The sequence below is a fragment of the Leuresthes tenuis genome, unplaced genomic scaffold (assembly GCF_036924035.1).
Source record: "Leuresthes tenuis unplaced genomic scaffold, fLeuTen1.0.hap1 SCAF_17, whole genome shotgun sequence".
Classification (NCBI taxonomy): domain Eukaryota; kingdom Metazoa; phylum Chordata; class Actinopteri; order Atheriniformes; family Atherinopsidae; genus Leuresthes; species Leuresthes tenuis.
In genome coordinates this window covers 30,348,049-30,408,996 of record NW_027325371.1, presented here as the reverse complement: position 1 = coordinate 30,408,996, position 60,948 = coordinate 30,348,049, and the positions used below count along the sequence as shown (strand labels likewise).

General features: G+C 40.4%; 2 protein-coding genes across 2 annotated transcripts; both read left to right on the top strand.

The window, feature by feature from the left end:
• The first annotated feature begins 2,405 nt into the window (after positions 1 to 2,405).
• On the top strand, positions 2,406 to 27,042 carry LOC140272978 (ras-related protein R-Ras-like). The gene is made up of 4 exons (XM_072368506.1): positions 2,406 to 2,535; positions 22,897 to 23,005; positions 24,514 to 24,632; positions 26,882 to 27,042. Exons 1-4 carry the CDS (start codon positions 2,468 to 2,470, stop codon positions 26,967 to 26,969), a joined length of 384 nt encoding a protein of 127 aa, XP_072224607.1. The 5' UTR covers positions 2,406 to 2,467; the 3' UTR covers positions 26,970 to 27,042.
• A 7,376-nt stretch (positions 27,043 to 34,418) lies between these two features.
• Positions 34,419 to 47,527, top strand: prrg2 (proline rich Gla (G-carboxyglutamic acid) 2). Its single transcript, XM_072369328.1, has 7 exons — positions 34,419 to 34,616; positions 34,706 to 34,802; positions 44,567 to 44,739; positions 45,108 to 45,141; positions 45,390 to 45,522; positions 46,409 to 46,552; positions 47,363 to 47,527. The coding sequence occupies exons 2-7, from the start codon at positions 34,718 to 34,720 to the stop codon at positions 47,400 to 47,402; spliced, it is 609 nt and encodes a 202-aa protein (XP_072225429.1). The 5' UTR covers positions 34,419 to 34,616; positions 34,706 to 34,717; the 3' UTR covers positions 47,403 to 47,527.
• The last annotated feature ends 13,421 nt before the right edge of the window (positions 47,528 to 60,948 follow it).

Here is a 60,948-nt window from a genome sequence, read left to right as displayed (position 1 = left end):
TCATCCTTACTATTGTCGATCGTTTTTCTAAGGCTGTGCATTTTGTACCACTGTCGAAGCTCCCTTCTGCTCTGGAGACTGCTGAGCTCTTGGTTCATTATGTTTTTCGTCTCCATGGTATCCCCATGGACATCGTTTCTGATCGGGGACCCCAGTTTGCTTCCCAGGTTTGGCGAGCGTTCTGTGGCGCATTGGGGGCGAGGGTTAGTCTATCGTCTGGGTACCATCCTCAGTCGAACGGCCAGACAGAACGGGCCAACCAGGACCTGGAGGCCGCTTTAAGATGTGTGTGTGCACGTAACCTATCCTCCTGGAGTGTCCAGCTACCGTGGGTGGAGTATGCTCATAACAGTCTCTCCACATCTGCTACTGGTATGTCGCCATTCATGGTAATGTATGGTTTTCAACCCCCTTTGTTCCCTTCCCAGGAGGATGATGTGTCCGTCCCTTCTGTTCAGGAACACTTGCGATGAGTTCGCAGAGTGTGGCTGGAGGCTCGGGCTGCTTTAGTTAGGTCCGCTGCCCGGAACCGACTGTTGGCGGACCGTCGGCGTTCGCCCGCTCCTAATTATCAGCCTGGGCAGATGGTGTGGTTATCCACCAGGGACCTGCCTTTGCAGGTAGATTCCCGTAAGCTGGCCCTTCGTTTCATTGGTCCTTTTCCAGTGGTCAGAATCATTAATCCCTCGGCTGTGCGCCTTAAGCTCCCAGACTCCCTTAAGGTACACCCCACGTTTCATGTGTCCCTCTTAAAGCCAGTCACCTCTTGTGCACTTGGTCCTCCAGCTGAACCTCCTCCTCCCCCCCTGGTCGTGGATGGCCATCCTGCTTTCTCAGTTGATCGGATTCTGAATGTCAGACGTCGTGGCAGGGGTTTCCAGTATTTGGTTGACTGGGAGGGTTATGGGCCGGAGGAGCGTTCTTGGGTTCCACGTCGGTTTATTCTGGACCATGCCCTCATCACCGACTTCTACAGAACCCACCCTAACAAGCCTGGTGGGCCGCCTAAAGGCGGTCGTCGGAGGGGGGGGTACTGTCACACCTGGTTCGTAACTCACCTGTGTTCCATCTTCCCTTGATTGCCCCGTTAGTTTAAATACCTGGTCTTCTCCGCCTTTCTTTGCTCGTGTGTTAATGTATTTGTTATGCCTGTTTGGTTCACGACCTGGATCCTGACCCTTGGTGTTTTGTGGATTATTTTCAGTTCTTGGATTACCTTGGTTTTTTGTTCCGGTTCTGCAGGCCGACTTCCCTGCTCACCAGGCCATGTTTTTCCTCTGTGTGAGATTTTCTGTTAACTAATAAACTTTTGTTTGAACTAAGAGTTCTTGTCCTCCTGACTCTGTGACCGCACCGGGGCCCGCACTTCATTACGGTGTGACAGCAGGGACACACAGTTCAAGGAAGATTGGCAGCTGTATGCAGTGTGATCCACTTGTGAATAATCTTTCTCATAGTACAATGATTGACTACGGATTGCTTGGAAATGGCTTTTCTAACTGTAGCCAGGTTGATGGGCAGCAACAATTTCTTCTTGAAGATCATTGCTGATGTCATTCCTCATTGACACTCTGCTGTCAATGCTGAAGGCCCCAGACAAATAAACTGTCAGAACTTATGCTTTCATAGTGATGGTCACACGTGTTGACGATCAATTCATCAAGTGCATTTAATTAACGACACCTGGCTGCTACTTAGCCTCTTAATTCATTTGAAGCAAAAATGGGGCACTTCGTATTTCCACATATTCTTTTAGGGTAATTTTAGGGTAATTTGTCATATGTTGTGAGGTTTTATTTACCTAATTTTAACACCTTTTAAGAACCACTGAAATTGTCTCATGATTTAAAAATCTCAATGAGAAAATCTTATGAGTGTGTATGACATTAGCAGAAATGGCATATTCTTGCTTATTCTACAAGGGTTTCTATTCACATTGTTCAGAAAAATCTCTCTGGAAAAAAAAAAGAAAAAGCCAACCTTTAATCAAAGAACATTCTTGGCCCATACAAGGTGCTTTATACTGCAATGCTGTGTATTACAAGTGTATTACCAGTATTCTTCCTGCTACTTCCTTTATACTTCCTATTCATTCATTGCCACCCAGCAACTTAATATGTGGTACAGTGAATAAAAAAAAGTAAGTTAAGTTCAAAATATTAACACAATCCCTTTCAGCGCCACATTTAGTTTATATTGTATTTCATGTTTAATCACTGACAAAAATGACCTAACTCTAAAATGAAGGTTTGAGCTACTATTTAGGTATGTGTCAGCTTTAACGTGTAAAAAGTATTCATTAACAAGTATTGGTATGTTATGTTGGATCTTGTGTTATGTTTGGAACATTCTGTGCGTCTAAATGGAATTTAGTACTAACAAACTGAACACCACAGACTTAAGTAACGTGTGTTTGTATTTGTGTGTGTCAGTCTTGGATACAGCGGGTCAAGAGGAGTTTGGTGCGATGAGGGAGCAGTACATGCACTCAGGAGAAGGTTTCCTACTCGTGTTTGCACTCAATGACCGGAGCAGGTAATGGCAGTTTTGCTGTGTGTATGTGTCTATGGTTCTAGCCTGTTAATAGACATAGTATACTAAATGTTTTGTCCGTACAATATATATATATATGTACAATATGATGTTCATCATGGACAATACTGCCCATCCTCTACACAACATAGTTATGGATCATTGGAGTGTGTTCAGTCAATAGCCATACGCAACATCTGCATGCTATGAATAAAAAGGTGCTGCAACATTTTATTTAATATAGGTCATTTCTAATTAAGTTTTTCATTTCATTATACATTTGGAAATTAGTGAAGTTGACTACATGCCCATCCTCTTTGCAAATTGTTACCAAACTAATACAGCCACTGGAATAACCATGCACAAATACTAGAGGGACTTTTATGCTTCACTCTATACCTTTTAAAAGAACATTTTATGAAAAACAATATGGAAGTGTCTTCAGATCTCAATTTTTGACCCTCTATTGATCCTTAAATTGCGAGGTTGGATGTCCCTTTTAAACTTGATGAACTTTAAAGTACACTGATGCAGTAATGCAGTAGTTGAAAGTGTACAGGTGCCAATCATTTCCCTACAGAGTAGTAACAAGGAACTTGGCAGGGTTGTCCCCTGTTGTCACTGCCACTGAGCCTATGGTAGTTGCTCTCAGGTCAAATAATGGGCATTAAGAGCAGGTCAGATAAGAGCAGGCCAGCATTAATGGTCTCTTTATAACGACTTGTGTTTTATGACCAAGTCTTGTTGACCACTCAAAGCATTGTTACACTGTGCATCCAACAGGTTCCCCTTCATCTCCGTTTCAGCGCTTTTCTGCGGTACTGAAGACAGTGACTCTGTAGCCTACCCGTGTGTCTTCTATAACACGCTATCATAAACTACCTCTGCCTACTGCCAATATTATTTTTCCCTCCAGAAAATGTGCATACAGACAGCCAGACACTAACGTTAGTCTAACTGCCACTTGCCTTGCTGGTGTGAGGGGGTGGCTACGGGAGGGCTTGATGGGGAGAGGGCGGCCGAGCTGGATGGTAACTCGTCGTCACTAGTAACCGTACTTAATATGTCGGGAGTTTCCTTGCGTTTCTTTGTGAAGCAAAGCTTTGGTTTTTTTGCTTTGTTTTGTCGTGTTTACATTTCATATTAGCTGTCCTCTGTGTCTGTCTCATTCATTGCTTGCTTGAAAATCTTTTTTCTGCGGTGTCAGAGGTCACCAGTACTTGATACAACGGTGGAGTACAGCTTTTACTGCTGACTCGTGTCTTTGTCCTCCAGGGCCTGCTGATGAGGCCGATGTATGTCTGGGTGGAAGTCGTCCACTGGTTCTGGCACTCTCTTTCAGTGGCTTGCGTGGATCCAGGTTGCTCTTTCTGCAACCTTAACAGCTGTGTGAGTGACCAGTAGCACCTGGAATGGACCTTGAGGACGTCCAGTGTTTCCTGTAAAGCTCATTTACCACCACCCAATCACCTGGTTTGAGTGAGTGTAGAGGTGTGTCAGCTGGGGATGGAAGGGCTGCTTGCGCTGTCTGTGAAACTTGAGAGAGAACAGTGGAGAGGTTCTGACAGTAAGACAACACAGCATCATCACAAATAGATGTGAAAGGGAGGGGTCTGTTTACAGGTCCCACTCCCAAGGTTGGAGGTCTGCAAAACAACATTTCAAATGGGCTAAGATTTACTCAAGATATTTTCCTCATTCTCATATAGGTGTGCACAAATCATACATGACTGACAGTATTTCTGTGCATATGAACTGAACCGTTTTGAGAACCAATGAGCAGTGAGTGCATTCAGCATCCCCCCTTTTTACCAAAAAAATAATAGCGTGCGCACAGGGGAGTTGATCAACAATGATTCCTGTTTTCTGAAAAGATTGAAAAACAGGCTTAATCCCTTTAATTGCTTCAGGCTTCAATGGGTATTGTTTTTACACGGCTAATACTCAGATTTAGGGGTGACAATTACTGATTCACAGCCTTTTATCAGCCCCACATCATATTTGCCTTTATCCAAAAGATCAGTGAACACTTCAGCCAACATGGGTAGCGAAGACAGATCTGTTTCAGATAAAAAGCCTGCTTCAAAATGTGATCCTGTGGTGGGAACTTGTTCCATAGTTCTTTGACAATGCATTGTGCTCGTAAGTAACCTGTTTTCCCAAAATTATTAACTGAAAGGTGGGAAAAGCCTTAAAAGCTTCAGATATTAAGTGAGCATAAGTTCCTGTCTGTATGGAGGAGAATTTCTCTTAACAAGCAAGCATTTCATCATTGCAGAGAGCAGAAAAAGGTGTCAGCAAGCTTTTTCTTCATTGCAGTGTGTGTTGTGTGTTACCCCCTTCAGTTGATCACTCTGCTGGTGACGACCCATCCCTGTCAACCAACCCCTGTCAGTCTGAAGCGGAAACATCTGTAGCATGTGTCAGAGTCCCAGCCTCCAACAGGGAACCCTCTGCACATCTTTGGCATAGCGTCTGACATCAGCCAGTCGCAGATGTTCAGTCCAGCTCACATAAATGTTTTTCAGTTCATGCACCACGTCTGGTAACAAACCTTTAATGATTGCATCTCAGGCCAAGTTTTCCCAAGGGCCTGTTTCTGATGTGTTTAGTTTTTCTGGGCGTTGGTAAACGCCATGAGTGATCACCACTTCAAGAACTCGATGAATAAAATCAGTTGATTTTTGTTTGCAGGTGTAGATTGCAGTCATGTTGCTTTTGGTCGGGAATTCTGTTCTACATTTGTCCGTCAGTGAAGTAACAACAGCCTTATATTCATCATTGTCACCGTTATCCCAGTCAATATGTCTCAGACGTGATTTGGATTAGGCGGAACAGAATTAATCTTAGCGAGGTCAATAGGCTTGACCTTTTTTTGCCAGAATCCTTCTGAGTTGCACTCCAGTAGGGCAGAAGACAGCCAATGGGGTGCCTGTAGCGCAGAAGAAAGAGCAGTCGCCCATCAATCGATGGTTCGACTCCGGCTTACCCGGGCTACATGTCGAAGCGTCCTTGGGCAAGACACTGAACCCCACGTTGCCCACCGATGTATCCATCAGTGTATGAATGGTTAGAAACCACGTAGTTATGTATAGATGTATAGACTTAAGACGTGCTGTATGAGTGTGTGTGAATGGGTGAATGTGGCATGTAGTGTTAGAAGCGCTTTGAGTGATCAGCTAGACTAGAAAAGCGCTATACAAGTACAGTCCAATTTACCAATTGGTTAGCAAAAACACTCCCAGATTGGAGGAGGTCAGGCAAATGTTTGGTCGCCTCCTCAACGTCCTGGTTGGACCAGTACTGGAAAACAAGGTTCGGACCGTTGGGGCCCATTACCTCAACCATAGGGAGTGTCGCTGTTGTGCTGGACTGTGTTCCTTTTTGTCGAGTGGTGGATGGGTTCGGTTCTTCCACCTCTTGACTGGGCTGTTCAGGCTCTGGTGGGCCTGGGTGCAGGACAGGGTCCACTTGACCAGGTGTAGATTGACGGTGGTAGGGTAAGGCGTCCAGGCCTGGGTCAGGCACACACAAAGAGCTCAAATCTGGGCACACAGAAGGGGAAACGAGGAGAAGAAAGTTTAGGTTTAGTGTATGGAGGAGATTTTTCAGATACAGAAGCATTGTCAGTCCATCCCCCTATAGTACCAGGGTTATCATTTCTCCCCGCCGTTTCTTTTGCACACTGCTTTCTTTGTCGCCTTTCACACTCCTCTTGCCAATATTTTAAACATGCTATATGTTTCATAAAAGTTTCCAGGTCTTTCTTACAGACTGCCTTTTTTTATTTTTTTAATTCTTCTTCCTTCTTTTACAGCTTCTTCTCAATTCTCTCTATTACAGTGGGGCTAAATGACCCTCCCTCTGGAAAACCCATGTATTTTATCCATTCACGCACACACTCCACTCTCTCGGGCTCATACCTTTTTATCATAAAGTCAAAATTTTCTCCTTGGGGAGGGGGTAGGACTTTGGAACCACTTACTTGGAACCTTTTTTTTTTCTTAAAAATGGGGGAATATATTCCTTTTATTCTGCCAACGTCTTCACAGAATCCAGTGAATCAGCTTCACTGGCTGCTCTGCCTCTAAATACTTCACAAGTTAATGAGCAGTCCTCCCTTCTCAAACGGTTACAAGAGGTAGGAGGCTGGAGCCTTTGCTCCAGGTTGGCCAAGACACTGGTTCGTCCTGTTGTCCTTGGAGACCAGTCGAGGGATCCTGTCGACAAAGCCGGGATTGTGGTGGAAAAAATTAATGATTATCCAAGCACTGTTAAGGTGTAAAGCACCCAGGCAGGTTTATTGAACAGTTCTTGTACAAGAGAGAGCAAAACTTCAACACAGAGCACCTGTGTCAGAGTGTCGCTCCCTCCTGCTCCACCACTCAAAGTCACACCAAAACGCTCCACTCAGTTTTGCTCCCCACTCACCAAAAAAATGTATTCCGCTCCGGTGAAATTGCTCCATGCTTGCTCAAATTTTAAAGAAGGAGCAATTCATCCGGAGACACACTGCATGGCGTACGTGTAGTGGGTTTGTTGCCTGACACAATGAACGATTTTTGAAGTGCAGGCTAACAGTTTTGTTAAATGTTCAATTCAATTCAGTTTTATTTATATAGCGCCAAATTACAATAAATGTCATCTCAAGGCACATAAAAGATACAGTCCAATTTAAGCCAATTGGAGTTAAATTAATTGTAATTATAATCCAATCAAATCCAATTAATTAATTTCAAAATAATCCAATTAATTCATATAGAGCCAATTCAAAAACAATATCCTAGCTAAGGAAACCAACAGATTGCATTGAAACGTCTCTTCAGTCCAATCTCCCGTCCTGAGGGACGCTCAGGCGACTGTGGAAAGGAACGACTCCCTTTTAACAGGAAGAAACCTCTGGCAGAACCAGAATCAGGAAGGGTGGCCATCCGCCTCGACCAGCTGGGGTTTGAGAAGACATAAAAGAGGAGGAAAAACACCATAACACCATTCAAAGGATACCTGTTGGAACAGGGAAACACAAGTTAATGACCACAGTCACATGTACATAATGTCATTTGAGAAATTAAACTGGGGGAAAAAGAGAGCAAAGTGAGGAAAGGTGACAGATGAGGTCCCCCAGCAGTCTAAGCCTATAGCAGCTTAACTATGGGATGTTTCAGGATCACCTGAGCCACCCCTGACTATAAGCTTAGTCAAAAAATAAAGTTTTAAGCCTAATCTTAAAAGTGGAAAGGGCGTCTGCTTCCCGGACATTTACTGGCAGCTTATTCCACAAGAGAGGGGCCTGATAACTGAAGGCTCTGCCTCCCATTCTACTTTTAGAAACTCTGGGAACAACAAGTAAACCTGCAGTTTGGGAGCAAAGTGCTCTGTTTGGAAAATATTTTGCAATGACATCTTTAAGATGTGATGGAGCTCGGTCATTAAGAGCTTTATATGTGAGGAGAAGAATCTTAAATTCTATTCTGAATTTAACAGGGAGCCAATGAAGAGAAGCTAAAACTGGAGAAACATGATCTCTCCTGTTAGTTCTCATCAGAACTCTGGCTGCAGCATTTTGGATCAGCTGGAGGCTTTTCAGAGAATCTGTGGGAAAGCCCAATAATAAAGAATTACAGTTGTCCAATCTTGAAGTAACAAATGCATGGACTAGTTTCTCTGCATCACCCTGAGACAGGATGTTCCTGACTTTAGCAATATTACGAAGGTGAAAGAAGGCAGTCCTAGAAACCTGTTTTATATGCAAGTCAAATGAAAGATTCTGGTCAAACATAACTCCAAGGTTCCTCACTGTAGAACTAGAAGCCAAGAAAATACTATCTAGAGTAACTATATAACTAGACAATTTCTCCCTGAAGCACTCAGGTCCAAAGATAATGACTTCAGTTTTGTCTGAATTTAGAAGCAAACAGTTCTGAGTCATCCAGGTCTTTATGTCTTTAAGACAGGCTTGTAGTCTGACCAACCTATTGGTTTCATCTGGTTTCATAGATAAGTACAGCTGAGTATCATCAGCATAGCAATGGAAATTTATGCCATGCTGTTTAACAATGTTACCTAATGGAAGCATGTATGAAGTAAAAAGAATCAGTCCAAGCACAGAACCCTGAGGAACTCCATGACTTACTCTGGTGTGTAAGGAATATTTTTCATTTACAAGAACAAACTGGAATCTATCAGATAAATATGACTTAAACCAGCCTAATGCAGTTCCTTTAATCCTAATAACATGTTCAAGTCTCTGTAACAGAATGCTGTGATCGATCGTATCAAATGCAGCACTGAGATCCAACAGGACAATCACAGAAACAAGTCCGCTATCAGAGGCTAAGAGGAGATCATTGGTAACTTTCACCAGTGCTGTTTCTGTGCTCTGATGCACTCTGAATCCTGACTGAAACTCTTCAAACAGATTATTTCTATGTAAATTATCACAAAGTTGGGCTGCAACTATTTTTTCAAGAACTTTAGACAAAAAAGGGAGATTGGATATAGGTCGATAATTTGCCAAAACTTCTGAATCAAGAGTAGGTTTTTTAAGTAAAGGTTTAATTACAGCAACCTTAAAAGTCTGAGGTACATATCCTGTCAACAAGGACAGATTGATCAAGTCCAACATGTAAGTGTCAATTAAGGGGAAAACCTCCTTTAACAGTCTAGTTGGGATTAGGTCTAAAATACAAGTTGATTGTTTAGAAGAGACTATTGCTGTTGTTAGCTCAGAAAGATCAACTGGGCAGAAGCCTAGTTAAACACAAATCAGGTTCTAAAGATACTTCTAAAGCTGCTGCACTTGATGATAAATCAGTGATAATAGTGGGAAGGATTCCATTAATCTTCTCTCTGATAGAAACAATTTTATTGATAAAGAAACTCATGAAATCATCACTGCTGAGAGTTAAAGGAATACGTGGCTCAACAGAGCTCGGACTCTTTTTCATCCTGGCTACAGTGCTGAAAAGAAACCTGGGATTGTTCTTATTCTCTTCTATCAATGATGAATAATAAGCAGTTCTAGCTTTACGAAGGGCTTTCTTATACGTTATTAAACTATCTTTCCAGACTAATTGAGACTCTTCTAAATTAGAGGAAAGCCACTGTCTCTCCAGCTTTCTTGCAGTCTGCTTTAACGCACGCAGCTGTGAATTATACCAAGGAGCCAACCTAGTCTAATATAGAATTAAAGTTAATATTTAGGTTGTCATTTTCAACATCTACATGAATATTAAAGTCACCCACTACAAATGACTATTTGTTCTCAGCACTAACTGTGATGACAAACTCTTGAGTTTCTGTCACAAGGGCCACATGGTCGATACACAAGAAGAAATAGAAGAGGTTTTTGTGATTTCCACTTTGGGTGGGAAAAACTGAGAATCAGAGATTCAAAAGAGCTAAAACTAGTCTTTGGTCTGGGACTGATTAGTAACCCTGATCTGAAGATAGCTGCTACTCCTCTGCCTGTGGTTTAAGGAACATGAACATTCAAATAGTCAGAGGGAGTTGATTCATTAATGCTAACATGATTCCCCTGTTGCAGCCAGGTTTCTGTAAGACAAAACATTTAAATATGATGATCACAAATCAAGTAATTTAGCAACAGAGAACCATGTAGACAGCCAGTGGTTGAATGATAACAAGCTAAACATGTCATCACTGGTCAGATTTGGCGGGGATCCAGAGAAAACTCCCACATTGTTTTGGAAAAATTACACATTAATGCAACTTTGATTTTAGAGACCTCTGATTGGCGTAACCAGGTGTCATTACAGCTAACGTGAATAACTATTTTACCGTATTTACGCTTATCCTTAATCAGCAGTTTCTAATAGGATTCTCCATCACCCGCTCTGGCCCCTGGAATACATTTGACTATGGTTGCTGGTGTCTCGTATGCCACATTTCTGACTATACAGCTGCCAATTACTAGGGTTTGTCAGGTGACACCCTGTATTTCTGGGTTAAGTACTTATTTCCCTGCAGACACAATTACAAGTGACACACTGTAAAAATCTACTGCTACATACCTGATGTTAATATGCATCTATGAGAGAAGATTAATTAACACTAATGACTAATCATCCTTGACACTTGTATGTTAACATAACTTTGTGATTCGATCATTTCTATAGCCCTTGCCTTAATAGCACACTATAGTGACACAGCTTTAGATACATAGATGCTGCTTGTTCTGAAGCTATGAGCAGTTTGGAGAGGCCAATTTTTTCATTAAATTTTTGATCCTTTGAACCAGATAATGCAGGCTTAGAACATTATGGACTATGCAGAAATAGACATAAAAGAAGCTGATAACAGGCCCGTCAGAGTGAGTCATCTTCTTTTAACTTAGCTGATTGAGGTGCCCTTAAGCAAGGCACAGTACACTCATGCTCCCCGGGCGCTGTGAATAGCTGCCCACCGCTCCAGTGTATGGCATCTGTCTCTATGAGTGTGTGACCATGTGCATGTGTGTGTTCAACAGGTTTAAGACCATCTGTACCAGACCTATCTAACCCAATAGAGATGCTTTGTCTGACCCAGTTGTTTTGTCTTTATGTGTCATTCTAAAGTCTTGGACTGTTCAAGGACATACATTGTGTTTGTATGAGTAGAGTGGAAAAGTACCAGCTAGGAACATAGGTTATAGTAAAATATAGAATAGAAATACGTAATGTCTAAGAACAAAGCCAATTATAACTTTTTCTATTCTTAGGCTTCTTCTTCAGTTTCTCTTCCATGTCTATCTCTTTTTTCTTTGGGGACCAAGGGTAAGAAGAAGGGTAATGAAACAGAGATACAAAGAAATTAGATGAGAAGGCGATAATTAAAAGAAGAATAGAATAGAATAGAAATGTATTATCATTGTCATCAGATACAATAAAATTCGGTGCACTCACATAATGGACTCATTGAAATAAATATAAAAGACCCATTGAAATGGATAAAATGAACAATACAATAAAATAAGTACATTCTCACTGTCTCTTTCACTCTGTAACATTCATGTGATTCATCCACTATGCCATCATCTTAGTGCCATTGTATGCATTAGGAATTAAAAAACACAGTGCAAGATATGAAGTGCAGAGCATTGTACAAGTGCAAGTATTGAGGTTACTGACTGATGCTGACAGATGTTAGTGGGTTTGTTTTCAGATCGGAATTGAGTATGGTGATGGCTTTTGGGTAGAATGTGATCATGAATCTTGTAGTGCATGTTCTGATGGACCAGTAGCGTTTCCCTGAGGGCAATGGTTCAAACAGATAGTTGGCGGGATGGAATGAGTCTTTCAGGATGTTGTGTGCCTTCTGCAGGCATTGGGAGTTGAAGCTGAAGTCAATGGTTAGTAACTGTTGGTTTATGATATTTTGGGCATTTTTTTATAATCCTCTGCACTGATTTCCTGTCTGCGGCAGAGCTGCTTCCATGACAAGACAGGATGCCGTAGGTGAGAACACCCTCTATGGAGCTGTGGTATTTCAGGTGATGTTGTGAGAGGTTGGCTCTCTTGAGTGTGCAGAGAAAGTATAGCCATTGCTGTGCTTTCTTAACTCTTTATGTGGTGTTTGTTGTCCATGATAAGTTTTCTGAGATGTGTATTCCCAAGTATTTTTAGCTAGCCACTCTCTCTACCCTCTCCCTGTTGATGTGTAGTGGTGTGTGGGTGTCCTGCTTCTTTCTGTAATCGATGATCAGCTCTTTTATTTTTTTTAATGTTGAGGCTCAGGTTGCTCTCTGTACACCACTCTATCAGCCTTTGTACCACCTCTTTGTAAGCAGACTCATCACATTCGGTGATCAGTCCCACTACAGTTGTGTCATCTGCAAATTTCACAATGGTGTTGGTATTGTGATATGGAGCGCTGTCGTATGTGTACAGAGAGTAAAGAAAAGAGCTCAGCACGCAGCCCTATGGGGCCCGTGTGCTGAGTGTCAGAATGGGGAGAGATGCAGGCTGCTTGGACTGTCGGTACCCATCAGCTGCTTCTGGAGTCCCACTGGCCAAAAAGGTCCAATAGGACTCCTTCTTCAGCTTGACGGCTTCCCTAACTGCTCGTGTCCACCAGCGTGTTTGTGGGTTGCTGCCTCAATGTCCCCCACCTACCCCGGAACATGGTTGAAGCTCTGCCGGAGGTGGGAATTAAAGCTCCTTCTGACAGGGGATTCCGCTCCCAGCAGACCCTCAAAATATGTTTGGGCCTGCCAGGTCTGATCGGCATCCTCCCCCACCAGCGGAGCCAACTCACCACCAGGTGGCGATCAGTTGACAGGTCCGCCCCTCTCTTCACCAGAGTGTCCAGGTGATATGGCTGCAAGTCCAACGATACAACCAAAAAGCTGATAATCGAACTGCGTCCTAGGGTGTCCTGGTGCCAAGTGCTTATATGGACACCCTTATGCCTGAACATGGTGTTCGTTGTGGACAGTCCAATCACCCCCTTCCAGGTCTGACTGTCATTGCCCACGTGAGCATTGAAGTCCCCCAGCAGAACAAAGGAGTCTCCTTCAGGAGCACTCTCCAGTGGCTCCTCCAGGGACTCCAAAAAGGGTGGGTGCTCTCACCTGCTGTTTGGTATGTAAGCACAACCAACAGTCAGGACCCGTCCCCCTACCCGAAGGCAGAGGGAGGCTACCCTCTCGTCTACCGGGGTAAACCCAAATGTACAGGCACACAGCCGGGGGGCAATGAGTATGTCCACACCTGCTCTGCGCCTCTTACCACAGACAAGTCCAACTCCTCTCAAGGAGAGTGGTTTCAGATCCCAAGCCGTGCGTTAAGGTGAGTCCGACTATATCTAACCATTAACATAACTATTCAGGCCTGCTCAACCTCGCACACCAGCTTGGGCTCGTTCCCCAACAGAGGTGACGTTCCACGACCCAAGAGCCAGCTTCAGTAGCCGAGGATCAGACTTCCAAGGTCTCCGCCTTCGGCTGCTACCCAGCTCACATCGCACCCAACCCCCTTGGCCCCTCCCACGAGTGGTGAGCCCATCGAAAGGGGAACCCGCATTATGTTTTTGGGCTGTGCTCGACCGAGCCCCATGGGCACAGACCCACCCCCAAGCTTGGCTTCAGGCCTCAGGGGTAGGGAAGTTCCCTTCCGTGTGTTCAAGCTCCTCAACCTATTGCTAAAGGAAAGGAAACCCTCCAAAGGAAACCCATTTCAGCTGCTTGTATATGCAATCTCGTTCTTTCGGTCACTACCCAGCTCTCATGACCATAGATGAAGGGTTGGAACAAAGATGAACCAGTAACTTGAAGGCTTTGCCTTCCGTCTCAACTTCCTCTTCATCACGACAGACAAGACCAGCGCCCTCATTACCACTGACAATGCCCCAGTCTGATACTCTGATACTTAAACTCCCCAACTCATCCCCAACCCGGAGATAGCATTTCATCTTTTTCTGGTTGAGAACCATGGCCTAGGAAGAGCTGACTTTCATCTCGGCTGCTTCACACTCGGCTGCGAACCCCTCCAGTTCGCACTCAAGGTCCTGGCTTGAAGAAGCCAACAGAACCATATCACCCTCAAAAAGCAGAGATGCGAACCTGAGGTTACCAAACGATATGCCCTCCTCTACACAACTACACCTTGAGATCCTGTCTATGAAAATTACAAACAGGATCAGTGACATGCAGGCACAGCTCTTGCTTTGGTGATACAGGGATAGATCATAAAAGCGGCTAAAAGCGAAAGCTTTTTAATTACTTCAACGACTTCCACCAAGGTGATTGACAAATCTTCCCCCAAGTCAGACTCTGCCTACTCAATGGATGACATGCCGGCTGGATTGAGGAGATCCTCAAAGTTCTCTCCCTGCTGTTCGACAATATCCTCAGTTCGGCTCAGAGGTTCTCCAACCAGGTCAAGCACAACCTGGGAAGGTCCCTGCTTTCCCTTTTTGAGCCGTCGAACACCCTTGAGGCCAGCTGAAAGTTCTTCTCCATGGTTTCCCTGAATTCCTCCCACACCTGAGTTTTAGCTTCAGCGACCACCAATGCTGCAGCCCTTTTAGACGTTCAGTATCTGTCAGCTGCTTTAGGAGACCCCCGAGACAACCAAGCCCGAAAGGCCTCCTTCTTCAGCTCGACAGCTTCCCTCATCGCTGGCTTACACCAGCGTATCCTCTGGTTACCGCCTGACAACCTTCAGGCCTCTTGGAGGGAGCATCCACAATGGATGTCCTGAGCATGGTCCATTTAGTGTCCATATCTCCAATCTCCTCTGTATGTGAGAAAAATTATCCTGAAGGTGTGAGTTAAAGAACTCGTGGACAGGGGCCTCTACCAGACAATCCCAGTTCACCCTCACTACCCGTTTGGGCTTACTTGGTCTGTCCGGTAGTCTCCCCCCCACGCAACAGTTCTAACTGACCACCAGGGGGTGATCAGTTGACAGCTCTGCCCCTCTCTTCACCCAAGTGACACGGCTGCAGGTCTGATGACACGACTAAAAACTCAATCATCGACCTTTGGTCTAAGGTGGCCTGGTACCAGGTACAGTTACAGTTGTGCTCAATATGGTGTTTGTAATGGACAAAAGTCCAAAAACAAGACATCATTATTCAGATCAGGGAAGCCGTTCCTCCCAATCCCACCTCTTCAGGTCACTCCATCGTTGCCAACATAAGCATTTAAGTCCCCCAAGAGAAAAATGGAATCCCCAGGTTCCACACCCTCCAGAACACCACCCAGAGAGTTCAAGAAGCCTGGATAATCTGAACTGGTGTTTGGTGCATACGCACAAACAACAGTCAGAACCTTCCCTCCTCTGACTTGCAGCCACAGTGAGGCGACCCTCTTGCTCACTAGAGAACTCCAACATGGAGACGCTCAGCTGGGGGCTTTTGAGTATGCCCCCACCTGCCTGATGCCTCTCTCCTTGGGCAACTCCAGATTATAAGAATCCAGTAACTCTCCAGGAGTTTGGTTCCAGAGTCAATGTGGATGTGAGCTGTTGTGGAAGTTTTCAATCGCTTCCTTCCTAATACTTCTGATGAGCAATGAAATAGAGAAACTTACTTTTTCTGCCGGCCGGCTAAGTTTTTATTCTTCGTTGCAAGGAAAAAGATCAGTCCACACCATTCAGCAGCAATGGTATGAAAAGATACAGACAAAAGGAACACAAAGGATTTATACCTGGGGAGGTGGGCTTTGTTCTTGAGGTGTGTAACCACACCTCCAGGGGGGGTAGGATGCAGTCTTGATGATAAAACAATTATCTTGTCTGAGTGTTAATTAAGAAGTAAATAGTTTAAAACAATTAGCGTGTCTGGGTGATACAAATGGTTAATGTGGATTGGAGAGTCTGTCAGTCCTGAGACAGAAATTTTACCATCACAATTCTCCCTTTTGATTATTAATTAATCATTATCAGAAAACAAACTGAAGAAAAATAAAATAAATGAAGAAAGCTAAATGAAATGGGAGTAAAAAAAAATAAAAAAATAAAATAAATAAACAAATAAAATAAAATAAAAGAAATAGTCACAACTTAGTATCCGATACGCTAATTCACGCAGATTTCAAAATGTATCATCATGGCAGTTGTTTAGAGGAGATCAAAACAAAACAAACAAAGCAACCAAAATAAAATAAAATTTACAGAATGTCAACATCAGAGTCAGAGTCTGAGCTGGGGTAATGATCAGGGTCAGGAATATGAAGAGAGGTTGAATTTTGATCAGCATAATTGGCATCGGCATGAACATATGTGGAGGAAGGAGTCATTCCTTTCATGAGCACATTAGACAGGCATTTCCATATGCATGGAATGAGGGTGCAGAGCAAAAAGAAAATCACTACATAAGGGATTATCATCGTTAAAAACCATGCTGGCCATCCTTGGCCCAAAGATTCCAGCCAAGGGAACCCTGAGTCATTTATTACAGGAGGGAGTTGAATGGCATCTTTCATGTGTTTGATAATGTTGGTAATGTTCTCATAATCGTCGGAGTGGTTGTCTTCAATTCCAGAGGTCAACATGACCGTGTTAACATCTGACAGCATGTTAAGTAGGGCGTCATGTGGGTCTGGTGGCCCATTGACTATGACTGTGAGTTGTCTGTACATATCCGAGCTTGGATATTCAATTCCACACCAATACGTGCCTGCATCAGTGGGTTTGGCATCAGAGATGGTAATCTGGGCTCCGTTGGAATTTGGAAGTTTTGTTATTGTGAAGCGGGGATTTCTGTTTGGAGCAATGGTTTTGTCAGTGGTGGCAACGATCAAGTGCCAATCGTGTGGGCCGCAGGGGTCTCTGCATAGGTATTTGTCATACTTGGCATAATATGCCTGAACCCGTCCTGATCGCCAAATTTCAGGGTAAACGAGGCAGGTGAATGTTGCACTTTGACCTTCAGTCAAAGTGACAGTCCTGGCAGGTTCGTAGGTGTAAGCCTCCATCAGCTGTGCCAAACATGACAGCATCAGAATCAGGTGATGCATGGTGGGGTTGGGTGGAACACGACTAGTTGGTGTTTGTTGAATTGACAGAGTTGCTTCCTCGTGTTGTCCTCCTCGGCGTCTGTGCGTCCTTGCACCGTCCTCTTTGGCGTCTGTGCGTCCTTGCACCGTCCGTCCTCTTTGGCCTCTGCTCGTCCTCGTGTCGTCCGTCACCGTCCGTCCTCTGTCGATCAGGTTGGCAGCTGGGCTCCTCCGTTTGCTCGGGGATCTTCCTGCAGTGGCTGGCGTGCACCCACGTTGCCCTTTCGGCTATCTTCGCAATGGTATGCATTGTCAGAATGGATCTCGTCACCGTTTGGAATTCCAGTGCCCCCTTCTGAAGTCGTTTCTCACCACCCAGGTTGGAAATCTGCAGAGAGAGAGAGAGAATAAGTTTTTTGCAATATTGTAGCATATATCCTCACATAGGCCAGTGGAGGGGAGTGGCCTGGTTACAGGTTTTACTCCCAGAGATGGAGGTCTGCCAAAATTGAAATTTTGATTTCAGAGTGCCATTTTCTCGTTTGTCAACGTCTCTACTGGCAGGGTGTTATACACAATGTTGTCTGAGGTTAATGGTAAGAAATTTACTAATTTGGGTTATTGCAGAATTGACAAAGTGAGAGCCATTATTGCTGCTCAGTTTTGGTGTAGTTGTAGTTCCCAGATGGGGAGTAATCTCTGTTAGCAGAGCCTTTGCTACCACTTGGCTACTCTGGTGTTTTGCTGGAAATACTTCAATCTATTTTGACCACGTCAACTATTACTAAGCAGCGTTTCTTTCCTTCTGCTGGTGACAGTTCTATGAAATCCAGTGAATTAAGTGTTCGAATGGTCTGTCTGGTGATGGGTGAGCGATGTGTGTGACTGCTTTGGTTTTACCTGTTATGCGTTGCACAAACCATACGCGGGTGACTGATCTTCTGCTGCATGAACTGAAAATTCTTTGGTGAATCAGTGCTGGGTTATGGCATCCATCATCCCCCCTTTTGACACATGGTCCAATCCATGTGTCAATTTCGCGAAATGAGGGAAAAAATGTTTAGGTAGACAAGGCTTATTATCGGTTCCTCGCCACACATCTTCCTGTGGCGTGGCAAAAGATTGCACCGTTGTGAAAGAGGTGGAAATAGTGACAGGGATCAATTATAGTGGGTAGGAGTGTAGCTTCTTTTTCAGCAGCATCCACTCTTGCATTTCCTTGAGAGACAGGACCTGTGTTGTTAGTGTGAGCAAAGCATTTACAAACAGAGATTGACTTTTTGGAGTAGCTGTGACTTTGTCATGATGGAGAATGGGTTTGCCGTTAGATTTTAGGAATTGTCTGTGTTTCCACAGAGTGTCAAAATCTTGGACAACCCAAACATGTGTCTGGAATCAGATTAGATGGTTACTGCTTTGTTGTTAGCTAGTCTGCATGCCTCTGTCATTGCTATCAGTTCTGCCACCTGTGCAGAATGGTGAGGAGGGAGTGAGCTGGGGAGAAGAGTTTCATGGTTAGTGACAACAGTAAAACCAACTCTGTTGTGACCCGTTTGTGGGTCACGTGAAGCTGATCCATCTGCAAAGAGAACCAAATCAGGATTTGTTAATGGTGTTTCTTGTAGATCAGGCCTTGGTGAGCAAGCCTGTTGGAGGACAGCAACACAGTTATGCTGTTCTCCATCGTCTGGTGTGGGGAGCAGAGTGGCAGGGTTTAACACATTACAGCGTTCGACAGTAATGTTAGACATTTCTAAAAGTACTGTGTTGTATCGTAGCCAGCGTGCTGTGGAGAGGTGAGAAGTCTTTTGTTCAAGTAAAATCATGGACACAGCATGTGGGACCAGGAGAGCTACATCAGAATAGGCCACAATATCACTGGAGGCCATAACTGCCTTTTCAGCTGCCGCCACATATCTGAATATATCTTGGGAGACCTGCAGCCACGGGGTCCAGTTTTGAAGAAAAATAAGCTACAGGCCGCAGCTTATTTCCATGATCCTGCAACAAAACAGAAGTCATACATCCATCTTTTTCATCTACTGTTTGAATGAACGGTCTGGTAGGGTCAGGCAGGCCCAAAGTTGGAGTGCTTTGTAAAGCAAGTTTTAGTTCTGTGAAAGATTGTTCTGCTTCAGGAGTCCATTTGATCTCATGTTTTGCTTGCAGGCCCTTGCCATGAATGAGGGAGGCGAGTGGAGCTTCAAGAATGGCATAGTTAGAAATGAATTGTCGACAGTAAGAGTACATACCAAGAAATGACATCATCTGCTTCTTTGTGATGGGTTTTGGAAGGTTCTGAATTGCATCCACTCTTTTTGGTGAAAGAGTTTTACCTTCAGAAGTGATGACATGACCTAAGAAGACAACCCTTTCCTGGACAAATTGGAGTTTTGTCAAGCTGGCTTTGTGACCAGTTTGTGCCAGATGTTTCAAGAGTGTGACTGTGTTGGCTTCACACTGCTCTTTAGTCGGACTGCAGATCATGAGGTCATCCACATACTGTAGCAAGGCAGTGCCTGGGGAGAGAACAAGAGATTCCAGACTTTGTCTGAGAGCCTCATTGTAGATGGTGGGACTTTCACAGTATCCTTGGCACAGACGTGTGAATGTGTAGCCCCTCCTATTGAATTTGAAAGCAAACCAGAATTAGCTTCCTGGGTGACCTGGAACACTGGAGGTGTCTGAAAGGTTGACCACTGAAAAGAATTTTGCATTAGTTGGTTGCATCACCTGCTTGCAGATCCTGAATATAGCGCCAGTCTGTTGGTTGATCTTTGCCTCTGATTTTAAACAAAGGCGTGTGTATTGGAGAATCGTTACGTGGAACAATTACTCCTGCTGCCTTAAGAGACTCAAAGAATGGTGGTATATTATCAATGGCTTTTTGTTTAAGTGAGTATTGAGCCTTGCAAGGTTTAAAGTCTGATTTTAGAATGATGACAACATTTTCACAATTTTTGACAAGGTTAACATACTTTCTGTTGACTGTTCTTTGTGTGTGCACAAAAGATGTCAGTGAAGGTGAAAAAATAATAGATCTATCAGATGTTTGCCTTTCGGCTGTAGGCTTACACAATTTCATAACTGGGCTCAAATCTTCCCAGCTATCCGATGTGTGTTTTTCTAGTGGGATGTGTGGGACTGAGTAGTCCATGGTGTACATGTTACGTTGAGCTGGTGTGAGAGAGACTGACACAGTGCATTTATGTTCTGTCCAAAGAAATGTGTGTCAGTGTTAGTTTGTCAAACCTCTCCCTTAACCAGCTTTCCTCGTACGATTCGTCATATTCTGGTGACAGATGGGAGGTACACTGCAGGTCCTCTTTGGCCATGAAGTCTGTTGAGGCTGTTGAAATGATGTTTTTTGCTGAAACAAACTCAGGGAAGGTTGTTAGTGGTTGCAGATGCATATGTCATGTTCGAGGTGTGGAAGACAACTGGGGTTGGGATTATCATTTACACATCCAGTTCCTGTCTGTCAGGTTACTGGGACAGATTTTAGAAAGCAACATTTTTATTATTTTTTTTAAAAATCAGTTTCTCTTCTAGTTTTTCCGTTTTTCTTTGTTTTTTTTTTTTTTCTTTTGTTTTTTTTCTTTTAAACTAAGGGACCCCCCTATTGGGAATCTGAGCTCATTTGTCCATAAATTTTTATATTTTAACCTTTTATCCCCAAATCTCTTTTTCATAATTTCCACAATTGGCCCCTCCGCAGACTGGACCGCTTCTACGGAAAATTTACTCCCCATTCTGAATGAAGAGGTCGTACGACGAGAGCCAATTAGTTATGCTACAACTGGCAAAAGCGACATTTCGATTTCAGCTTCAAATGACAAATAAAGCTAACTGTTTCCATTGCTATAAACAGATAAATAGCGACATTTCGATTTCAGCTTCAAATGGCGAATAAAGCTAACTGTTTTGATTGCTAAAAACAGATAAATAGCGACATTTCGATTTCTGCTTCAAATGACAAACAAAGCTAACTGTTTTGATTGCTAAAAACAGATAAATAGCGACATTTCGATTTCTGCTTCAAATGACAAACAAAGCTAACTGTTTTGATTGCTAAAAACAGATAAATAGCGACATTTCGATTTCAGCTTCAAATGGCGAATAAAGCTAACTGTTTTGATTGCTAAAAACAGATAAATAGCGACATTTCGATTTCTGCTTCAAATGGCGAATAAAGCTAACTGTTTTGATTGCTAAAAACAGATAAATAGCTGGCCAACTGTGAAGACTATGAGAAATGAAATTGTTGTCTAATTAAAATCCAAATTTGAAAGAAAATGCAATAAGTCAATATTTCAACACTCACCAGACGAGTTTCACTGAACTCTGTTCTTGGAACCCCGGTGGCAGCGACTCAGGACGTGTTACCGGTTAGCCCTCCCGTCTCACAAATTAATCGAGGTTCGGAGGCTGGAAATGATCTATTTCTCCAGGATGGCCTGTCGCTTTCCGTGCCTCGTCCTGAACGGCTGCTCACGGGGTCCAGCCAACAACGCCAAACTGTTGTGGAAGTTTTCAATCGCTTCCTTCCTAATACTTCTGATGAGCAATGAAATAGAGAAACTTACTTTTTCTGCCGGCCGGCTAAGTTTTTATTCTTCGTTGCAAGGAAAAAGATCAGTCCACACCATTCAGCAGCAATGGTATAAAAAGATACAGACAAAAGGAACACAAAGGATTTATACCTGGGGAGGTGGGCTTTGTTCTTGAGGTGTGTAACCACACCTCCAGGGGGGGTAGGATGCAGTCTTGATGATAAAACAATTATCTTGTCTGAGTGTTAATTAAGAAGTAAATAGTTTAAAACAATTAGCGTGTCTGGGTGATACAAATGGTTAATGTGGATTGGAGAGTCTGTCTGTCCTGAGACAGAAATTTTACCATCACAGAGCACAACTATATTGAGACCAATTTGCCATGGGAGACCCTGCCAGGGCCTAACGCCCCCAGACAACACAACTCTCAGGATCATGGGGATAATCAAACCCCACACACATTACATGTGAATGACTCTGATATTTCTAATATTCTACTCTGCCTTAGTTAATATTGCGCTGTTAATTGATGTTCCAGGTTTTTTTTTTTCAGACCACATACATAACATACATATATGTTACATGGATGGCAAGAAACGCCTGTTGTTTGAGTTATAGAGAATCACTGAAGAGGATGAATAAAAGAATATCTTATCCATGAATCTCTACGCGGGATCTTCAACCCATTTTGATGGCATCAGCCAGTGGATTTTTGAAAGTTTAGAGGGGCTCAATTTCTATACACCCTGGAATCTCTAACCCGGAGTGACACTGCATCAAAACCTTTTCACGGCTCTTCGTATTTTGTTTTTCATTTTCTTTGTTGTGTTGAAACTACACATCATAATTTCTGTAGCTAGGAGATTGTTTTCCACATTTTCACCTGCATTGTCAGTTAACTTCAGCATTTCAAAATTGCTAGGCGTCCACAATACACTGGTGAGTTCATATGCACCTCTTTTTTTTCTTGAATAATGGCTATTTATATATGTATGTGGACATTACGTCCAATTTAAGTCCAATAAGTTTTGTTATTTGACTACATGTGTGTACTGTCTGATCCTGAAGCAGAAAAAACATTTAAAAAGGTAGACTGATGTCTTATGACACTGGAATTTACTCATATAATAACGGAATTTATTATTAAAGTGGACTTGTTAAACAGTCTTTCTTTATCTGAGCTTAAGAGTGGATCTGAAATATTTTGAATGAACAGGTAATGGGGAGCGTACTTACATGGCTTTTGTTGTGCTGCTCTTGGTAGACTGCTTTTGTCAATATTGAAATTATCTTTTATCTTACATCCTTAAGTTATCCTAAAACATAAAATATATATATATATACTTCTTCTTTCTTTATGTCTTCCAACAGTTATCATGAGATCCATAAGTTCCACACCCAGATCCTGAGAGTGAAGGACCAAGACGACTTTCCAATGGTGCTAGTTGGAAACAAGGCTGACCTGGAGCAGCAAAGAGTGGTAACACCCTCTCTCACGTGATACCAGCTTCATCACTGTTCCTGGAATATAATGGAGTGCAGGCATACATACTCTAGAGCAGAGGCCTCCAACCTTTTATCTTCTGTGAGCTACTTTTACACAATAAAAGTGCTGGAGACCTACTCCTGTTTAGTAACATTTATTCACATAGCTAACTTCCATATAGTACCAGTGAATAGGTTTGTTTTGCACATAACACATTCAAAAATGTTAATACAGAACACATATTGTGTATAACTTCAATTCACAAGCATGTGCATGTTGTCTTAAAACAACCAGCTGTGCTGTATCATTGCAGTCCACAGACTAATCACACTGGAGTGAAAATCAGGACCACTTGTTCATATCTGACTCCAGCTGTCTCACTGCATCCACAGACAGCACACACACCCTCCGCGCCACAGTTTTCACACCAAACTGAACATCGTCAACAGACAGACTGAATCTCAGTCTTATTTTTATGTTTTTATTTTTATAATGCCATAATTCTGCCACCGCAGTCATAGCCTCTTTAATGATCCCGCCATCAGTGAAGGGCTTTTTGTGCTATGGCAGGATGCACTCGCCTTCTGTATCAATCTTTTAGTAAACAAGATTGTTGTTTACGTAATGTAGTTTTAAGCTCTTTTATCATTTCTTTACAGTCACTGCTTCCCGCTGGAAAGTTCTAGGAGAAGTTGCTGTGAACGATGAAATGCCAGTCTACATTGCATCTTTTACCAACTACCAGGCTTGTGCCATTGATCAGACACACGTTTGTAATTCACATTTGTGAAACAAAAGTTCTTTTCCCATTCCGCGTGACAAAAAAAATATGTTTTTGCCTCTTACTGGCGTGACTGAACTCTGCTTGTGTCATTGTTGCTAACAGCCTGGCACCTGGTCAGCCTGCTCCCTCGCCCCACTCCAATGACAGACAGCAGTGCAGCATAAATGTTTGATTGACAAGTCCATCCATCCATCCATCATCTACCGCTTCTCCAGGTATCGGGTTGCGGGGGCAGCAGCTTGAGCAGGGAAACCCAGACGTCACTGATTGACAAGTCGTTGACAAATAATCATTTAATCTCGGGAGAGGGAATGGAAATTTAGACTCATTTTACCAAGTGTCAAATTATATGTTATATTATTGACCCCTTGGCGAGCCACTGGAAAGGGCCTCGCGATCGACATGTTGGAGACACCTGCTCTAGTGGGAAACTCCAGCAATTACATCATTGTTTGTCAGGCTTCTGGTTCAGTCTTTCATCAGTTGATACAGAATGATATGATGATCTGGAAACCTACTGCTTTGACAATGGAGGGTTGGAAAACCACTGCACTATAGACTATAGACCCCTAAGAAAATCTAGTGCATTTTAACGATATCTTCCAGGTGTTACCTTGCCTTATAAATTGCCATATACAAATATGCTGGTGGACCACACATTATTGCAGTGAATTTTCCCTGATTGCGGATGGGACTTTTTTTTTTTAACTTTCTGCAGATCTCCAGGGAGGATGCTCAGGCATTTGCCAGAGAAAACAGGATCCACTACATGGAAGTTTCTGCAAAGAATCGCTACAATGTGGATGAAGCCTTCTTAAAGTTGGTGCATATTATCAGGTTGACCTCTTAATTATTTCTCTTAATTTTAGTGAACAGGCTAGTTCAGCACCTAGACTCTTACAATGAATGCATGCTGTTGTAATATATGCAAAATAACATCTGGATGGTAACATAATTTGCTTTTGCTGTGAAGAAAAGAGTTGTCGGACTCACCTTTGCAACCTCTTATGTGGAATTTATTAACAGGAACAACATAGAAACATATTACATGGCAGCGTACACAGAATTCCCAATGACAACAGTTTGTGAGATCCTCTTATACTGCCTTATGACATTCTGTGTGTACGTGGCCAAAACCCAATCTCTGTCCAGCACCACTGTGTCTGAGATTGCCATGACATCTTCCATCATCACTTTGACAGAGAACATTCTGACCCTGAATAATATGCGGCGTGAGCAGCGGCTAGGCCCTGCTCCCTCCCCTCTCTTTAAAACCTGTATATACTTTTTAGCATCTATGGCACCTTTTCAGATATGCAAGTTGCCAGTTCCATAGGAGCTAAAGGTCCATAAGAGCTAATGAACCCGATACCATCAGAGAAGATGACTTTTGAACTAATGCTGATAAGAAGTCGGATGGTCCCTCTCCTCTTTAGTATGGAGAATGTGGCACCCATATTTTCCAATCAGTGTGACCACAGAAAGATTTTTAACTTTACCTCAGTCTATTTTAAAAAAACTTTGGCCCAGAGAGGACAGCAACATTTGTAGATCATGTTCACAATGTCTACTTCTTTGCATGCAAGAGCTTTAACCTGCATATGTGGTGGCGTGGTGAACTGTGTTCATAGACCATGAATTCTGGAAGAGTTCCTGAACTCATGCAGTGATTTCCATGACAGAATAATGCCTGTTTTTAATGCAGTCCTTAGACTTAGACTCAACTTTATTGATCCCTTTGGGATGACTCCCTTAGGGCAATTCAGTCTCCAGCACCTTATATTAAAGAATAAAGAATATTAAAATATTAAAACACAAAATTAGATAACAAAATATACACTCTTAGAAAATATAGAAATAAACAGTGGATAATTGACCAAGGTATTTTGTGAATTTAAATTGACTTGAATTATTGCACTGTGGTCCTACCCGAGAGCCCAAAGGTCACTGCCATTCTATTTCGATTTTTGGCCATAGACTGCTAAGAAGGGATGTAGAGCAGTCATATGCCAATAAGCAGGTCGTTGGTGTGATCCCAGGTTTTCTCATTGGTTTAATTCTTGATCCTGGAAGAGTCCTGTATGAGTTTGTGTAGATGAGAACATGGTTTGTTGTGTAAAAGCACTCTGAGTCGTCAACTTGACTAGAAACCCATATTTTATTTGCAACAGATCACTGAAAACATATCAGATGTTGAAAATGTTATGTTATGTTATGTTTATGCATTTAGCAGACGCTTTTATCCAAAGCGACTTACAGATAGGCAGATAGGGTAAAGGGGTCTTGCCTAAGGACCCCTACTGGAGATAGTACCTTTCATGCAGGGGCTTTGAACCCAGATCTCCCACATGAAAGGTGGCAATCACACCACTACACAATGAAAATGAGACATTCTATTGTTTACATTTTACACTGTTCCCCAGCTTTTTTGGATTTGAGGTTGTAAAATGGCATTCTTTATTCCAAATCCTTGAATATTTTTCATTTTACTACTCTGTTTAGGTGATGTGTTTGTCATGCCACACATTGAAATATTTTTTGTCCACTTTTATGCTTTAAGCCAATGACAACAGTTCCCTTGAGATGATATTCAAATAGCAACACTGTTCACATTGTAAAGTGATCGCTGATTGTAAACGCTGGGTTTACAATCTAGGAAGTCCATTTGAAAAAAAGCACCTTCCCTCGTGACATCTCATAGAGCTGCAGTGACAGTTGCACCTAATAAAACCTTTTTGTCATGCCTCACTGAGTACCAAAGTGCAGCCTCATACTAGTGACGATGTTGACTAATGAATAAACAAGAATATATCTGAAATCTGGATGTAGTGTCATTTTCTAAATCTCTGTTAAATTTGGTTTTAGTATCTCCTCCATAGTAGGGAACAAAAAATAAATAAAATAAAAATGACAAGGATTATTTAAATCTCACAAACAAGAACCCTGCTCTTCATATCTTTTAAATCTGCATTAGTCAGTAACTTGAATAACACTGAAATGGTGTGATGTCTGCGAGACATTGTGCTCCCACTCTGACCAAAACCTGTGATTGATTATTCTCTGTTTCCTCTCTTCCTAATTCACAGACATTTCCAGAAGATGGAAAGCCCCTCTCCGCCAAATCATCGTATAGGGAAAAAGAAAAGTGGTGGCTGTCCGTGTGTCATCATCTAGATACTGTTAATATAGACACAAAATTCTGCTTTAGCTTGTATAAAATGGTGTGTGTGTGTGTTGTTTTTTTTTTTTTTTCGTATATGCATGGGGTCTAATAATAAGGAGCCCACTATACTTGTGTGGGGGGGCTTTGTGGGTAATGAATGGTGGGACTCACATGTTTAAAGAGATTTTTGAGGGTCAAAACTTGGTTTTATGGTAAGGGTTAGAATTAGGTAAGCTTTAGGGTAGAAGCTATAACTAAAAAGGTGGGGGGTTGGGGAATGCATTATGCCAAGGGTGTGTGTGTGTGTGTGTGTGTGTGCGTGTGTGAGAGAGAGAATGTAAATGACTAATTGAAACATCCATCCATATGGTTTTCTTTTCACTTTTACTAACAAGAGTTTTGAAATCTTTTTTTAAATGAATAGATCTGAGGGGTCTGGTGTTAGTAGCAGTAGTTTGGAGAAACGAGGTGAGCACTGTGACTAGTGCACAGATGACACAGATTAATGATATGTCCACACAGAAATATAGTTACATTAAATCTTTTGTATAAACATGATTAAAGGATATTACTTAATTTAAGGACAGATGTCATCAGCTGTGTAATTGCATGAAAATCTACGATTGGAAAAGGTTTGTTGACAGTTATCTGTGTGCAGATATGGGCAGATATGGTCAGAAAAGTACAAGCGGCCTTTATACCAAAAATGGGTTAGTATGTAAGTGTGCTGACATGTTCCAGGCTTCATTATTTTTCATGTTTCCCTTATTCATTATTTAACTTGTTTCCCTCTCATCATCGCTCTGCTTCTTTGTTTTGCCATAGTTTAAATACAAAATTAAACAATTAAAAACCTGTATGAATAGCAGATGTTAAATTTTCAGCACGATCAGATTGTAAAGCCAATCAGTGGATTTATTGCTTCATCGTGACCCACAAGGGTTGCTATTGTGTCATGAGCTTGACTCTGTTGCATGATCATTTAGATGATTACTGTGATAAATTAGGTGATAATAAACTGCCATACAATAAACCCAGACACTTCCAGAAAGCCTGTCATGCCTTACCTCCTGGGTCATATTTCTTCCCTTTCTTGTTAATGATCACACACTATGTAATTCTTGAATATCTCTTTTATTTTTATTTTTTTTTTCTCTTCCCCTTGTCCTGTTCAGCATTATGGCAGCAGAATTGTAGTCTGAATACCTTTAATGCCAAACAGATTTGCTTTGCCAAGGGAAGTTTTATAAATGTAAAGCTCCCAGCGCCCAGCCACCAGGGCCTAGGCCCAGCACCACCACCCACGCCAGAGCGGCCCGGCCACCCGGCATAGAGCCAGCAGCCACCACCCCAAGGCCCCTAAGGGACCCCGCCCCACACCGCAAGACAGTCCCACCCGCAAGCCCCCAAAACTGCCCTCCAAGCCCGACACACAGTCCCCCCCAGCAATGACCAACCCGGTCCCCACGACCCGAGAGACCACCAGACGCCCGAAGCCACACAGCCCCCCCCAGCACACACCCAACCGCCCAGAGCGACGGGACAGCAACCCACCACCACCACTATGTGATAAAGCTAATCAGAGGGGACCAGAGAGAATTAAATTCAGCCAATTGATGTTTTGAGGAGGCAGACATTGTTTCCATGCTAATATAGTCTAAAAGAAAATTTCTAAACTGGTTAATACACAGATTGTTCTTCGCTTTCCAGTTCATGAGAATAGTTTTCTTTGCGATACATAACACTGTGAGAACCATGTGTGCTGAGTTAATTTCCATGTTGATGTTGTCTAAGTCACCCAGTATGCACAGTGTGGGGCATGCAGGAATGCTACACTTTAGCCATGTTGATAGGACCTATCAGCACAGACTTCAAGCCAGAACTTCTGGACAGGCGCACAGAACCACAAAGCATGTGCATAATCATCAGGTGTGTTATCTGTGCAATGTGAGCAGATGTTTGAGTGTGTTAGACCCATCCTGAACATCCTTTGTCCTGTATAGTGTGTTCTATGAAGAATTGTATGAGCTGTAAATTAGAATTCTGAGTCATTCTGAAGGTGTTCAAACATATTTGTGGCCAGAAGCTATGACTAGAACTGATGGATAAATCTGCCTCCCATTTTGAGGATGGAAGAGACATTGTGTCATCTATTTTAGACAATAATTTAAATATTTTTGATAGTAGTTTTGGGGTGCAGATGCTTAGAAATTCTGCTACCCTAGTCGGGAGTTGTAAGTCTGGTTGGTGGAGGATATATTTCTTTGTTATTATAGACTTGTTGTTGATATTCTAGGAATGTATTGCTGCCTATCTCGTGTTGTGATATGAGCTCATCAAATGAAATAAAATGTCCATTTTGGATTATATGTTCCAGATGTTTGATTCCTTTGATCTTCCACAGAGTAAAGTTTAGCATTTATTTGTTTTGCAGTATGTCAGGATTGTTCCAGATGGGTGTAAGCTTACATGGGACAATTGAAGACTTTGTTATTTTAAGAAATTCCCACCAGGCTGTCAGACAGGTGCTGATGTTAATGCTTTTGAAACATTTGTGAATTTTTACATTTTGACTAATAAGTGGCAGGTCAGAGATTTCCAGATTATCACACAATGCTTGTTCTATATTTATCCATGGTTCATCTATTGGGCTAGGTTTAAACCATTTTGATATATACTGTAACCTATTGGCTAAGGAATAGTGCTGAAAATTAGGTAAATCTAATCCACCACAGTCCTTGGTCTTCTGTAGGGTTTTTAAACTAATACGTGGTGGTTTGTTTTTCCACAGAAATTTGGAGATGCAAGAATCTAGTGACTTAAACCAAGTAGCAGATGGTTTTATGGGGATCATTGAGAACAAATAATTAACTTTTGGTAGTATCATCATTTTAATGGTTGTAACTCTCCCCATAAGTGATATAGGTAAGGACTTCCAACGAGAGAGATCGTCCTCTACTGTCTTTAATAATTGCACATAATTTAGCTTTGTTAGCTCTGAGAGCCTGGAGGAAATGGTATATTCTGGACTCTGCAGATAATGGGCAGAACTGTGGTCTTAGACCAATTGATAGAGTAGTCAGAAAGTGCTGAGAATTTATTTATCAGTGTGATCGTGTGAGTGAGAGACGTTTGAGAGTTCTGAAGGAAAAGTAAAACATCATCAGCATAAAGACTTACTTTATGCTCAATATTTTGGGGTTGGATGCCTTTAATATTTCTATCTTGTCTGCTAGAAGATGCTAAAGGTTTGATGAAAATAGCAAAAAGTGAGGGAGAAAGTGGGCAACCCTGTCTTGTACCTCTCTGCAGACTGAAGTTTGGAGAGGTTTGATCATTTGTCCTAACACACGCATTTGGGGAGCTATATAATATCCTTATCCAGTTGATGAAGTGTGACCCAAACCCAAATTTGTTTAATGCTGCGAATAAAAATTTCCAGTTCACTCGATCAAATGCTTTTTCTGCATCTAGAGAGACTATTGTGGTTTCCAGGTTGTTGATGGTAGAATAGTCTATGAGATTAATTAGCCTGCGAGTGTTAGTGGATGAGTGTCTACCCTTTATGAAACCTGTCTGGTCAGGATGTATTATAAGTGGAGTTATTTTTTCTATTCCTTTGGCGAGGGCTTTACAAATTATTTTGAGGTCTGTATTTATTAGAGATATTGGGCGGTAGCTGGATGGAAGTATGGGGTCTTTCACTGGTTTCTGTAGCAAGATAATGTTAGCAGAGTTCATGTGTGGGGATAATCTGCCATTCTGCTTAACTTGTAATACCATTTTGTGAAATGCAGGTGCCAAAACAGTCCAAAATTCTTTGTAGAACTCTGCTGGAAAACCATCTGGTCCCGGGGCTTTGTTACTAGGCATATGTTGAAGGGCTTCATGGAGTTCTCCTATTGAGAGAGGTGAATCCAGAGCCATTGCCTGTTCGGTTTGTAATTTTGGAAGGTTGATATTACTAAGAAACTGATCTATGTTACTGTCTGATGGATCATTTTGTGATGAATATAAGGTTTTATAGAAGTCCCTAAAAGCATTGTTGATTACATCGGGGTCATGGGTGACATTTCCTTTTGAGTCTTTAACAGAAGTGATTGTTGTTTTCTCTTTGTTTCTCTTTAGTTGGTTAGCTAGGAACCTTCCAGATTTATTGCCGTGCTCAAAGTTCTCCAAGCGAAGTCTTTGTATCAGAAACTGTGTTTGTTTATCAATAATTTTGTTTAATTCAAGTTTAGCTTTTCTTAGTTCATTCAGTGTGTGTTCCTCTTTGGAGGTACTGTAGACAATTTCTAATGATTTAATCCTGAGTTCTAAATCTGATATCCTTGAACTTTCCCTCTTTTTCTTATTTGATGAAAAAGAGTTTATTTTGCCTCTCATAACTGCTTTTCCGGCTTCCCAAAGAGTACAAGCTGACATTCCTGGCAGGCCATTATATTCTAAATATACAGACCATTCCCTTTTGAAATAATTAATAAAATCAGGGTCTTTTAGTAGTGATGTATTAAATCTCCAATTCCTAGCTGGTGGTGTAACTCTTTTATTCTTCAGTGTGATAGAAACTGCAGCGTGATCACTGATAGTGATGGGGTGGATTTTGGTGTCTGAAATATCCCTCATCAAGGAACTGCTAACTAGTTCCGCTGACTTCCTGAAGTACTGAGTCTGTCTACTCCTGAGTCTAATACCATGTTAAAGTCCCCTCCTATGATGAGTGTGTTATCTGAGTGATCAAAGAGTGAAGTGAAAAAATGAGGGGTCATCCACATTTGGACCATATATATTTGCAATGCATAAATTCATATTTTGAATAGATAAATTAACTATTAGAAATCTACCTTCTGGATCTATAACTGTGTTGTTTACGGTGAAATTTACTCTTCTATTTATCAGAATGGCTACACCTCTTTGTCTGGAGTTGTAACCGGCTGAGTACACATGAGGAAACTGTGCTGTGGTGAGAACATCAGCTACAGTCTTTGATAAATGAATCTCCTGTAATAAAACAATGTCCGCCTTCAATTTATTGGAGATTTTTAATCTCTTCTCTCTGGACCCAGCTCCATGCACATTCCATGAGATAAACCTCAGCGTGGACATGCTCAGACTAACGCAGTGAGTGCTGGATGCTTGCTAAAAGCATCCCGTGCGTGTGTGTGCATATATGCTTCCATGAACATGCCATTGTTGGTGTTTCAGTTGTCAATATGAGCTTGCTACAATATGTACTTGCGCTGTCGATGCTGCGTGGAACTTGATTATGTGCTCTGCTCAAAACTCTATGTGCGCCGTGCTTGTTAACATTACTTATTAAGGTGGAAACGCAGCGGGTTGGGGAAGAAAGACAGAATAGAAAAACAGTACAAAAGAGTGGAAGTGTGAGATAGAAAAAGGATAAACAAAAACAAAAAATATACCCAAATAAACAAATATGAACTGCATATATCCTGTGCTGGTGAGACTGGCAGTGAGTTATATATTTTGCCTTGATGGATAACTGTGAATTGGATAGATTATTTCATCTTACTTATATAATTTACAGTGAAATGATTCATACAAGTTAACGAATACAGATCACCTGGAGTTTAGAAGAGCCAAGGAGTGGTTTCCTGGTCGCTGTACAGCTGCCCGTTGATGAATAACTTATCCACCGCGATGACAGCTCGGGAGCCTCCTTCCATGAACTTTCTCCGGATGGGGAACAGAACCCTGCGTCTTTCCAGGATTTCTTTGGGAAACTGGTCGTTGACGCTGAAGTCCGTTCCTCTCAGCTCCCTGCCGCGTCCCCTCACCTGGACCTTCTGTTGGAAATGCTCGAACTTGGCCACAATCGGTCTCGGTCGGCGGGCATCAGGTCTCTTCCCTCCCAGGCAGTGGACTCGGTGAAAAGTAATGTTTTTCACTACATCTCCTGGAAGTTTCAGCTGATTTTGAATGAAGTTTTTCACTGCGAGTTCAGGATCCTCGTCTGCCTGCTCCGGGATTCCAGAGAACACCAGATTGTCCCTCATACTACAAGCCTGGAGATCAATAATTGATTCTTTTTTCCTCTTCTTCTCATCAGAGATCCGGCTCATTCCTTCGGTGAGTGTTTTCACCGATCCTCTGAGGGCTGCGTTTTCTGCAGCCAGCGTCTGCACCTGTTGCTGGCTGAACTCCAACGACTCCCGTAATGCCTGGAACTCTCTGTGTAGAATTTCTACCAGAGACATACAGGCGTCGAAGCTGGATAATTTGTTATCGATCGATGTTAAAATGTCCGTCAAATCATTACCAGCTGGAGGCGTCGCTCCGGGTGACTCTTCATTACGACTTCTCTTTGAAGTTGAAGCCTTGCTGCTAGCAGATGGGGTTTGGTTAGTTTTCCCCATGACGATCCTGTCAAAACACTCGTCGATGAAATCCGTGAGGCTCTCCAGGCTTTCTTCACTGTACTCCAGTGTTTTGTTTTTGTTTCACCCGATAATATATTTATTTAAACAGTAGTTATTGGGGTAATTATAATCTTACTATATTGTTTGCTCTATTTGAGGCGCGCCTTGTTTGAATCTGCCGATAGTCTCACACAATTTTGGGCAATTGGACATTTGCCCAGCAGACGTACTGTCTCAGTGTCTGGAGGAAAGGTTTTCTCTCTCAAAAAGACCAGGAGAAACTAATCCATGCATTCATCTCCAGTAGACTCGATTACTGTAATGGTCTTTTAACTGGACTTCCCAAAAAGAGCATTAAACATCTGCAGCTCATCCAGAACGCTGCTGCTAGAGTTTTAACCAGGACTAAGACATCTGAACACGTCACACCAGTTTCAAAATCTTTACACTGGCTTCCAGTCAGTCACAGAATATATTTTAAAATCTGTGATATGTTCAGAGAATATAAACCCAGCAGAGCTCTTAGATCCAAGGACTCAGGTCAGCTAGTCCAGTCCAGACTAAACACAGAGAAGCAGCATTTAGCTGTTATGCTGCAAACAAGTGGAACAAACTGCCAGAGGAGATTAAACTGTCACCAAATGTAGACATTTTTAAATCCAGGTTAAAAACATTTCTTTTCTCATGTGTCTATGCATGAAATCTACACAGTATCTTTTAACTTATCTAGACTGTTGCTTGTTTTTATTAATTTTAAGTATTTTATTTCTTTCTATTTATATTATTTTACATATTTTTAATGCTTTTTCCGCTCCCCGCTACAATGCTTTTATTTTATGTAAAGCACTTTGAATTGTTTTGTACATGAAATGTGCTATACAAATAAATTTGACTTTGACATGAAGTGTTGACCTAAAAAATGTAGATATATAATAAAGATAATTTGTTCTTCTTTCATTGACTCTATCAATAAATAATACGCACCAATCCCATAGAGTTGTAAGTAAACTGTAAGAAAGGCCTGAATGCAGACAGGTTTGTCAAGTTTTTACTCTTCAGCTGCTATCCTGTCTAACAGGTTTGTGGCGTGACGTCTCTTGCACAAGAGTTCTTTCTGTTCTGACAGTATCGACACAAAATTCAGGATACTGGCAGTTCTGTTTTAAGTTATAGCACCCAGGTTTTTGAAAAATCTAGTGGACTAAGTGTTTTTTTTCTCCTAGAGGGCTTTGACAGATCGGTCAACCTGCAGCTAGGTTGGGCAACAGTGTGGCACAGGTGAGTTTTACAAGTTCATCTTCAACAGAATCCAGCTACTGGCCAGAATTGTTGGAATATTTTATGTGGAAGCTCTTTTTTGTTTCCAGTTTTTCTCTTCAATGGCAGTTTTGATCGTGGTGTGGATCACTTTATTGTCCCTGCTGCGGATGGTCCACTGCTCTGTCAGCTACAGACATACACCAGGTAAACCACAGTTGCTAATTTCCTACAAAGACATTGCATTTACCAACGGAAATGTTGTATTGCATAGTGAAACTGAAAATTTCTTTCTACAATACTGTGGTCTTGATCTTACCATGTAAAATATGGGTTGAAATTAGTCTCATTTTGGTTTGTGTGGAACTGGTACTGGCATACACAAGTTCAACTCCCAGTAATTCATAATCAACACTGTGTGAAGAGCAGACCCAAGTGCAGACAATAGAGAGAAGAGTGAGGCATAGGTGGTAAATGGTCCTGTGGCTTCTAAGTAACAGAACTAAGGCAGGAAAACAGCAATACAGAAGAATGTGCAACATGAAAATGATCCAACAGAGGAACAACTGAAAACCAGGGGTTAATCTGCAGAAGGAGTGATGAGTACTGAAAAAAGTATATATTTTCCATTGCGATTATAATCATAAAATGAAATATTTCAGATTATCTGAAACAATATATAGTTAGTGCTTGTGTTACAGCCCGGCTCAAGGACTGTGACCAAGAACAGGAAAGGAGACGAGGTTGCAACAAAAGTAATACATTTATTAATAAAAAGAAAACAAAAAGATCAGTAGTCAGTAGTGTAGGTGTGTATGGATGTGCCTGTGTGTGCGTACGAAACGAAAACGACACAAAAGAGCAAAGCCGCGGCGCAGCATCCCCCTCAGCATGGAAAAAGGGGGGCTCCAGGAGTCAGCCAGCATGAGAATAAATACGCTCCACCGGCCCCAGGTGTAGCGCATTCATTTACGATGGTCCCGCCTCCGCTGAACCTGGAAGACACACAGAGACCAGCCACCAACCAGCCGGAAACACCCTGCCATGGAGGGCGGGGCCGTCACACTTGATATTCACACTTACAGTACCTGACTTCATTTGGAGAATGTGAAGTTGATAAAGTCAGTGGTACTGAAAATCCACCCGCTGTAGGCAAAGACTGAATAAAAACAGACCAAAATTTATTAGTGACAGTTTTAATTCAAAATACCCTCAAAAATCTGCACTGCCGAGTAATGCATAATTTCCTTGTGGTAAAATACAGACACTTGAGGGTCAAAATATGTTTCTTACATCCATATTGTTCTGTTTAGACCCAGCATTGTGAGTTTCACACATGTAATTTACATATTGGCTTTTAAAAACCCGATGCAAATCTCTGCAACCTCAAACTCAGCATTGCCAAATGCATTAGCAAAGAAATCTAATGCTATAGATAGCCTATTCAGGACATAATGCACGGCGTAGAGCTTTTTCATGAGTGTGAGAAAAATTAAACACACTGGGAATAGAAAAATGTTTGACATTAGAAATGTTTAGATAAAGTGTAAAAAGAAGGTTTTTCTCAGCGGTTTGTAAACTAAAGACTCCAGATAGCGCATAAACATGAGTGAAACCTACAAAGAATTGCGCATCGATTTTGACCTGTAAATCGGCTCATACGTCATCGCATTGAGCAACAATAACCTGTAGGTTCTCTTTATGTAGCTGTGCGCGTTCCCGCAGTTAGAAGTCGCCCCAGTAGAGGTGTGTGTAGAATTCCCTCCATTAGCTCTCCTATAGCTGCAAGTAGCCACATAACAGTTGCTATGTGCTAACAGAGCTATCGTACATGTTCGTTATATGGATATAAGATATATGGATATATGGATTTAAGACATGTCTTTTTAGCCTAGCTTTTACGTAAAAATGGTGCCCCACCATTCACTGCCTTGCCCTCTTTTCTTAAAATTTTTCATCCTCTGTGTTTATTCTTCTCATAGGTTTTAATGCGACGTCATCGACGCGCGCTGCTGCAGCACATCTTATTTACTCCGTGCTCTGTGACAGTCGGCTAACTTCACACGTAGTTTGCTTCTGTTTTGTGCAACATGGCAGGATATTTATCAGATTTTGACGACGTGGATGTTAGCCCGATTCTTTCATTGGAAGGCCAAGAACAAGCTGGAGAAATCGTTTATTAAAAAAGTATTTATTAGTTGAATAATATCACATGTAAAGTATATTGCAGCGCTGGACTCGGAGTGCCAGAGCTCCCGCAGGAAATCCGTCAGGCCGAGCCCCGATATCCGGAAACATTTCATATTTATATTCAGTTTTATCTCACAGAAGTTGTATTCACACTTGTCAGAGTATAATTGGCCAGTTTTTAGTGGCATGAGCAGGCCAACCACTGTCCTCGTGTGTTCTTTGGATGTGATAAACAATGTGTGTGTGTGTGTGAGTGCTGTTTTAGGTGTGGATCTAATGTACCAGACCTATCTACTCCAATAGAGATGTTTTGTCTGACCCAGTTGTTTATGTCATTCTAAGGTCTTGGACCATTTTAAGGTCATTGATTGTGCAGTATGAGCAGAGTGGAAAAGTACCAGCTAGGAACATAGGTTATTTAGGAAAATACAGAATATGAATTTATAATGTCTAAGAACAAAGCCAATTATAACATGGACGACAACTTTGAGTAGGATGAACGTCCTTACCGGAGGGAATGAGCTGTGCTGCAGAGGCGGGCGTCGATGACATCATCCCAGTAGACGAGTGTGTAGAAAGCCCTCTATAAGCCCCCCGATAGCCGCCAATAACAACAACATTGAAGCTGTGAACTAACAGAGCAATAGTTATGCGTTCATTCATTCATTCATCTTAAAGTATTGGTGAAATAAAGACAGATAATGCCTTATTTAGAGGCTGCTTCGTCTAAGCCACCTTCACTCCGTTATATGGATCTCGAGGAATCTAAATATCTTCCGAAGGATGCCAACTTTCACCAAACTGCTCTGGTGAATAGATAAACGTATTTCATGCCAGAAATAAGGTCTAGGTTTAAAAATACCAGAGTTCCCCTTAAAGCACTATTTCAGCTCTGGGGATTTTGCATTGCCACTGAAGTCTAAGGGTTTCATATTAGGGTAGTCAGTTCCAGATTGAGTGGGGAATGCTGAAAAAATTCAATATGATTTACTGGCACACTGAACTTTTGAAAGGGGACCAAACTGACTGGACAACATTGTGCAGTTATAACAGCTGCTCATTTGGGGTGCTATTGCTTGAAATGAGTCCAGACCAGTAAGGAAAAAAGCATGAGGAAGAATTAAACTCGGATCACTGATTGGCTCAGACTGAAAACGGAGATCCATCCTCTTCAGCCAGCTTGATCACAAAAAGCAATAATATTATCCAAAAGCAACCGCAATATATAGTCCTCTGACCATATATCAATAAGCACCTGCGCCTCCTCACTATTTCAAATCTGACCACAAGACATTTTCCATCTTTTTCTTTGTTTACTTCTGCTTTTTCTGTTTCATGCTGTTGGCTTTGGGTTCTTTTTTTCTATCCAAAATGCACTGTGCTCTACGTCAGATTCTTTCATTGGTTTGCTGGATATTCCATGGAGCTCATCTGGAAGTGCACCAAAATGCACATTTTCAGGCAGAGCAGAGTTCGCTTGTATGGTCCGCACCAGAGTACGGATGAGCTTTCACACCTGCCCAAAAGAAGTGAACTATCAGGAAATGTGTTACAGCTGTTATTGTTTTTTACATTTTAATGGATTGTGGTTATTTTGTGCCTAAAAGAATAACAAAAACAAGCTTGATTTGACTGGCTGTTTTCTCAACAGAACACCAAACCCACCATTTAGGGTTAGCATATTTAAACCATGGGTCCAGTCAAAAAGTCTATTTTGTCTCGGAACATTCCTAGCTGAGTGAAATTACCAGAAGTATCTAAGTGGCAGCTATGATAAGAGCTGTTAGAATTCTCCAAATGCTAAGGAATAAAGCACCAACACTCCCTTCAATATCTTCGTTAGCATGGAATATATTGGATCATTATTTATAAAAGAAAGAAGATCATTCTATTCCATGATTCAGTTTGGCTGTAGCTCTCATAGCAACACTTTTCAAAATGATTTTCATCTAGTCATATTAAGTGTGATTTTCAATTTTTTCAATTCAATTCAATTTTATTTATATAGCGCCAGATTACAACAATTGTCATCTCAAGGCACTTAAGTAATATAGTCCAATTCAAGCCAATTGGAATTCAATTCATTGTAATCATAATCCAATTAATTCATATAGAGCTAATTAAAAAAATTAATATCCTAGCTAAGGAAACCAACAGATTGCACCGAAATGTGTCTTCAGTCCAATCTCCCGTCCTGAGCGTGCCTGTGGCAACTGTGGAAAGGAACGACTCCCTTTTAACAGGAAGAAACCTCTGGCAGAACCAGACTCAGGAAGGGTGGCCATCCGCCTCGACCAGCTGGGGTTTGAGAAGACAGAAAAGAGGGAAAAGAGGGGGGAAAAACACCATAACGCCATTCAAAGGATATCTGTTGGAACAGGGAAACATAGGTTAATAACCACAATAATGTCACATGTACATAAAATCAATTTTGAAATTAAACAGGGGGAAAAAGAGAGCAAAGTGAGGAAAGGTGTGACAGATGAGGTCCCCCAGCAGTCTAAGCCTATAGCAGCTTAACTATGGGATGTTTCAGGATTACCTGAGCCATCCCTAACTATAAGCTTTATCGAAAAGAAAAGTTTTAAGCCTAATCTTAAAAGTGGAAAGGGTGTCTGCTTCCCGGACATTTACTGGCAGCTTATTCCACAAGAGAGGGGCCTGATAACTGAAGGCTCTACCTCCCATTCTACTTTTAGAAACTCTGGGAACAACAAGTAAACCTGCAGTTTGGGAGCGAAGTGCTCTGTTAGGAAAATATTGTACAATGAGATCTTTAAGATATGATGGAGTTCGGTCAGTAAGAGCTTTATATGTGAGGAGAAGAATCTTAAATTCTATTCTGAATTTAACAGGGAGCCAATGAAGAGAAGCTAAAACTGGAGAAACATGATCTCTCCTGTTAGTTCTCATCAGAACTCTGGCTGCAGCATTTTGGATCAGCTGGAGGCTTTTCAGAGAATATGTGGGACAGCCCAATAATAAGGAATTACAGTAGTCCAATCTTGAAGTAACAAATGCATGAACTAGTTTCTCTGCATCACCTTGAGACAGGATGTTCCTGATTTTGGCAATATTACGAAGGTGAAAGAAGGCAGTCCTAGAAACCAGTTTTATATGTGCGTCAAATGATAAATTCTGGTCAAAAATAACTCCAAGGTTCCTCACTGTAGAACTAGAAGCCAAGGAAATACCATCTAGAGTAACTATATAACTAGACAATTTCTCCCTGAAGCGCTCAGGTCCAAAGAGAACAACTTCAGTTTTGTCTGAATTTAAAAGCAGACAGTTCTGAGTCATCCAGGTCTTTATGTCTTTAAGACAGGCTTGTAGCCTGACCAACCTGTAGGTTTCATCTGGTTTCATAGATAAGTACAGCTGAGTATCATCAGCATAACAATGGAAATTTATGCCATGCTGTCTGATAATGTTACCTAATGGAAGCATGTATAAAGTAAAAAGAATCGGTCCATGCACAGAACCCTGAGGAACTCCATGACTTACTCCAACGTGTGAGGAAGATTCCTCATTTACAAGAACAAACTGGAATCTATCAGATAAATATGACTTAAACCAGCCTAATGCAGTTCCTTTAATCCCAATAACATGTTCAAGTCTCTGTAACAGAATGCTGTGATCGATCGTATCAAATGCAGCACTGAGATCCAACAGGACAAGCACAGAAACAAGTCCGCTATCAGAAGCTAACAGGAGATCATTGGTAACTTTCACCAGTGCCGTTTCTGTGCTATGATGCACTCTGAATCCTGACTGAAACTCTTCAAACAGATTATTTCTATGTAAATGATCACAAAGTTGAACTGCAACTATTTTTTCAAGAACTTTGGACAAAAAAGGGAGATTGGATATAGGTCGATAATTAGCCAACACTTCTGAATCAAGAGTAGGTTTTTTAAGTAAAGGTTTAATTACAGCAACCTTAAAAGTCTGAGGTACATATCCTATCAACAAAGACCGATTGATCAAATCCAATATGGAAGTGTCAATTAAGGGGAAAACCTCCTTGAACAGTCTGGTTGGGATTGGGTCTAACATACAAGTTGATGGTTTAGAAGAGACTATTGCTGTTGTTAGCTCAGAAAGATCAACTGGACAGAAGCTGTCTAAATACAATTCAGGTTCGAAAGATACTTCTAAAGCTGCTCTACTTGATGATACATCAGTGATAATAATGGGAAGGATTCCATTAATCTTCTCTCTGATAGAAACAATTTTATTGATGAAGAATCTCATGAAATCATCACTGCTGAGAGTTAAAGGAATACATGGCTCAACAGAGCTCGGAGTCTTTGTCAGTCTGGCAACAGTGCTGAAAAGAAACCTGGGATTATTCTTATTCTCTTCTATCAATAATGAATAATACGCAGTTCTAGCTTTACGAAGTGCTTTCTTATACGTTATTAAACTATCTTTCCAGACTAATTGAGACTCTTCTAAATTAGAGGAACGCCACTGTCTCTCCAGCTTTCTTGCAGTCTGCTTTAACGCACGCAGCTGTGAATTATACCAAGGAGCCAACCTCTTCTGACTGATTACCTTCCTTTTCAGAGGGGCAACATTGTCCAGTGTTGTACGCATTGAAGCTGTAGTGCTGTCAACAAGAGAGTCAAGTTCTACTGGAGTAAAATTTAGGTAGCCATCCTGTGTCATATCAGCACATGGCAGTGAAGAAAAGGATGATGAAATCAACTCTTTAAATCTGGTTACAGCATTCTCTGACAGACACCTTCTATATGTAGAATTCTTCTCAGAAACCGTGTAGTCAAGTAATGTAAATTCAAAAGTTATTAAAAAATGGTCAGACAAGACAGGGTTATGAGGGAACACTGTTAACTGTTCACTCTCAATGCCATAAGTCAGCACAAGGTCAAGGGTATGATTAAGGCAGTGAGTAGGTCTGTGAACACTTTGAGAAAATCCAATAGAGTCTAATATAGAATTAAAGTTAATATTTAGGCTGTCATTTTCAACATCTACATGAATATTAAAGTCACCCACTACAATGACTTTATCTGTACTCAGCACTAACTGTGATAAAAACTCTGAGAATTCAGAGAGAAACTCAGAATAAGGGCCAGGTGGACGATACACAACAACAAACACAAGAGGTTTTTGTGATTTCCACTTTGGGTGGGAAAAACTGAGAATCAGAGATTCAAAAGAGCTAAAACTAATCTTGGGTCTAGGACTGATTAGTAACCCTGATCTGAAGATAGCTGCCACTCCTCCTCCTCTACCTGTGGTTCTAGGAACATGAACATTTAAATAGTCAGAGGGAGTTGATTCATCCAGGTTTCTGTAAGACAAAATATATCAATATGATGATCACAAATCAAATCATTCACTAACAGAGACTTCAAAGTATATGATTCATGTGGATAAAGATGACAGGAGGGTGTGACAAACCTGTGACAACACAACTAACGCGATTGAACTTTTTTTTCCTAATTTTCTGTTCTTTTTAAATAACAAACCTTATTGATGAAGTAATATTTTATATTATCTCTAATAAGATATATACGATTCAAGATAGTTTTATTTGTCACATGTGGACACACAGTCATGTGTGCACAGGGAGTACAGCAGGGTGCTCAGCACGCACCCTAGATGGGATCCAATGTTGAGTGTGAGGTGGTTAGGAAGCTGTGGACCCACCTACACAGAGAGGAGTTCAGTCTAAGATCTCACAGCTTTGTGACCAGCCTGGAGGGGACTATGGTGTTGAATGCTGAGCTGTAGTCCACAAACAGCACTCTCACAGAGTTCCCCATCCAAGTGTCCACATGGGAAAGTGTCTTGTGCATATAAGATAATGAAGCCAGGATAAGAACACCCACACAACTTTTTGTGGGGTCTTTGCTCCCTTTCCGGAATGTTTTCAAGAATAATATAAAAGGCTTCGCACAGTGGTTGTGCATATCTAAAAAAATAAATAAATAAGTACATCATGAAAAACTTTTAAAACTCTAATTGAGAAAAAATACGAAACCAAAATATTTTGTATGCTTTACAAAAACACGGAAGTGATACATAAATGCTCAAACAGAAATAAAAGTCACCATATGGCATCAGTACATCGTCTTTTCAGCAGTTGTACAAAATATGTCACTAAATTTCCGTTACATACAATATGTACTTTTACTGAAATACATATTAAATTGACATAAAATACAGAACAGAATGTTGTAAATATAAAAAAAAAAGTTTCCTACCTAACACAGGATGACACATGCAATGTATTCAAGCTGTATCCAGCGGCGATCCTACCTCATCGAATGCATAAGGTAAAACTGAACCAACATCTGAGGATATTGTGATAACTAACTTTTAAATAGTGTAGGATTACAATAGAATTTCCTCCCTGCTAGCCTCTGTAGTTGCCTACCTGCATTCAGTTGTACTATTTTTTTCCCAAGTGCCCTCTGACCTCAGTGAGATCACCACCATTGAGACAGCAAACTACACCCCCTACTGTACACAACTGTTATCAACATCAAAACTGCTGCACGTGGATTTAAAAAAAAAACAATTTTTTGTTTTTGTAAACAATTTTTTCCTCTTGATAACAATAACTTTTATCTAATAATCTAATAAGATCTAATAAGACAAAGTATCTGAAGCACCTATTGTAGACTTTTTATTGAACAGTTTCACTGCTTCAATGCAGACCAACATCACAGCTAAGGGTGGTTGAATTCTCTTTGCAGCACAGCTGTCTTTTTCTAACTTCACCTACCATCTTTCCTTAACCATGGCGTTCTTAGGAAGGCAACATTACGAGGCAACATTTTTTGACTATTCAACCACGTATTTACATTTATTCAATCCACAATTACATTAATCTCTATGTTAACTTTTTTCAAATCTTTAATAGCATTAATCTTTCCTACCTTGAAAAAACAATTGGGTAAATAATAATCCAAGATGGCCCAGTTTTTCACCAGCTGATCAGGCCTTGTGTGCACACACAATCAAATATTTTTATGCACAGGAAGCTTTTCTTTACTGAGAGTTAAAATATCAGTAAGGAATAATCTTGTTCAGTTTACAATGTAAAATCTTATTACTATTCTTTAATTTTGCTTGGCATTTGTTTGGGAATTAGGACATACATTTGCAAGTATCCAAAATAAAGCTAAGTCTTTTGTGCAAATTTGTATGTAAAGCATGTAAAGCAAGCAATTATGATAATAATGTCTCTCCATATATCAGAGAAAGATGTAACCATTCTTAGTAGCATCTCAGTGTTCCTAACACATTTCTATGGCTAGAACTTTATTGATCCCTTGGGAGGTTCCCTCTAGGAAATTAAGGTTTATTTATACAGGTAGTAGAAAGGAAATGACCAGTAGTTAATCCAAAAAAAGAAGGAAACTTAAACAGAATATTCTATTCAACAGAACGACATGTAACCTCACTTCTTAAAGTTTAACATTGGAATTGAATAGGTCACTTGAGTAAGTGACCTACAATTTTTTTTTCTTTTGTGGTCTTGAAACTACATGGTGCAATGAAAGAAATCTAATTAGTTTGTTTATCTCTTTATACATTCTTACTACTGTTTTATGGTGCTTCGTCACTGTTCCACTAGTTTCTAATGTACATGCAATGTTTATAAAATGACAACAACAAAACAATTGCATGCTTTGGTATTTTGGCCAAAATAGTAGTGTTTAAAAGTGTGTGTCACTTTATGAAAGTTGTATTACTGTTATTCTGCACTATATTTTCCATGAGTGGACATTATTTACATCCTGCAGAAGATCCAGTATTAGTGGATGAACAGTCAGCTACATCCTTCCTGTCCCGATCATTGCTCTATAATAGTTGGGACTTTGAGCTGGTGGTGGCCGACAACCTGGAGAGGGAATGCTATGAAGAGCAGTGCAGCTATGAAGAGGCCAGAGAGGTTTACGAAGATGACATTAAGACGGTAATGCTGCTGGGAGAGTGTCACAGTCACTGTACTGTGTGCACTCATTTTGATCTTACCTAAACCAAAATTCTAATTTCAAACTTGACTTTGGCATCACCCCAGCAGCTGGGGAGTTCATAATGTTAATCATTTCCTAGAATAGTTTAAAGAATTTTGTGAACCGGAAATAATTACCAAATTCCTTGTACTTATTGTTGCATTTTTTTTTGCTGTTGCAGCCACAAAGATAAGCATATTTCTTTAAATATAACTTCCAAAACTATTAACTAAACGTACAAAACATTTTGCCTTGTGTTTGTGGGGAAAATAAAGACTCTTAAGTAGAATTAACTTATTAACTTAACTTATTTTGCTTAAATTTTTAGGAATCGTTTTGGAAAGAATATGTCAACAGCCAAGGTAATAAAAATCTTAACATCATTCTTTAATCTAGGTTTTGGATCTTTGTGTTTGGCTCATTTGTCAAATTTTCATACTGAAAATAAATGCTTAACAATGTATACATACTCATCATAATGGTAGTAATCATATGAGTTAATCGTATCTTCCCAAACCCTTCGGTGATAAGTGAATGACTTGCTGACTGACTGGTATGAGAACTAAATTAGAGACAGTGGTTATGATTATGTCTTTGTTTGTCTTTGAAGCATATGCACCCAGAGTCGATGTGTCAGGTTTGGTGGCTGGGATCTTGGCTATACTAGTAACAGCTGTTATTGCCACTGTACTGGGAATCTACTTCTACAAAAGCAAGAACAAGTCCGGGAGGAGGTTGGCTCAGTAAGTCTGCTCATATATGCAGCAATACCTGATAAACATTTTATGCTAACCAAGAAATTATATATAAAATGTTGTCTTTGGCCCACCAAATCAAATCAATTCAGTTTAATTTATATAGCATCAATTCACAGCATACATCATCTCAGGGCACTTCAAAGACACATTCCAATTAGAATCCAATTCATTAAATTCCAAATTAGTCCAAATCATGTTTACAGAATAAATTCTCTAGCTATGGAAACTAACAGATTGCACGAAACTTCACTTAGATCCAGACTTCAACCCTGAGCATGCACGAGGCAACTGTGGAAATGTGTGGAAATCTATTGGTTTCCTTAGCTAGGCAACTTGAATTGTCTCTGTATGCATGAATTGAATTTGGAATTTTATAAAATATATGTATATAATTTTTTATTATGATTGTATTCAAATGAAGTGGACTCTAAATAACTTGAATTGGATTATATCTTTGGAGAGCCATGACATGGCATTTGTTGTAATTTGGTGCTATAACAATAAAACTAAACTCAATTGAATTGAATTGAACCAGTAATAATTTATATCACAATATACCCATAAGAACTCAATGCCACTTTGTCAATCCAATACCAAAAATGATCTGGGTGATAGCACTGTAATAACATGCCACACAGCAAATACCATTCTGGCACTATAACAACTGCTTCTGCTGATAATAATACCTCTGTCTTGCATTTTATCGTCCTTTGAGTCATATGAATACTGCTGACATTTTTTGTAGAGTCACCATTTTTTTCACAAAAGGCCAAAGATAGGCCCACTGAAAACATTCATGTATGTAACACATCACTAAACTTGGATCAGTTCTACGTTTGATTTCTTTATGTTGTTTTTTCTGCTGGTCCAGTGCACCAGTGAGAATGGTAGGAGATGGGCATCCAGCCCCAGAGATGGTGCCCCTAGCTGGGATCACTGCCCCACCTCTACCCAGCTACAATGAGGCTCTGAATCGCAATGGACAATATGATGCCCCACCACCACCTTACTCAGGGTATGTGCATTTTAATTATGTGTAAGCCATAACAATCAAAAGAAATAAAGGCTTGAAATATTTCACTCCATGTGTAATGAATCTATATAGTCTATGAGTCAATTTTACTTTCTGAAATGACTGACAAAAAATATTGAACTTTTTCACGATATTCAATTTTTTTGAGCTGTTCTTGTATATAGTTGAGCATGCTTCAGCTAAAGTCCTCCAAAAAAGAAGGATATAGGTCAGGATCTAAAAACAGTATATATTTTATAAATTAACTCAAATAAAAGCAGGTGAGGTTTTTCCCAGGTTTAAAAAAACAGAAGTGAAAAAGAAACAGAAGCAGCTACATGTTTACCACGTTATTCCATTTCCTCTCCATTACCTTCTCACCATGCTAAGTCAGCGCACATAAAAAAAAACACAGTAAACACAAATTTTCAATGTTTCATTCCCCCTGATTAATGAAAAAATCTTATTTTCAATCATCTAATGAATAGATAACTCTACAGCACTATTCAGTCAATCACACCTCACCAATATATAGCCATGACATATGACACTTTGTGTATGGATGTAATATTTAGACAGTAAAAAGCAATATGTCAGTTCAATTACAACAATTTAGGGATAAGAATTTGAGGGGTACTAAACAAAGTCATGTTTTTTTAGTATCCCTGTTGTTAATTTTTATTGCCATCTTTTTTATGCTGTGTATGTTGTCATGCAGGTCTTGAGCTGCATTGCTTGTTTGATTCACAGAGGTGTAACATAGCGTGAAAGTGTCCTGCCTTCACAAAGATTTCTTTCTCTCTCTGACCACAGGGGTGCACCATCAGAGCCTGCTGATCCAAGAGACAATTAATGAAAGGGCTAATAGAGCCTCTTGTTTTTCTCAATAAGCATCTGTGGTTTGAGTGAACCTTTTAATTTTGTATTTCTTTTCCTATTGTGCCATATTTATGAGTGAGATTAAAACGCATCCTGGAAGTTGTGACATTTTGTGATACTATCTGTATATTGGAAATTCCACTACACATGTGGAGCTTTGGAGTGTGAGCAGCTGAGGGTGGGATTATTTTTTGCGATTGTATGGTACACTTCAGAGTACACAGTCAAAAAAATTAAAAATCACAGTAGAATATTATATTTTCAAGAAAACATTGAGAGTCTTCATATAATAAATGATACAACAATTAAGAATGCCTCCAGACATTTTATTGTCTCGTAACTTGCCAAACCAGTATTCATCTGAATTAGGGAGGATTTCAGCATATTCATTCATCACATGTAGCAACTTGTGTTTTTTTGTTTGTCATGGCAATGTATCATAGATCCAGCCACTGCTCAGCTCATGTTTATTTTCTTTAGTTGCCAGTAGTGCTACGATATATTGCGTTACCATACCTGATACACTGTATGTTTGTCTGTGAGACAAGATAGAGAAAGAGGAAGATGAATGCCAGCCTAGTTATTCCTTTTAAAAATAGCGCAGTGTGAACAAAATAAGTGAAAATAGCTTTACTGTGGTGTGAGCAGCAGCAGTACAGATGTCAACGCTGGACCACTGTAAATATAACTTTGCATATTAAAGCTGCTGAAGAACGAGGAGAGTATGTGGATCAGCTCACCACAGAAAACAACAGACTCACTCAAAAAACCACACCGTGTTGCTTCATTAATGTAACGTTTACTTCCGTACCAGCTTTACATTTTATGACCTTTTGCTGTAAACCTCGGCTATCAGCCTTAAAGACAGGGGCGGCTGTAGCTCAGGAGGAAGAGCATTGTAAAGATGATACGTTGCTTTTTCCTGTTAACATTCGTCCACAGGTTAAATTAACTGCATCAGCAGCAGAACCACTACAGGACTCAAAGTCAGGTAACTGACCAGGAGTCTGGAATTCTGGAGGGGGCTCATCATGCCAAGATGATGGTGGAACAATCACAAATTTTTATCCACATGTGTGCAAAAGGGTGGAGGGCGAAGCTAAGCGCTCCACCCCAACTGAATGAAAAGCTGATTTGAAGAGTTCATTCCACCAACTAACGTTTAACAGTCTACAGCCTCCAACCACTGTATGGCTGAATTATATACTGAAGTGTCCTAAAAAAGGATCAGTTAGGGAATAAGAGGTGGTAAAGACCTCTTTCTGGAAGTGAAGTGCTCGTAACCTCTCCTTCCAAGATAGCTTAGCAGTTCCAGACCCAGCCTGACTGATGTTCGGCCAGAAGCAGACGATTGCAGTGTTGGTGACGGGACTGGACTGAATAAACTGCTTTGCATTATTATTATTATTGTTTGACTATTCCTGATTTTCATTTATTATTATTTTTCATTTTATTATTTTTTTTCCATTTAATATTATTCATTAATTGCATTTGATCATATTTTCATTTATTTTTCATTATTCTTATTTTCATTTAATTAATTTTTTGTTTGTGTATTCATTTTGTGTTTGCTAATCACACATATGTCCATCGCCATCCATTGGAATCAACTGTTCGGAGTGCGACCTTTGATACTGAGCGAGTGATTAAGCGGTCGGTCGCCAGGGGGAGAATGGGGCCATAGGAGAATTTTCCCGTAAATACATCAAATGGGTTTTTCGCTCCTATGCACTGCGAACAGTGGAAAATTTTCAATGTTAATGATTTAAAATGATTCAATGTTAATTGTACAAGATGCAGAGTTTTTTGGTGTTTAATCCCTTTTTCTTCATAGCATAAACAGGAGGGAAATTTTTGAATTTTTTATATAGTTATACTATGAGAAAAGCTGCAAGAATAAGAGTTTCTGTGATGTGGGGAGGCCTCCTCCTGTCTTTTGGTTCTCATAACACTATGTAGCAAGCAAAATTGTTTTGACTGTCTGAACTCGTCTTCCCATAACATTAAATAGCTAGTAATGCCTTTTCCCATAACTTTGTGTGGCCAGCAAACATAAACAATATAAATAGCAAGAGCACCATCTTGTTAGTCAGACAACTCTGAGCCAGCTTCCTGACAGGTTGTGCGGACTTGTCTCTTTCTTGCAAGAAATAAATGTTTTGTGTTAATCGTATCCAGCGACTCAGAGCCTAATTTTGAGAGAATTTTTCTGACAACTTACAAAGGCATATCGGAAGTATTTTAAATTCAATTCAGAAAAAAACAACATGAAAAACTAACTCAGTCACTCACTTGAACAATCTACTGAATAGATAACAACATTTTTTGACGGGCTATTTACAAACTATTTACACACTCTGCACCCAGGTGCTGAACATTTTATTTTTCTGGGCTTTTTAAAGAACAGCTCCAGAGCTCTGACATAATTAAAATCTCCAGGGCTGGAGATCCTCAAGCAGGCAGCGAGGTGTACCCCCTGAAGTTGATTATGGAGGTCTGATTACACCTAAAAATTCAGATAACTGCAATTAATCAAAAGTAATGAAAGCAGGAGGTGCCTTTGGAACACACATTTTGTGCCCTAGTCTGGTAATGTATACAGTTCCCAGTAAATGGATTAAATACTAGGCACACCACTCAGCAACTCTAGTCATGCCATTTTGCCTTACTCGATTCATTGTGTAAGTCTCTCTCATGCTCCATTATCCCAAAGCTATTGAAAAACTTGGACCGTTGATTCATTTGTGGGCAATGCGTTTTGAGGGCAAACATGGCTTCTTTAAACGTGTCAGTCATGTCACTTGCAACTTCTGTAACATTTGCAAAACAATAGCATATTGACATCAGATTATGCAGTGTCACACTTTCATGTGTGGGTCTATGCTAACCAATTACACGGAAATTGGTCCCGGGTACACTACATTTCTACATCCAAAGTGGTCTGATATGGATGCCTCTTTTCACTGAGCTGTATGTACTGGCCAGGGTCACAGTACTTTGTATAGATCAGGCATGACATGAGTGTTCATGTCTTATGATGAAGATGGAGAGCCTCTGTTTAGGCTAATAAAAACGATATTGGTTTTGGAGCAAACAGGAGTTCACAAATGAAGTTTGTTGTGCAGAAGTGGGAAACAGTAGGGATTGACAAGCATTTTTTTTGCTTACAGTGTGATCCCCACCAAAGACTTGACAGTGATACGTGTGCAAGAGCTGCTTCCACTAAATACAGTAAAGTCATACAGAGAGCATGATACAAACTTTTTTAGACCAGTCTAGCAACTGAACTGCCACTGCCACTTGCTGCAGCACCTTGGGGTGGAGGAGGTTATAGCTCAAGATTCAGCAGCAGGATCGATCCAGAGTTGTTTCTCCTCTGCTGCAGGAGCAGACTGTGACTAACCATTATGACTTGTATTATTTAAAAGGTTTTAATGTGTACACAATAATTTTACATTGTAATGACGTTTATTTGAAATCGTTTGCATATGTGGGCGGTGTGTGTCTAAGCAGAGTGTGTGTATGTTGTGCACCCGCCCAAAGAGACACATATAACTATCTTGATAATGCGCCCAGTGAAATATTGCACCATTGACTTAACATCTGTAATTAATAGTCCCACCCAAAATTACTCTGGTTCACCCGAAATTGAGATCCTGCTGTCGTGCCTTCTCCAAACACCCGTTTGTTGGGCTTTGGATGAAATAAACAAAATATAATACAGGGGAAAATAATTAAATTTATAAATAAAAAGTAGGCCTACATTTGGCTGGAGTGGGGTTGCTTACCTTTCCAAACGTAGAGAACACAAAGACTCTAAAGTGAACAAAAGAAAGAGATATTGTTTTATGCTACTGCATTTCTCCAAGTGTTTCTGTAGGCCCGACTACGCATAGTCAGCTGCACGTGCCGTAGCCTACAAACTTAGAAATTCAGAAAATAAATTAATTCCCTAATGATAAGCACAGAGTAATAGTTATAAACTAGCCTCTCACCGTTGCCTGTCACCCCCCTATGTCTCTGTCAATTACTGGCTGAGTTTCTGCATGCTGTCTGGATGAGTTATGTAGTTACTAGAAAATAGTAAAAGATTACCTCCTGCAGTAACATAATCACAGTTAGGCTTCATTTGACATATTATAGCTTATTTTGCCATTTGCACTTGCAAATTTATACAACATAGCATATGGTGCATACTTTGCATGTTACCTGGTGTGCCAATTAACATGAGCATGGCCTAATTGGCTAAACAATTAGCCTAACCATGTGTGGTGTAGATGCCACAAATATTTATTCATAGGAATGGATAGGATAGGATGGTGCTATTTAGCTACTAATATACTGTCAACATCCCATGTCACTTCAGCCCAAGTAGCCTTAAGAAATATTTGCAAGGGCAACTTGCCCTCGTGTTGGCACCGTTCCTTATGTATATATACTTATTCAATGTAAAGTTATCAACTCAGGAAATGATAAAAATGCATAATTATATATATATAAATGAATAAATACATAAATATTACATGACAAACTAAATGAAGGGTATACGACTATTTTAATCATTTACTATAAAACAAAAAAATCTGAAAAAATGTCAGAGATGTGATGCGCGCTGTCTACTACAGCTCCTGACATTGACAGGCTGCAGCGATGTGTGCAAGCTCAGCCATCCCATTAAATGTAGTGAGTTGAGAGACAATAATAATACATAAAAGACATGAAAACTGAAACAGAAACACTGATACTTTTATTTTTTCAAACCTTTACTGTTGCCAGTTTGACATGCGGCAGTAGTTCTATTTTCATAATTCATTGTTTGAGAGAATTGTTTGTTTATTATTACTTTTAAGCCTTGTAATTAACTGTACATGTATTATAAAATGTATTATAAAATAAAATGTCACTTTGTGCACTAATGTGGCCACTTGTATTTGCAACACAGTATAATAAACACGATTGAGAACTAATTATAGAAAACAAATTGTCTCTGGGGTCATCAGAAATTTGTGATGTCAAAATGGGGTCACAAGCCAAAAAAGGTTGGGAACCACCATAACCCCTAACAACAATTCAACTGCTAATTTGTATATTCAAAGGAATATTTAGATCTGATCTTTTTAATGTAATTAAAATAAATAAAAATAATAAATAAATTTTTTGGATAATTTCTGCCTCTATCTTAATATTTGCAGTTATTTTGGAGAATTTTCACAAATTTGCAAATTATATTTAGAAAAATATTAATTGTCAAGCAAAAGACCTTCAGAGCTCATAGCACAAACCTAATTTTATGTTATTTACATGTAAATTTTCAAGCAAAACATTTTTTTTACAATAAGATAAAGAATGAAGCACATTTTTAATTTTTTCACTGTATATTCAACAGTATCAACACATTTTAATGACGAAAATGTTTTTCTGTATTTTACGGTGGAGTTCTGACAACCACAGTTGCTTGTATGTTAACATAAAAATAATAAATATGTAAATGTAATTTTTATAGCAAATTTTAAAGTGAAACAAAGTATTATTTAAATATTTAATGGTAAAACATAGATTAAAGCTCATTTTAAAATTGTAAGATCAAATGTATCAATACATTTTTTTTACTATAAATAAAGAAAATGTTTTACCATAATTCTACGGTCGCGTTCCAGCAACCACAACTGCAGTCTAAAAAAGAATAAGGTGGCTCAACTTAAAAAAATGCAAATAAAGTTGCAAAATTATTTATTTAAGCTATTCTAACGGCTAATTTTAATTTAAAATTTTACACAAAAAAGTCAAATTACTATGAACATATTTCACTTAAGTTATAACATCACAAACAATTCTAGTTGTAGTATTAAACGTTTTATTATAAAAATCAGTGTATCAGAATCCCGCCAAAAATGGAAATATTTATATTATTTTCATACAAAATGAAAGAAAATCATTTGTCAAAATCATTTGAAAATTAAGGGGAAAAAACAAGTCCATATTCAAGTCCATGTAAAAATAAACTAATTTAATGTTGGTCTTGCCAATAGAACAAATGCATCCTCAATAAAATGGAGACAGACTTTCCAAGTCACAATGGTAATACACATTTTACTCTGCCAAACAGAAAACATGAGTGTAGTGGAAATTTTAGTAATGCACAGAGTCAGTTATTTTCTTCTGAGGAGATAAGAGGCTTTTAATAATAATATCTTGCAAGAGAGAACAACATAGTACAAAATACAAAGTTGCTCTGACCACTGAGGCAAAAACACTTGTCACGTCATCTCTCTTTGGGTATAGTTGATTGTTCTTTTACCTTTCCTCCCTAACAATCAGTTGAGGTAACCGAGACACAGTCGTAAATATCCACCTCACCCCTGTCTCCCTTAAAGTGCAGCTATGTCATTATAACAAGCCCACCATTCTAAAAAGGAATTTTAGAAAACAGGACCTTGCAGCTCGGTCATTTGCACGTTATAAACAGTAACACTCAATACAATGCATATAAGAATTAATTTTCCATTACAATGAGGTGTTGATCATTTCGATGACATGCAGATAATTGCACTATAGTGCATTGTAACATTACATCTTCATGAAGGCGGAGTCATGAAGACTCCTTTCATGCCATCTATAATCATGCTAACATTCAATGTAACGTTTTCAATGTTTCTTTTTCTTGAATGCTCAAAAACAACTTTAGTGCAACTACACACAGCATAATAATGCATTTATGAATGTGCATGAACAACACACAAATCCAGTAACAGCTTTAGTGCAACATATATGGCTGAACCTGATGGGTAGATTTTGTTTTTCCAAGTTAGTACAGTAGTTTATTTCAAAGATATCACCCTTGGCTGGTTTTCAGACCATCCAACTCCAAGAATATTTTTTGAAACACCTCAGAAGTACTTTTCAGTAACTTTGGGTAGCTGAGGTTCACAGCATATATAAGGCCCATTAACACTGCACAGGGCCTGGGTAAGTCCAGATTTTGCAGAACTTCTCTTCTGTCAATCACAATTCTTGCTCTGGCTGGATCAGGTGCTGTGGCACCTCTAGTGACGATGATCTTCATCACTTCATCAGTAATGTCCTCTTCATCCTCAGTACATCAGAATCAGTTAGTGTTTTACGTCCAGCTATTCAGCAATCAGAGTACTAAAATGTTGTGATCTATTTACAGAGTGCGATCGAAAGAGATCCTCTTCTTTTTCCCTGAGGTAAACCATGAGGGAACGAATAGCAGCCTCTCTCCTCCTTTCCACAAAATCATCCCGTAAAGTTTAAATAACACACTTGAGGTAGAGAACTGGAGTGTAAAGCAGAAAAGGCATACAATGTCTTTATAAGCACAATTGCATTTTAGATTTAAGATTTGTTCATACCTCCAGCTGCACTTGCAAGTTTTTAAGAACCCATTTTTGCTCCTCCTCTTGAGCAAACCAATGACATTATTTTGGGAGTACAGGTCCTGCTTTGACATGAATGTTGTCTTCCAGTTAACGGTGGTGATCCTTCTGAATTCGTCATTTATCTAAGAAAAAAAAAGAAAATGCAATTTAAAAATGTACCATTAAAAATTTCAATTGGGCAAGATTAATTATCAATACATTATAATGATTGATGACCTGAAATTTCTTTTGTGAAAGTTTGTAGTTTGTGAAAGTGGCTTCTTTCTAACTTGAAAAGTCAACTATAAATCATGGCGGCTTCTCACCACTTCATTTTGAGGGAATTAACGCAATCTTTTTTAATCCTTGCAATCTACCACAATAGTAAAAGTCTGGGGTTAAAACATGCTTCGATTTGTAATGCAAAACTATATTTACCTACTATTACCTACTATATTTTACTAACATGTGCTACCAGTGGCGGCTCCTGACAAATAGTAGCCATGATGACTAAAGTGACCCATTCAATGGGTAAATTAATATGTAGCAAGTGAGCTGTCACAATTTCTTTTGTTTTTTATGGTCAACTCACATTACCAACACCGCATATAAGCACAAGAATGCAAGATAAAAATTTTCCCTTTAGCCGCATTTGTCACAAAAACTGAAAATGTATAAATCAGTTTATCTTCAAATACCTTTGAACATGGAGAGAGATATCTGCTTCACCATTAATTAAGACAGAGACTAAATACAAGTTGAAAACATTAGTAGTATTTATTTACAGTTCTTGACTTTATATTAGCATTGACTTTCCATTACATATAGTTACAATTTCTGTTGTTAATCAAAGACACCAGACTATTTACATTAAAAAAAAGCAGAATTAATAAGTAAACATGAACAAACATGTACACAGATGTAGGGCTGTAAAGTCCTACTCGACTAGTCGACTTATTGGTCGATATGTTCTGGGTCGACCAAAATTCTGATCGGTCGATTTATTTATTTTTTTTTGCCATGTTAATTTCATGAAGTAATTTCATCAGGAGGAAAGTACCAAATGCTAATAGGGGTGTTTTCAGAGCACCCCTGTTTTACAGGTAACAGCCTGTCTTAAAACAATAGTGAAAAAAAATTTCACTATTTTGGATTGGCCCAACCCACTAGAGACAGGTAGACTGACCAACGTCCATGTTATTCAACGTCCAGTGGTTTGCTGAATATCTGCTTTTATTTTGAGCTTTTCATTTACAGTGAATCCTCCTATACAATCCATGTGAAAGACATCGGCAGTGTGGCAGAATTTTACCAAAATAGATGGTGGGAAAAAACAACAGTTTGTATATCACAGCTCGACTACGAAAAATAGTGTATCATCTAAAAACGGTAATATTTCAATATTATAGGCTTCTAATATCAAACAGGTTTCAATATTTTAGTCTAATAATAATTAATTCATTTTATAACTGCAGGTGCACCCGCAGCATCGGCAGCATTCCTTTATGTTTATTTTTCAGTAATGCACAGCTTTATTTCGTTTGCACTTGTCTTGATCTGGAATGTTTCATTGCTTTCTTGTGCCGAGATCAGTATATTTTCGGTAATCATGGGCTATTATATCCGCAGATGCACATGCTGCAAAACACTGTCAGAGCAGTCAATAACATACAATAACAAACATGCAGTCAGTGCTAACCAAACCACATACAGCCAGTATCGATTTTAAATAAGAATGAGTAAAAACAAACTGTTGTGTATCTCCGACTTTAAATTGATGCTACACGTTATGTTCCGCAAAAAGTAACATCATTTGGGAGCCACGAAAAACAAGAAACCCTTTAATTGACTAGCTAGCTAAACATCTTTAAAGTAGGCTGACTGTGCTGGGCTATTTTCAAATTAATTTCTATACAAAAACTTGCTTTTTGCACAGTATGTTGATGTCTATTTTTGCATTGGCTAAAGAAAAACGGGTGCTTAAATGAAACTTGAAGAAAGTTCTGTCGAGCTTTTATCTCTTGTTCCTCTTCCAGTCAGCACCGGTTTCAGTGACCTCTGATTTAAGTACACTCGCTAGAAAATCAAGTTTCACAAACTTAGAATTTTCTGTTCATGTTCTGTTCTTTTTATGCTTATCATACATACAGTTTGTATCATTCTCTTCACTACTACAAGTATCATACCCCTTCCTGCATTGTATAAAAGAGATAAGTAAGTATAGTCTCACACTCAGCTGTGAACTACTCGAGTATGTGCTGAAGGTCATGTCTGGAACAAGCCAACAGAACTAAATCATCTGCAAAAAGCAGAGGTTTAACCCTGAAGTACCCAAATAAGAAGTCTCCTCTTCAAAATTCTGTCCATGAAAATCACCAATAGGAACGATGACAAGGGGCAGTCCTGATGGAGTCTGACATGCATGGTAAATGAGCCCCTCTTTGTGCACGGAATGCAGACACATCTTTTGCTTTGGTTATACATGGACCAAATAGCCTCCAAAAACGCCTGAGGTATCCCATACTCCCGCAGTGCCCCCTACAGACTCCAGAGGACACAATCTTAAGCCTTCTCCAAGTCAACAAAATACACATAGAATGGATGGTCAAACTTCCATGAAACCCTTAGTAACTCTGTAAGGGTGAAGCTCTGGTCCACGACTTTGATGAAAACCACACTGCTTCTCCTGAATCTGAGGTTTGACAAGTCAGTCAGCACCTCCTTTAACTACACCCTTCAATAAACTTTCCCAGAGAGACTGAGTGTTGTGATACACCTATACTTGAAACCCACTGTCCCATCCCCTTTCTTAAAAATGGGATCCACCATCCTGATCTGCCAGTCCAAAGGTGTTGTCCCAGACCTCCATATGACATTAAAGAGGCGTATCAGCTAAGGGTGCAACAATTAGTCGATGTTGTCAACAAAAATCGATAACATAATTAGTTGCCAACATATTTAATTGTCGATATTTGTTGGTTATGTCATCACACGTCTTTTTCACACTGTCAAGCTGAACATTATTTTTCATACGGAGTGAGTCATCTCACTTCCTACCTATCCCTGCTTCGAGATGCTTGCGCGTTTCAGTAAATAATACTGTGAAAGGACCTGTATAAACATAGTGAAATGACTGCAGATGAGTCATCGTCCTCTCGTTCAAAAGTATCAAGGGTCTGGGAGCATTTCACCCTCAACACCCAGAAAAAAAAAGATTACCCGCAAGTTTTGTAAAGCCGACCTCACGTATCACGGGAGCATGTCAGTCATGCACGAACATTTGAAGAGGAAACAGGTTGGAGCTCTGGGAGACGCGGACTCACCATGGTAAGATATTTAGCTTGTTAGAGTAGCCTGCTAGCTATAAATAAGCAGAGTTGTCTTGGATTTTAACATTAAAGTGCAATATTAAAATGGTATTATGCAACTTAACAGTCCAAAGTTAGCACCAAAGTTAGCACGCTGTATTTCTTTTTCACTTGAATAGACACTGCAATGTCACAGAATGCTGTGGCTGTTTATTTGTGGCAAATGCACTTTTATTTTCTTTTTGTTAAGGGTAAGTTTTCAGTCATTTTTATTCTTTTTTATTATCATTTATTATCATTTGTGTTACTGAGACGTTACGACCAAATAAACAACATGGAGAAAAAACACTCTCTGCTCATTGTTTTGGTGGACTTTAACAGAGCTAACTTCAGTCATGAACTTCCAGAAAAGTGTCCCACCAGGGACAGAAACACTCTGGACCATTGTTACACAGTTTTGAAGGACTTATATCACTCTGTCCCCCGTGCAGCCTTGGGACTCTCTGATCACTGCGTGGTTCATCTTATCCCGACCTACAAGCAGAAGCTGAAATCTGTTAAGCCTGTGGTCAAGATGGTGAGGAGATGGACCGATGACGCCAAAGTGGAATTACAAGCCTGCTTTGACTGCACTGATTGGAGTGTTTTTTAGGCTGCCGCCTAAGACCTGCATGAACTGACTGATACCATGACATCATACATCAATTTTTGTGAGGGCATGTGTGTGCCCACCAAGACCTTCTGCACATACAACAACAACAACAAACCCTGGTTCTCTGGAAAACTTAGGCAGCTTCGACAGGCTAAGGAGGAGGCCCACAGAAGTGGGGACAGAGTCCTGTATAAACAGGCCAGGAACACACTGACGACAGAGCTGAAAGCAGCCAAGAGGAGCTACGCTGAAAAGATCAAAAACAGCCTTTCAGCCAACAACCCAGCGTCAGTGTGGGGAGGCATGCAACATCACTAACTACAGGAGACCATCCCCAAACACTGCAGTGAACCATCAACTGGCTGACGAGCTGAATGTGTTCTACTGCAGATTTGACACATTCACACCTCTCCCTCCTCAGGCATTACTGACTCACCTCCACCCCCTGCCATTCTGCCACCTCTCCCCTCTGACCCCCCACCAGCACTCAAAATCTGTGAAGTGTGTGTCAGCTTTTCCTCAGACAAAAGATCAGGAAGGCACCTGGACCAGGCGGTGTATCACCCTCCTGCCTGAAGGTCTGTGCGGACTAGCTGGCCCCCCATCTTTACCCAGATCTTCAACATATCCCTTGAGCTCTGTGAAGTCCCCTCATGCTTCAAACTCTCCACAATAATCCCGGTCCCCAAGAAACCCACCATCACAGGTCTGAATGACTGCAGGCCCGTGGTCCTCACATCTGTAGTCACGAAGACCTTCGAGACACTGGTGTTGTCGCACCTGAAGGACATCACAACCCCCCTGCAGGACCCCCTGCAGTTTGCCTACCGAGCAAACAGGTCAGCGGATGATGCAGTCAATATGGGACTGCACTACATCCTGCAACACCTCGACTCTGCACGGACGTACGCCAGGATCCTGTTCGTGGACTTCAGGTCAGCGTTCAACACCATCATCCTGGCCATCCTCAACTCACCCAGCTCACTGTGCCCTCCACTACCTGTCAGTGGATTAGTAACTTTCTGACTGACAGGAAGCAGCAGGTGAGATTGGGGAGCATCACTTCCAGCACCCGGACTATCAGCACTGGAGCCCCCCAGGGCTGTGTGTTCTCCCCACTGCTCTTCTCTCTTTACACTAACAACAGCACCTCATGAGACCCATCTGTTAAACTCCTGAAGTTTGCAGATGACACAACAGTCATCGGCCTCATCCGGGAAGGTGATGAGTCTGCATACAGATGGGAGGTTGAATGGCTGGTCTGCTGGTTTGGTCAGAACAATCTTGAGCTGAACACGTTCCATACTGTGGAGATGACCATTACATGCCACTCTGCCACCCATCACCATCACTGACAGCACTGTGACTGCAGTTGAAACCTTCAAGTTTCTGGGCTCTACAATCTCCTAGGACCTGAAGTGGGAGACCAACACAGTCCTCCATCTCTGTTTGGTTTGGTTTGGTCACCAAAAAGGAAAATAACAGACTGCAACGGACAGTAAGGTCTGCAGAGAAACTTATTGGTGTCAGCCTGCCCTCCATCCAGGACCTGTACCTGTCCAGAGTTAGGAAACGGGCAGGTAACATCTCTGCAGATCCATCACACCCTGGTCACAAACTGTTTGAACTTCTCCCCTCTGGGTGGCGCTACAGAACTCCAGACACAAGAGCAGCTTCCTCCCTCCCTTAAACAGCTAAAAACCGGACTTAAACAAAAACTCTAAAACACAGATATTTATGTGTGTGTGTATATATATATATATATATATATATATATATATATATATGTGTATATATATATATGTGTATATATATATATATATATATTCTAGCTTCTGTTTTTTTTTTTTTTTTACATAGTTTTGTTATTTTATTTTTATTGTATTATTGTTCTTGCTTATGTTTATATTTCCATTCTATTTTCACTTAAGAGAGCCAAGTGAACCGAAGGCAAATTCCTTGTGTGTGCATACATACCTGGCAATAAAAAGCGATTCTGATTCCGATTTATCTTTTGTATCAGGAGTAACCTAACCAGCAGTGTATTAAAATTAATCGTTTCAATAATCGATGACTAGTCAACTATTAAAATAGTCGTTAGTTGCAGCCCTAGTGTCAGCCAAGACAGCCCAGCAATGTCCAGAGCCTTCAGCATTTTGGGGTAATTCTTGTCCAGCCTCA

Excerpts from the sequence above, each read along its gene's own strand:
- prrg2 (XM_072369328.1), top strand. The coding sequence starts at position 34,718 with ATGGCAGTTTTGATCGTGGTGTGGATCACTTTATTGTCCCTGCTGCGG. Across the intron at positions 45,523-46,408 it reads TCCGGGAGGAGGTTGGCTCA|TGCACCAGTGAGAATGGTAG; the intron begins GTAAGTCTGCTC and ends CTGCTGGTCCAG. Across the intron at positions 46,553-47,362 it reads CCACCACCACCTTACTCAGG|GGGTGCACCATCAGAGCCTG; the intron begins GTATGTGCATTT and ends CTCTGACCACAG.
- LOC140272978 (XM_072368506.1), top strand. The coding sequence starts at position 2,468 with ATGAGGGAGCAGTACATGCACTCAGGAGAAGGTTTCCTACTCGTGTTT. Across the intron at positions 2,536-22,896 it reads GCACTCAATGACCGGAGCAG|TTATCATGAGATCCATAAGT; the intron begins GTAATGGCAGTT and ends GTCTTCCAACAG. Across the intron at positions 24,633-26,881 it reads AAGTTGGTGCATATTATCAG|ACATTTCCAGAAGATGGAAA; the intron begins GTTGACCTCTTA and ends CCTAATTCACAG.